This window comes from Phoenix dactylifera, unplaced genomic scaffold, assembly GCF_009389715.1.
Source record: "Phoenix dactylifera cultivar Barhee BC4 unplaced genomic scaffold, palm_55x_up_171113_PBpolish2nd_filt_p 000618F, whole genome shotgun sequence".
Lineage (NCBI taxonomy): Eukaryota > Viridiplantae > Streptophyta > Magnoliopsida > Arecales > Arecaceae > Phoenix > Phoenix dactylifera.
This window is the reverse complement of record NW_024068013.1, coordinates 8,047-80,135: the sequence shown is the minus strand read 5'-3', so window position 1 is coordinate 80,135 and position 72,089 is coordinate 8,047. Positions and strand designations below refer to the sequence as shown.

Here is a 72,089-nt window from a genome sequence, read left to right as displayed (position 1 = left end):
TCAAACGCTCCTAGTACATTTATGCAAGTGATGACTCAAGTACTACGGCCTTTTATGGGCAAATTTTTAGTTGTGTACTTTGACGATATCCTTATTTATAGCCAATCTAAGGAGCAACATTTACGCCATTTAAGGCAAGTTTGTACGACTTTATGCAATGAGAGACTCTATGCTAACCTTAAGAAGTGTTCATTTTTCACTCCTCACGTAAACTTCTTAGGGTATATAGTCTCCTTTGAGGGTTTATCTGCTGATCCTTCGAAAATCACTGCAATTGTTGAATGGCCTGAACCTAAGAATATTACTGACATCCATAGCTTTCACGGCCTGGCCACATTTTACTGTCGTTTTATAAAGGGGTTCCGTACACTTATGTCACCTATCACAGATTGCCTTAAACGAGGTGACTTTCAGTGGACACGCGCAGCTGCTAAAGCATTTAGTGACATCAAGAAAAGAATGACGGAAGCGCCAGTTATACGACTCCCTGATTTTTGCAAAGTTTTTGAGGTGGAATGTGATGCATCTGGATTAAGTATAGGTGGTGTGCTTAGTCAAGAACGTCATCCTATAGCCTATTTTAGTGAAAAGCTGAATGAAGCTAGACAAAGATATTCCACCTATGATAAAGAATTTTATGCAATAGTCCAGGCCCTACGGTATTGGCGACATTACCTCCTTCCAAATGAATTTGTTCTCTATTCTGACCATGAGGCACTTCGTTTTCTTACTTCCCAAAAAAAACTTAATCATCGCCATGCCAAGTGGGTTCAATTCCTCCAGGATTACACTTTTGTCCTCAAGCATATGTCCGGTGCTGCGAACAAAGCTGCTGATGCGCTAAGTCGACGAGTAACTCTGTTGTCCGCCATGTCTGTTTCCATCACCGGTTTTGGCAGACTTAAGCTCGATTACTTGTCTTGCCCAGATTTTGGCCACCTCTATAATGCCCTTGCTGATGGACAAGGACCTTTGATTGATGGTGTTTATCTTCAAGACGGGTACTTGTTCAAAGCTTCCAAGCTCTGTATTCCGTGAACTTCCGTACGCGATTTCTTGATATGGGAAGTGCATGCCGGCGGTCTCGCTGGACATTTTGGACGTGATAAGACTATAGAAGAAGTTGAACGTCAATTTTTTTGGCCAAGGTTGAAACGAGATGTTGCTAAAATTGTGAGACAGTATCGTACGTGTCAACTAGCTAAGCACAAAAAACAAAATACTGGTCTCTACACTCCGTTACCTGTCCCAGATCGCCCTTGGCTTGACCTTAGTATCGACTTCGTGCTCGGCCTTCCTCGCACTTTTCAAAAACATGATTCCATTTTTGTGGCTGTGGATCATTTTTCTAAAATGGCCCACTTTCTACCTTGTTCCAAAACATCTGATGCCTCTCGAGTAGCCAAGATTTTTTTTAATGAGATTGTTAAGTTATACGGTTTACCAAAAACCATTGTCTCCGATAGGGATGTCCGCTTCATGAGCTATTTTTGGAAAACCTTGTGGCATATGGTTGGCACCAAACTTAAATTTTCTACTGCTTATCATCCTCAAACCGATGGCCAAACCGAAGTCGTCAACCGAAGTCTAGGTAACCTTCTGCGAAGTCTAGTAGGGGATCACAATCGTAACTGGAATTCTATTCTGCCTGTCACCCAATTTGCATATAATTCGTCGGTCAATAGATCTATCGGGATGAGTCCATTTGAAGTGGTCCATGGTTATAAAGCTCGCAAACCTATAGATCTCCTACCTATGTCCCTCCATATTCGCATTTCTGAGTCTGCACATGCATTTGCACAATACATTCATAATCTGCATCAGGAAATTAGCAAACGCATTCATATGAGTAATGCTCAATATAAGCTACGGGCTGATTCTCATAGGCGGGATAAACAATTGCAAACTGGGGATTATGTTATGATACGTATTCGGCCTGAGCGGTTTTCATTTGGAACCGTCAAGAAACTGCAGGCTCGTAGTACTGGGCCCTTTCGGGTTTTGCAACGAGTGGGCACTAATGCTTACGTTCTTGATCTACCCTCTGATTTTGGTATTAGCTCCACTTTTAATATTGAGGATTTGGTTGCTTACAAGGGCCCCCTTTCTATTCCTACTGATCCTTTCACTCAGCCATCACTTGAGCTTGATGATACTCCTATTCTTGATTCCATACCATCTCCGACCCATCTAGCTTTACCACCAGCACAAAAAGAACATATTGATGCCATTTTAGATGAGCAAACTGTTTCTACCAGTGATGGGGGTGTTCAGCGTTTCCTGGTTCGCTGGTGAGGACGCCCAGAGTCTGATGCTACATGGATTACACGTGCGGAGTTACAGCACATTAACCCAGATCTCTTGGAGTACTACCAGAGTCATTCGTCGGGGTCGACTTCTTCTTACCCGGGGGGAGTTGGTGCGGACACGAGTACTGGACTGATTATTTTGCGGGATCATGGTTGTCGCAGGAGGACGGTCCAGCCACTTTTATTGTGGCTGGATTGATTGATGTTATTTTTTATTATTTATTTATTTTATGCGGGTAGGATTAATTTGCATATTGTCTTTTGAGGACCTCTTTCGAATTGTTTTCTTCGTTGGGACTTATTTGTTATTTTGTGGCCCTATATATATATAGGGCATGCATTTGTTTATTTTTCAATGAATTAATGCAAGAAAATTAGCCTTCTTCTTCTTCCTCCTCCTCTCCTCTTTTCTTCTTCTTCCCCTCTTCTTCTCCTCATTCACGCTGCCTTCCATCCCTTACATCCGTCCTGCATCAATACCTCTCTGCTAATCTTGAGACAAATTGGTTCAAGGCTATGATTTGACCAGCCAAGCAATGCATATCCTTCACCATCTTTAGTGGCAAAATTTCTAGCATAGCTTATATGTTCCCCGAACTGGCTTCTATCCCACACCTTGTCACCATGAACCGTAGAAATTTTTTCGAGGTGACCTCGAAGGTGCACTTGCTTAGATTAAACTTCATATGGTACAACCTCAAAGTCGCAAATATCTCTTCCAAATCAGCCATATCTTGTTTGGCTCTTTGGCTTTTCACCAGCATATTGTTGACGTAGACCTCTATGTTGCGGTCGATCTACTCCTTGAATATTTGATTGAACAGCCGTTGGCAAGTTGCTCCCATATTCTAAGACCAAAGGGCATGACCCTGCAGCAATATAGACCCTTATCAGTAGTAAAAGAGCTCTTATCCTCGTTTGCAAAGTTCATCTTGATTTGGTTGTAGCCCAAAATTGCATCTATAAAGCTCAAAAGGTGATGATCTAAAGTTGCATCCACAAGCTAGTCAATCCTTGGCAATAGAAAACTGCCTCTAAGGTAGGCATTGTTGAGGTCGGTGTAGTCAATGTAGACTCTCCACCGAGCATTGGTTTTTTCGACAAGGATGACATTCGTCAGCCATCTAGGTAGTTGGCTTCATGAATGAAGCTAGCTTTTAGGAGTTCGTCCACCACCTCATCAAATATCCGCTAGGTAGTTGTCCACTTCATGAATGAAGCTAGCTTGGCCACCATCTTCTTCTCCTCATCTTGCTCCTGCTCCATCTCTCTGATGTTTTGCCGGAGGTAGCAGAATGGCTCATGGATGAGCGTGATGCGGGCGGTGCTATAAAAAAATTATTATTATCACTAGAGAACCTATGACCTACAGTTTGGTGTTTACCTTGGTGGCTACTCGAAAATCTCCCTCGAACAGGTTCGCAGCATTCCTATCTTTCAGTTTCTATCAGTCAGTAGGGAGGACGATCCCCTTAACTAGCTTTTGTGCCAACTTTTAGTCCACCAATGCTGATGCAGACAATTTCATAGTCAACCAGGGTGGTGGGCCCCTTTCTTAAGGTTGGAAGGATTGGAAGAAGCCCAAGGAGCAGAGGGTGGAGGAGGCATCAGCGCCTTGAGAGGAGTGCATAGAGGAAACAATAGGATCTCCACCTCGGGATCTGATCAAGGGGCTCTAGCTGAAGCCCAACCTGCTTGGAAAGTAGGGAATGCCATGGCCACACCCCAACCTGAATAGGATGGTGAGACGCTGCAGGCTTTCCTGGTTGATGATGACGATTCGCTTCCATCACTGCCCTACACATGGCAGTGACTACCCTTCTAACAAATGACTTGTCCACCATGTCTCCATAAACAAAAATGAAGTTAGAATTAGTAGTAGCTTGGGAAAATGGAAAAAATGGAGACTCCTACCTTGAGGCCAAGCATGACTTAGCCTAGTATTGACCAAAGTTTGCTCGACCAATAGCTTCCAAATAGAATGAGCCTTAATGTCATGCAAGGTCTCCAAAATTTGCTACTCAACATCGGTAAGATTGGGGACTCAGTTAAAGCTTTTCCTTAGAGTGTCCCAGAAGATGTTGAACCCCTAGGGCTACTCGGATAGCACAAAATAGAAATAGTATTTTCAACTGTGCACTAAGAAAGGGTTGTCCTGAATCAGGCAGCACCTCTTCCAAGCAGAGAGGTACCACTAGTCCTGCTTGGTGAGGTGCTCCTTAAGAATATAACATGCAAGGTACAGCTCTATGGTAGGATATATGCCGTGCAAAGCAAAAAAAGACAAAAAACTAATAATTATCCATCACATACTGGGAACCAACTAGGCAAGCACTAATCAAAAATGGTTAAGAAGAAGAACTACAAGAGGAAGTCTCGAGCCGGCCTTTAGAGTCTCCTCATGAAAGCTGAACCTCTAAAATAAGTCTAAATCATCTTGGTCCCAGATGCATTCCTCAATGCTACGACCATTAAGACCTCCTTTGCTGCATCTTCAAAGCCATCGAAATGCTGACCAAAAGAAGAAGCCATGGGAAGGTCACCTTCAGATGATCCAGCCATGGTAGCTTGTTGGAATGGAAAGAGGAAGGAAGGAAGAAGCGCTTCATTCTCTACAGGGGTCTCTGCCCACATGGAAGCGGGGCAGAGATGGAAAAGATCAAACACGGGAATAAGAAGCAAGCTCACCTTCCTTTTTGAAAAATTTTATAGAGGGGGATAGATAAAGTAGACAAAACAGACTCCCATTTTCTAGTCAAGGATCTCAATGAGAGAAAGCTAACCTATGAAAGAAGGCTAGAAAAGAGGAGGAAAAATTCGAAGCTCTCGTAGGATAGAGAACCACTCGGATATAGAGTCATGGTTTCCCTAAATGAGAGCGAATGATTAAAGGTTTCACCCCTTATATGGAACCTTGAATAGTTCTGATTCAAGCATCCGACCAACTACCCCATTCATCAAGCTGCCATGTGTCTGCTCTGCATTCGGCATTCCTAGTTCTCATAGATCTATCCTCATTAGCTCCTTAAGAAGGCAAGACTACATTGGTGATATTTTCGCTTATACTAGTATCATTTCAGAAGAAAAACCAACACCATAGAAATTGCACTAGACTACCTTCTTAACCCGATCAGACTTTGGAAAACACATAGGCCAAATCGGATAGCTTAATTTTGGTTCAACTGGCGCACCCGATACATAGCTTGACTACTTCCTTCATCTGAGCACAGCATAATGACTTGTTCTTGGAAATAGAGGGCATGTGATATAGCTCGAATTTGCCACTCCCTGAAATTATGCCTATCAACTCAACCCACTTGTAAGAGGGCGACATGTGTCATGCGGAGTCAACAGGCGATTAGCATGGGTGGTATAGCTCGGTAGAATCTTGGTGCACTGAATAAGCAAGTTTACAACCGTTAGGTCAGCAAGTAAGAAAGGAGGGTAATAGCTCATTCTGAAGATCACGTGATTCGGATCACGCAAGATTTGCACCCTCAAGGAGGGTAATAGCTCATTCTAAAGATTACATGATTCGGATCACGCAAGATCTGCACCCTTCACTCTATATGAACCAAGCCCGGGGACCCTTAGGTAAGCGACTCTTCACCACGCACTCACCTCATCATTTTCGCTCAGATCTCTATTGTTTTATTCTGAAACTTTATCTGACTTAAGCATCGAAGGGTTCCCTACCCGATACATTTTAACAACCCCCTAATCTTTTTCTTTTGGCTGTAGCTCGAAGACCGCACGGCGTACACCATCTCTAGCTGAGTCGAGCAGACCTGCTTTCACCTTCCAGACCACCAATTCCGTTATGTCGGGTTTTAGGCAGCAACAACCTTGAAAGTAGGAAAAATATAGCGTATTAGAAGCAACTCAAGGCATTTCACTAGAAAATGCCCAATAAATGGGTAATTGAGATCCAACCCATGGATTGACCACCATTATATGTTTGATCCATATTGATTGAAACTGCTCTTCTATATGTAGAACTTAGGTTTGCTGTATACTATCTTTTCATTTTAAATAAGAGACTGGATTTCCAAAACTAAAAATGAAAAAAGGGACCTGAAATGACAGAACCATCATCAAGTAGTAGAAAAATGAGAATGTTATGTACTAGTAACCACATAAATCGTGATCAACTTGTAATGACTAATATTTTAACTCTCAGCCAGGCCAAGATGGCTTATGAGCCAAGATGCAAGTGTAGGTATCTAAATTTAAGGCACATGGGTTTCATTTGGTTCCCAAATTTAGATCAAATTATGTCTGTATATAACACTTTGTTGGATCCAAAACAGGGATATTGCGGAATAAACTAAACCAAAACTAAATCCAACTAAAAGCAATATTCACACAGACAATATATCAAACACCTTGAGAGCAAAAGAAGAACACACCAAAATTTACGTGGAAAATCCTCCAGTGTAGAGGAAAAAAACTAGGGGGCAAATCCAATCAATCCACTATAATAAATATAGAGTTCACAATCCTCAAGTTTATGCCCACAACAAATTGGAAAAACTCTAATATCACCTTCCTAAAAGTAATAATGATCTCATCCAAACTGTGGAGTGATTGATTAAAACCCCGTTTGATTTTGATGAGCTCAAAGCATTTGAGTATATCGTGTGATTACTAATGAATTCAATTGAGTGTTTCAGTGAAAATCCTGCTCAAGTGTTTCTAGACATGGTTTACAGTATTTTGGATAAGTTAAGAAGTCTGCTGAACCAATGTCTGAGACTCGAGTCGACTCCCGAGTTTCACGAGTCGACTCCAAGCGTATCAAGGTCACTGGCACGAGCTCGAGTCGACTCCTAATCAGTATGAGTCGACTCCGACTGAAAACAGACAGAAGGATAGAAGAGCAGTCTTTCAGATCTGAGATTCGAGTCGACTCCAGTGGAACGCGAGTCGACTCCCACCGGTGCACAAAGAAAAAGTCAGAGAGTGTTTTATGGACTCTGAGATTCGAGTCGACTCCCGCATTACGCGAGTCGACTCCAAGATTGTGCGACCATCAACAGAGAAAACCATGTTACTGCCACTGAGATTCGAGTCGACTCCCAGACAGCTCGAGTCGACACCAAGACAAGCTTCACGTCAAAAGGCAGAAGACCAACTTTCGGAAACTGAGAGCCGAGTCGACTCCAAGGAAGTTCGAGTCGACTCCAAGACTGGATGAGCCAAAAGACAGAGAATCGGGAGTTCGGGCTCTGAGATTCGAGTCGACTCCCAGGACAGTCGAGTCGACTCGAGAGGGCAAAATTCAAATTTGTATCCACGGTCTACAGAGGAAAAGCCGACTCCAAAATTGCCAGGTCAGCGCCAGAAGTTGGCGAGTCGACTCCGGGCCAAGACGAGTCGACTCCCAGTCGTGACGGCAACTTTAATTCAAACTTGGAACAGTTGCCGAGTCGACTCCTGAAAAGCTTGAGTCGACTCCCGCTACAGCCGAGTCGACTCCTGATCGCGCGAGTCGACTCCAACCCACCAACGGTCACATTGTCAGGCTGCGCAGAGTGTGCAGAACGGCCAGAAAAAGTGGAGTAACGGCTAGTTTCCGTGGGGGTTGGCTTAAATAGCCACAGAAGACTGTAGCAAAATAGAGAACATACATTCCACTCCAAGCATTCAAGTCTTCAAGCTTTGCAAGTGCTCTTCAACGAGAAAAAGGGGAGATCAGCATTTACTGCGCCACCAACTTCTCCCCAGCATTCAAAGCTTCCTCCTCCTACATTCAAGTCGATCACTCATCCAAGAGGAGACCAGAGTCAAGAAGCCATTCCTCTACTTAAGCTTAAAAGCGTTTGAGGGCTTCTAAACTCATCCTTGAATATATTGTTTCATACCTGCTTTTGAGAAGCTTATTTTCTGTTTTCTTTCTACTACGTGTATTTACTTGGTTCAATCGGGGGATTGAATCAAGGGGATAAAGGTTAGTTGGTGAGCCAGTTTTAAAACCAACGTGTGAAAGGGTTTGATTGTGAGCCCGGGAAAACAATCGGGGTTGGTTCTAGTCGGTGAGCCTGGGAAAACCGACCGAGTTCGTTGTTAGCTCGTAAAACAACAAGTTTGGTTGTGAGCTTGCAAAACAACCGGCTGTAATCCAAGGGGGTTATAGTGTATTCCCAAGAGAAACTTGGGGAGTGGACGTAGGAGCAAGGGATAGCTCCGAACCACTATAAAACTTGTGTTTGTGATTGATTGTCTCTTCCTCTTCTCATTTCATATTGCTCACAGCACATAGTAATTAATTAAATAACTTGGCATAGTTTTTAATTAATCATCCATAACGTTTTAAATTATCCAAATTGTTTTAAAACCCAATTCACCCCCCCCTCTTGGGTTGTCTATCTGGGCAACAGGTGGTATCAGAGCCAAAAACTCTTCCACTCAAGAGTTAAAAGATCAAAATGACAACCCCATTTGGATCTTCTCACATTGAGGGTCAGTCCACCCAAAGACCCCCTTTCTTCAATGGATCCGACTACTCATACTGGAAGGCTAGGATGAAAATATTCATCCAAGCCCAAGACTATGAGATGTGGACCATTGTTGTAAATGGCCCATACATCCCATCCATATATATAGATGGTGTCAAGGTACCCAAACTAGAAACGGATTGGGATGAACATGACATGAGGAAGGCACAATTAAACTCTAAAGCAATGAATGTCTTCTATTGTGCCTTAGACCGTAATGAATTCAATAGGATTTCAACTTGTAATTCAGCAAAAGAAATTTGGGACAGACTTGAAGTGACCCATGAGGGCACGAATCAAGTCAAGGAATCCAAAATAAACATCTTGGTTCATAAATATGAACTATTTAAAATGGATTCAAATGAAACTATCACATCCATGTTCACTAGGTTTACTGATATTGTCAATGGCCTAAAAAGCCTTGGCAAGAACTATACTAACAGTGAGCTTGTCAGGAAAATCCTTCGATGTCTACCGAGGTTGTGGGAAGCTAAAGTGACAGCGATCCAAGAAGCTAAAGACTTGAACAAGCTTCCACTTGAGGAGCTCCTTGGATCCCTGATGACTCACGAACTCACCATGAAACAACACGAGGAAGAGTCTTCCCATAAGAAAAAGGTAATAGCTTTAAAATCTACTTCTTCTAACAAGGACTTATCTTGCAGCAGCAGCAGTGAAGAAGAAGAAGATGAGGAAGATGGTGGTGAGGCTCTTCTTGTGCGCAAATTCAAGAAATTCATCAACCACAAGAAGTCCTATCATCAAAGGAGAGGGCCCTCAAATTTCTACCGGAAGGACAAAGGTAAGGAAAGAGAAAACGAGGGGATTGGATGTTACGAGTGCAAGAAGCCGGGTCACATAAGAGCTGAATGCCCCTTACTGAAGAAGGGGAGTAAGTACAAGAAGAAGAAAGCTCTTGTCACTACACTATCCGACTCCGACTCATCATCCTCCTCTTCTGACGAGGAACAAGAAGAAAAGGCCAATTTCTGCTTCATGGCCAACGAAGACGAGGTAACTTCCGATACGCATCCTGATTTTTCTTTTGATGAACTTTATGATGCGTTCAATGAATTAATGATTGAGTATAAGAATATAAATGTTAAAAACAGAGAACTAAAAGTAACTAATCAAACTTATATTCATAAGCATGATTCATTAATTAAGGATAAAGATAATCTTACCAAAGAAAATCTAGAACTTAAGACAAGCAATCAACTTTTAATTAAGAAGACTAACACCTTAACTAAAGATAATGAAAAACTAACTAAGGAACTTTCAAACCATAAACAAGTCTTAAACAAGGATCTAACAAAAGAACTAAATGATTTAAAAACAGAAAATCAAACATTAACTAAAGAACTTAACAAATACAAACCCTTAGTTGAAAAATTTACATATAGTTCAGAAAAGTTAAACATGATACTAAATAGTCAACGTGCAGTATTTAATAAAGCAGGCTTAGGGTACAAACCAAGGAATAAGCAAAAACTTCTTAGTAATTTCTTTGTTAAAGCTGGGGAAACAAAAACTAAGAAAATCACCTGTTTCTGTTGTGGAAATATAGGACATAAAGCAAATACATGTGACTATAGGAAAAGGAAAACTAAAAGAAAAATTAAAAGGGTATGGGTTCCAAAAGGAACCAACTTGACTAACCATGAAGGACCCAAGAAAACTTGGGTACCTAAGATGACATGATTTGCTTGTGTAGGAGTGTCTTGCAGCCAAGGTCAACAAAAATTGCTGGTATTTGGATAGTGGCTGCTCAAGGCACATGACGGGTGATAAAGACCAATTTTTCACCCTTGAAGCTAAGAAGGGAGGTGTTGTGACGTTTGGAGACAACAACCAAGGTCACATCATTGGCATTGGTAAAGTTCAAATCACCCCTTCTACTTTTATAGATAATGTTAGATATGTTGATGGTCTTAAACATAACTTGTTAAGCATTAGTCAATTATGTGATAAAGGATATGATGTTATGTTTAAACCATCACTATGTATTGTAACAAATCCTAATGATAATAGTTTGGTCTTTAAAGGGATTAGACGTGGAAATGTATATGTTGTAGACCTAGAAGATCTTGCAAAACATAACCAATGTCTAGTTGTAAATGAAACCAAAGAAAATGATGCTAGTTGGTTATGGCACCGTAAGTTAGGTCATGCAAGCATGGACACAATAACTAAACTAGTTAAAAGAGACTCCGTGATAGGTTTGCCAAAATTAAAATTTGAAAAGAACAAAATCTGTGAAGCATGTCAATTTGGCAAACAATCTAGGAATTCTTTTAAATCCATAAAATGTGTCTCTACCTCTAGGCCTCTAGAATTATTACATATGGACTTATTTGGTCCTACTAGAACAACAAGCCTAGGTGGAAATAAATATGGTCTAGTTATAGTAGATGATTACTCTAGGTACACATGGGTCATGTTTCTAGCGCATAAGGATCAAGCATTTTCTATGTTTAAGAAGTTCCACAAGGAAGTAACAAATGCTAGAGAATCCTCAGTTATAGCTATTAGAAGTGACCATGGTACCGAATTCGAAAATCAATTATTTGATGAATTTTGTAGCAAAAAGGGGATAACCCATAATTTCTCAGCACCTAGGACACCACAGCAAAATGGAGTTGTTGAAAGGAAAAATAGAACACTAGAGGAAATGGCTAGAACGATGTTATGTGAAAGTAACCTCCCTAAGTATTTTTGGGGAGAAGCCATTAATACTTCTTGCCATATATTAAATAGAGTTCTATTAAGACCCATCATAAAGAAAACACCATATGAACTGTGGAAAAACAGAAAACCAAAGGTTAACTATTTTCATGTTTTTGGATGTAGGTGTTTTGTACATAATAATGGGAAAGATAATCTAGGGAAATTTGACCCTAAATCTGATGAAGGAATATTCCTAGGTTATTCTACAACTAGTAAAGCCTATAGAATCTTTAATAAAAGAACTCTAGTTATAGAAGAATCCATACATGTTGTTTTTGATGACTCTAGTGACATCTCATCTAGTAAGAAGGTTAATTTTGATGATGATATTGAAATACTTGAAGAAAAGATAGATGAGATGGGATTACGAGATGATAATCAAAAGTTGATTGAAGGAGAATCATCAAACCAAGAGCCTATAGTGGATCATGGGCTAACTAAAGCTTGGAGGTATGCTCACGGGCATCCTAAGGAACTAATTCTAGATGATCCATCACAACCGGTTAGGACTAGAGCATCCCTTAGGAATATGAATAATCATCTAGCCTTTGTTTCACACTTTGAGCCCAAACATATAGAAGAAGCCGAAAATGATGTAAATTGGATAAATGCAATGCAAGAAGAACTAAACCAATTTACTAGAAACAAAGTGTGGGATCTAGTAGAGAGACCTTCTGAATATCCAATTATTGGTACAAAATGGATATATAAAAATAAGCTAGATGAAAATGGAATTGTTATACGGAATAAGGCTAGACTAGTAGCAAAGGGTTATAATCAAGAAGAAGGTATAGACTTTGATGAAACCTTTGCTCCCGTAGCTAGACTTGAGGCTATTAGACTATTATTAGCATATGCATGCTCTAAAGATTTCAAACTATTTCAAATGGATGTAAAGAGTGCATTTTTAAATGGGTATATTAATGAGGAGGTGTATGTAGAACAACCTCCTGGTTTCGAAAATCATCAATACCCTAATCATGTGTATAAACTAAACAAAGCACTTTATGGGTTAAAACAAGCACCTAGAGCATGGTATGAGAGACTTAGTAAATTCCTATTAGAACATGAATTCTCTAGGGGAAATGTAGACACAACATTATTTCTGAAAAGACAAAATAAGGATATGTTGTTAGTACAGATTTATGTTGATGATATCATTTTCGGTGCCACTAACAATCGCCTCTGCGAAGAATTTGCTGATTTGATGCAGAGTGAGTTTGAAATGAGCATGATGGGAGAACTGAACTACTTCCTCGGGCTTCAAATCAAACAATCTGAAGAAGGCATCTTCATCAATCAAGTAAAATATATCAAGGAGATGCTCAAGAAGTTTGATATGGAGGGAAACAAATCAATCAGCACCCCCATGAGCTCATCATGTAAGTTAGACCAAGATGAATCAGGTAAATCCGTCGATCAAAAACTTTATAGAGGTATGATAGGTTCTTTACTGTATCTTACTGCAAGTAGACCTGATATTATGTTTAGTGTGTGCATGTGTGCTAGATATCAGGCTAATCCTAAAGAATCACACCTAGCTGCAGTTAAAAGAATCTTTAAATACTTAATAGGAACTAAGAACATAGGACTGTGGTACTCTAAAGAATCTAGCCTAAACTTAATAGGGTACACAGATTCAGACTTCGCTGGATGTAAACTTGATAGAAAAAGTACCAGCGGGTCTTGTCAATTTCTAGGAGAAAACCTAATCTCATGGTTTAGCAAGAAACAAAACTCGGTTGCATTATCCACTGCAGAAGCTGAATATGTTGCAGCCGGGAGTTGTTGTGCTCAAATCTTATGGATTAAACAACAATTAGAAGATTATGGCATTAAACAAGATGAAATCCCCATTAATTGTGATAACACAAGTGCCATAAATCTAACTAAAAATCCAATTCAACACTCAAGAACTAAACACATTGAGATAAGACATCACTTCATAAGAGATCATGTATTGAATGGTGATGTGTCACTCCACTTTGTGTGTACTGATAATCAATTAGCAGATATTTTCACAAAACCCCTAAGTGAAGAGAGATTTAGTGTGCTTAGAAGGGGATTAGGAGTGATTGATCCATCCTAGTGGGAGTTACCACTAGATTAATTGATTTTGATGATGAGAATGAGGTTAAAAGAGAGTTTCTATTCAATGATCATCATATCAGTCCTTAATTAGGTGATTTTCCCTCATTTGGCGCGATTATAGCAAGAGTTTTAAGTGCGTGCCAAGGTTAGAGACGACTCGAGTAAGTTTCAGAGCCGGCTCCTAAGGGGGAGTCGACTCGCGCATTTGCGGGAGTCGACTCGCAAAGCTGGCAGCAAAAGGGGAGTCGACTCGCGCATATTCTGGAGTCGACTCGAGGTCGAGTCGACTCGCGACTCAGGGGAGTCGACTCGCAGTCGGGATCCGACTTTTTAACCCTAGGTTTGTCGTTTCGCAAACACTTTTCCTCAAGCCGCCACTGTTCACAAAGCCCTAGAGCCGACTCCTAGGTCATCCCCGATCGTCTCCAAGCCTTTTTCCCGTCGATTCTTCGCCGGACATTGAGTTTCCATCCGTTCCTAGGTCATTTCCGGTCCGTCCCGAGCTTCCTCTGTCCGTCCTTCATCGTCCTCAAGGTATTTTTATTCCCGTTTAGGTCAAGATGCCTCGTAAGGCCGTCGTTAGGAAGAGGTCCCGTCCCGCGGCCGTTCCCGAGCGGCGCTCCAAGGCGCGGCATGATCCCGCGAGGCAACCACCTCCGGATCGTTCCCCGCCTAGGGAGGTTCATGTTAGGCCATTGGCCGGGAAGGCCGTCTCCACCGGGAGGTATGTCGATTTTGACTTCCTCTCCCGGGAAGGGTTCACCATAGGCGATAGGCTTAGAGCCCAGGGTCTAGAGTACTTCCTCACCTTGGACCTTCCCACCTATCCTGGCCTAGTTCAAGAGTTCTATAGTACCGTCCATCGGGGAGATGGAGGTATTGAGGGCACGGTATTAGGTGTCCCATTACGTGTCACGGAGGATCTCGTTGCCCATATCCTCCACCTCCCACTGGTAGGGGTAGCTCCTGCACATCCTGAGGATAGATTTGAGGCCCTTACGATCGTCTTAGGGCAGCCACCTCAGTCCCCCCTAGATGAGGTATCTGCTAGCTCACTTCCTATTGAAGTGAGAATCCTCTTGAGCATTCTATCCAGGTCCATCTTCCCTAAGACAGGAAGATTTGATTTTGTGAATGAGAGGGACCTAGCTATTATGTTTTACATTCTTCAGGACACCCCGGTCAACTTCCCCAAGCTGATTTATAGGTATATGTGTGAGCCTTTAGATAGACCTAGGCTCTCCCTCCCATACGGGATGATATTCACTCTCCTGTTTAGGCAGTACGAAATTTCCATTCCTGAGAGGGAACCCTCTCGTGCCTTGCGATGGACTGATCGCTTGGGTACGGGGACCATGCACAGGATGGAATTTCGGAAGAAAGACGGGATCTGGGTTAGGAAGTCCACTCTCACTGCTCAGACCACCAGACCATCACCCAGTCCTGAGCCAGACTCTGATTACCCAGACTCTCCACATCATCCAGACCTTCCATCCACTCCTCCTGCTCCTACCACCTCTGCCGGACCTTCCTCCTCAGCTCCACCATCTATGGAGGTCCGTATTGATCCAGAGCAGCTCCGAGAGCTGCGGCAGGAGATCGTCCGAGATTTGAGGGACGAGCTGCTCCGGGAGCTCCGAGGTTCCGTGCCAGCACCCACTCCTGCACCCACTCCATCCTCCGCATTGGTGCCATCCTTGACAGCCGTGACAGACATGACGGCTAAAGTGCGGGAAGAGATATATAATATCAGGGATTTGATGCAGGCCCAGTTCCGCAACATGAGGGAGATCAAGAGCACCACTCGACAGTTTCGAGAGGAGATAGGCCGTGACATGCACACCACTACCGAGGGGGCCGAGCGCTTGTCGAATGTGATTGTCGGCAAGCTGGACGCACTTCAGACCTCAGTGACTGGGCTTCAGACGTCGGTGACTGAGCTCTCCACTATGCACAGCAGAGCCACCTCGTCTATCATCACACAGCTTAGCCATGTCACAGAGGCAGTCGCCCTCCTCATGGAGCGGAGCAGATTGGGAGGAGGAGCCACATCCTCCAGAGGAGGAGACGCATCCTCGAGAGGAGGAGCTACATCCTCGAGAGGAGGAGCTACATCCTCGAGAGGGGGAGCTACATCCTCGAGGAGGACATAGATGATTTTGAGTTGTGTTTTATCTTCTTTTGTATTGTTTTTGCCTTACTTATAGTATGCTCAAATGTATTCACCTTCATATCAATACAATGAGTAGACATCTTATCTTTATTTCTGTGCCAATTGACTGTGCCATTTGATGTTTGATTGTGCCATTTGTGCCATTGATTGTGTGTGTGATTACCTCCTTTTTGATATGATGACAAAAAGGGGGAGAAATATGTATAAAATATGTAATAAGGGGAGAAATATGGTTAAAATATGTAAAAGAACTCTTAAAAACACACACAAATTTGTTCTAAGTGGATTCGGTACCTCGAGGCTCATTATCTCTCTTTTGGGGCTCCTAATGGAGTAATCTCCAGAATCTATTCAAGGGATATTCGGAGATTAGCTTAATCGTACTCAAGAACAAATTGACAGATTTTCCCTCTAAAAACAAAAAATTCAGTTCAAAAATTTCAAAGCATTAAAAGGAAATTCAGAAAACTAAAACTAGTTGAATGCATATGTTGAGGGGGAGAATCTGAATTTTAATCAAGATAAATCATTGATAACATATAAGCCAAACAATTGATTGCATAATATGGAGGCTTATATAATTCCAAATGAAAGGGGGAGCTTTAACTCCGAAATTTAAATGTTTCACACCTTTCAAACTTGGATAAATTAAATTTTCAGACATTTGAATTCACTTGTGAATTTTATTTCATTATTTATTGAGCAATTCATTTTACGTATACTCAAAGTTTTGTCATCATCAAAAAGGGGGAGATTGTGGAGTGATTGATTAAAACCCCGTTTGATTTTGATGAGCTCAAAGCATTTGAGTATATCGTGTGATTACTAATGAATTCAATTGAGTGTTTCAGTGAAAATCCTGCTCAAGTGTTTCTAGACATGGTTTACAGTATTTTGGATAAGTTAAGAAGTCTGCTGAACCAATGTCTGAGACTCGAGTCGACTCCCGAGTTTCACGAGTCGACTCCAAGCGTATCAAGGTCACTGGCACGAGCTCGAGTCGACTCCTAATCAGTATGAGTCGACTCCGACTGAAAACAGACAGAAGGATAGAAGAGCAGTCTTTCAGATCTGAGATTCGAGTCGACTCCAGTGGAACGCGAGTCGACTCCCACCGGTGCACAAAGAAAAAGTCAGAGAGTGTTTTATGGACTCTGAGATTCGAGTCGACTCCCGCATTACGCGAGTCGACTCCAAGATTGTGCGACCATCAACAGAGAAAACCATGTTACTGCCACTGAGATTCGAGTCGACTCCCAGACAGCTCGAGTCGACACCAAGACAAGCTTCACGTCAAAAGGCAGAAGACCAACTTTCGGAAACTGAGAGCCGAGTCGACTCCAAGGAAGTTCGAGTCGACTCCAAGACTGGATGAGCCAAAAGACAGAGAATCGGGAGTTCGGGCTCTGAGATTCGAGTCGACTCCCAGGACAGTCGAGTCGACTCGAGAGGGCAAAATTCAAATTTGTATCCACGGTCTACAGAGGAAAAGCCGACTCCAAAATTGCCAGGTCAGCGCCAGAAGTTGGCGAGTCGACTCCGGGCCAAGACGAGTCGACTCCCAGTCGTGACGGCAACTTTAATTCAAACTTGGAACAGTTGCCGAGTCGACTCCTGAAAAGCTTGAGTCGACTCCCGCTACAGCCGAGTCGACTCCTGATCGCGCGAGTCGACTCCAACCCACCAACGGTCACATTGTCAGGCTGCGCAGAGTGTGCAGAACGGCCAGAAAAAGTGGAGTAACGGCTAGTTTCCGTGGGGGTTGGCTTAAATAGCCACAGAAGACTGTAGCAAAATAGAGAACATACATTCCACTCCAAGCATTCAAGTCTTCAAGCTTTGCAAGTGCTCTTCAACGAGAAAAAGGGGAGATCAGCATTTACTGCGCCACCAACTTCTCCCCAGCATTCAAAGCTTCCTCCTCCTACATTCAAGTCGATCACTCATCCAAGAGGAGACCAGAGTCAAGAAGCCATTCCTCTACTTAAGCTTAAAAGCGTTTGAGGGCTTCTAAACTCATCCTTGAATATATTGTTTCATACCTGCTTTTGAGAAGCTTATTTTCTGTTTTCTTTCTACTACGTGTATTTACTTGGTTCAATCGGGGGATTGAATCAAGGGGATAAAGGTTAGTTGGTGAGCCAGTTTTAAAACCAACGTGTGAAAGGGTTTGATTGTGAGCCCGGGAAAACAATCGGGGTTGGTTCTAGTCGGTGAGCCTGGGAAAACCGACCGAGTTCGTTGTTAGCTCGTAAAACAACAAGTTTGGTTGTGAGCTTGCAAAACAACCGGCTGTAATCCAAGGGGGTTATAGTGTATTCCCAAGAGAAACTTGGGGAGTGGACGTAGGAGCAAGGGATAGCTCCGAACCACTATAAAACTTGTGTTTGTGATTGATTGTCTCTTCCTCTTCTCATTTCATATTGCTCACAGCACATAGTAATTAATTAAATAACTTGGCATAGTTTTTAATTAATCATCCATAACGTTTTAAATTATCCAAATTGTTTTAAAACCCAATTCACCCCCCCCCTCTTGGGTTGTCTATCTGGGCAACACAAACTACCACAATGTGATGAACTCAAGATTGTAGCAGATCCCTAACAATGAATACTACAACTCCCTATAGCATCCAATATAACTCTTAGATAGAAATCCAATTTGTTAAATCACTGTGTGAAAAACCACACCCAAGAAAGGCAAAGAAAAAAAACATGTTTTGGGTTCCTTTCTTCTTCTCCGTTTGGCGTGCAAATCTCATTTAGTGCTGCTGCAAGTTGCCCTCTGTTCTTTTGTCACGCACCCCTTAGCTCCCTTTTTTTTCTTTTGTTTCTCAGCTGCCAGCCCCCAGATTCACGCGTCCCTTTTTTTTATTTCATCACGCGCTCTCCCATGCGGTCCTAAAAAAACAAAGATCAAGCCCCAATGGGCTATTAGGCCTCCTCAAGTGGGTTGGACCCACTTACAATCTCCCTCTCCAGCCCACAAAGGAAGGTGATTATACTCTAACTTGCTAGTTAGAATCCATGTCAGCCAATCCGGCACAAAGTTTTAGCTTCTTTTTGTCACAACTTTTATCATCATATCAGCTGGGTTCTTGTCAGTGTGAATCTTCTGTAGTGGTACTAACTGTTCTGTAACTACCTGATGTAGCCAATACTATCTTACATCTATGTGCCTCGTGCGTGAATGATATGTAGCATTCTTGCTCAAGTCTAATACACTTTGACTATCACAATGACCTACGTACTCATCTTGCTTCAAACCCAAATCTTGGAGAAACCGTCTCATCCAAAGTATCTCTTTTCCTGCTTCAGTAGCTGCAATATACTTAGCCTCAATGGTAGATAAGGCAACACACTTCTGTAGTTTTGACTGCTAAGATACAGCTCCCCATGCAAAAGTAAATAAATACCCTGAAGTTGATTTTCTTCCATCAAGGTCACCTACCATATTTGAATCTGTATAGCCCTCCAAAATTGGTTTTGAGCCCCCAAAAGTCAAGCACATCTTGGAGCTACCTCTCAAGTATCTGAAAATCCACTTCACTGCTTGCCAGTGATCTTTCCCAGGATTAACAAGAAACCTGCTAACAACTCCAACAGCATGAGCAATGTCTGGGTGTGTGCAAACCATAGCATACATCAAACTTCCGACTGCAAAGGAGTAAGGAACTACTGCCATGCTATCTTTCTCTTCCTTTGTAGAAGGACAAGTATTCTTACTCAGTCTGAAGTGACTACCAAGAGGTGTACTGACTGATTTAGCCTGCTTCATGTTAAACCTTTTAAGTACCCGCTCAATATACTTCTCCAGTGATAACCACAGCTTCTTGGCTTTCCTGTCACGAAAAATCTGCATATCCAAAATCTGTTGTGCTGCACCAATGTCTTTTATGTCAAAGTACTTGAACAACTCTGCCTTCAGACTGTGAATCAACTGAACATCTTGTCCTACTATCAACATGTCATCTACATATAATAGAAGAATAATGAATTTACCGCCAGAAAATTTTCTGACATACACAAAATGATCTACTTCTGTCTTGGTATAGCCATGACCCACCATGAATGAATCAAACTTCTTATACTATTGACTTGGAGTCTGCATTAACCCATATAGACTCTTCTTCAACCTGCAAACCATGTGCTCTTTTTCTTTTACCTCAAATCCTTCTAGCTGAACCATGTAGATCTCTTTCTCCAAATCACCATGGAGAAAAGCAGTCTCCACATCTAACTGCTCAAGTTCAAGATAGCTGCCAAATTCAGAACAACTCGAATGGAACTCATCTTGACAATTGGAGAGAATATCTTATCAAAGTCAATACCTTTCTTCTGCTTGAAGCCTTTTACCACCAATCGAGCTTTGTACCTCACTAGCTTTTCACCATCCATCTTTAGCTTGAACATCCATTTATTTCCTAGAGCCCTTTTACCTTTAGGAAGCTCTACCAACTCATAAGTGTCATTCTTCTGTAGAGAACTCATCTCTTTCTGCAAAACCTTTACCCAGCTCTGCTTGTTCTTATGAGTCTGCACTTCCTAAAAGCTCTCTAGCTCCCCCTCTTTAGTAAGCAAAATAAACTCTGATTCAGGATATCTAGTTGATGGACAATGCTCCCTGGTAGACCTCCTAACCTGAGGCTCTACCACAGTAGGCTGCTTCCCCTGCTCAACACTCTCTGGCAGAGTAGACTGTTCCCTCTGCTCAAACAAATTGTCCTCATCAACAACTCGCTCATCACCTTGGTCTTCAACTTGCATCTCTTCTCTATCAGTGGCACTTTCTGGAGGCAAGGATATAGATGTAAAGTCAGGAATACCTTCAACTATTTGACTGGGCTTTTCTACTTTTTCAAAGTCTGCCAAGATCTGGTCTTCAGGAAAAACCATATCTATACTTCTGATGATCTTCTTCTTCTCTAGATTCCATAGCCTGTAGCCAAATTCTGCACCTCCATAACCAACAAATATGTAAGGAATAGCTTTATCATCAAGCTTTGCTCGTTGTTCCTTAGGCACATGTGTAAATGTCTTGCACCCAAATACCTTCAAATGAGAGTAGGAAACATCCTTCCCTGTCCACACTTTTTCAGGAATATCAAAACCTAAAGAAATAGATGGAGACCATTTGATTAAGTAGCACGCAGTAAGTACAGCTTCACCCCAGATAACTTAGGCAGTTTAGCTATCCTCAACATGCATCTAACCTTTTCTATAATGGTGCGATTCATCCTCTCTGCAATACCATTATGCTGTGGGGTACCAAGAACTGTTTTCTTATGTCTAATACCATGCTCTGAACAGTAATTCTCAAACTCATTAGATGTATACTCACCTCCATTATCTGTACAAAGACACTTCAATTGCTTCTCTATTTCTCTCTCCACCAAGGCATGAAACTGCTTGAAGCACTGAAATACCTGGTCTTTTGTTCTTAAAATATAAATCCACACTTTTCGTGAAGCATCATCAATAAAGCTAATAAAATATTTACGGCTACCTAAGGACTCTACTTCAATGGGACCACACACATCAGAATATACCAAATCCAATATATTGGATTTTCTACTAGAGGCTTTCTGAAAAGAAATTTTATGATGCTTGCCAAGTAAACAGTAATCACAGGGATTCAATGAAATACTTGTATGGAAAGGAATGAGGGACTTTCTTCCCAAAATCTGCAATCCCTTCTCATTCATGTGAGCCAGCTGTCTGTGCCACAGATCTGGTAAAGCATCGTCTTCAGTCATATTCATTGTACCACTGCACAACTTTACTTGTGTTTTACAAAGTGTGCAACAAAGCTTTCCTCTAGCAAATACCATTGACCCCCTTGATAGTTTCCATCTCCTGTTGCCAAAATAATTATCATACCCAACTATATCAAGAGCATTAATAGAGATCAGATTCAGACGTATATTTGGAACATGTCGCACATCCTTGAGTGTAAAAGAGCCCAACATTGGTAACAAAATAGATATCACTAATTCCCACAATATCAGCATAACTGTCATTTTCCATCTTCACCCTGCCAAATTTATCTGCTCTGTTAATGAAGAGCTCTCTCCTTGGAGTGATATGACAGGAACATACTGAGTCAATTAGCCACTCCACATCGGGATCTGCAACATGACAATACTGGTCCTCTCCCACACAGAGAACTGCCACTGCTTCATCTGACACACAAGTAGTGGTGTCTTCATTGTTGGCCTTCTTCTGATTCTTTTCCTCTTTCATTTTTTTTTTCAAGCCTTGCAGTGTTTCTTCATATGACCCTCTTTATTACAGTAGTAACACTTGATTTTTCCTTTTGTACTAGACTGACTTCTGGAAGTACTGCACCCCTTAAAATCTCTACTCTTACCTCTTCTCCTGTTTTCTGCAATAAGAGCCTGTGCATTGTCCTTACCCATGTCTCTTCTTCTTGTTTCTTCATTAAACAAGCTATCTTTCACCAGAGTAAGTTGTAGCACCCCATCAGGAGCAGAGTTGCTAAGTGACACCACCAAAGTCTCCCAACTATTAGGCAATGAACTCAACAGTAATAATGCCTACAACTAATCATCTACCACTATCTTCATTGTGGTCAACTGATTCACCAAGTCTTGGAACTCATTCAAATGCTCAGCAACAGATCTTCTCTCTTTCAGCTTCAAATTCACAAGCCTCCTAATTGCAAAGACTTTGTTTTGGGATGTCTTCCTCTCATAGAGACCCTCTAACTTCATCCAAAGACTGTAGGCATCTGTCTCTTGAGATACATAATGGAACACACTGAGATCAATCCATTGTCTGATATACCCAATAGCTTTCCTATGCATCTTCTTCCAGTCACTATCACTAATGTCCTTTGGTTTAGCATTAGCACCTTCAATGGGCTTATGTAAATCTTTACAGTAAAGGATATCCTCCATCATAGGCTTCCAAATAGAATAATTAGAAGCACTAAGTTTCATCATGGTATCAGAAGAATTCTCCATCTACTTCCACAATTTCTCCACACCCACACAATCTCAGCTCTGATACCAATTGTTGGGTCCAAAATAGAAATATTGCAGAATAAACTAAGCCAAAACCAAAGCCAACTAGAAACAATATTCACACAAGCAATATATCAAACACCTTGAGAGCAAAAGAAGAACACACCAAAATTTACGTGGAAAACCCTCTAGTGTAGAGGAAAAAAATCACGAGGCAAATCCAATCAATCCACTATAATAAATATAGAATTTACATTCCTCAAGTTTATGCCCAAAACTTGAGTTTATAACAAATTGGGAAAACTCTAATATCACCTCCTTAAAAGTAACAATGATCTCATCCAAACCACCACAATGTGATGAACCTAAGAATGTAATGAGATCCCTAACAATGAATACTACAACTCCCTATAGCATCCAATATAATTCTTAGATAGAAACCTAATTTGTTAAATCACCGTATGAAAAACGACACCCAAGAAAGGCAAAGGAAAAAAAACCTGTTTTGAGTTCCTTTCTTCTTCTCCATTCGGCATGCAAATCTCATTCACTGCTGCTGCAAGTTGCCCTCTGTCCTTTTGTCATGCACCCCTTGGCTCCCTTTCTTTCTTTTGTTTCTCAGCTGCCAGCCCCCAGGTTCACATGTCCCTTTTTTTTATTTTATTTCATCACATGCTCTCCCATGTGGTCCTAAAAAAAACAATGATCAAGCCCTAATGGGTTATTGGGCCTCCTCAAGTGGGTTGGACCCACTTACACACTTAAAATCGGACTTTTTAAAGGCTACTTGTATTTTTCAAGTAAAAGCAGATGTGCACTGCTGATGAGCTGCATCAATCTCTGAGATATCAGGGAAGCCGAGTACAAGTTGATTGGTTCACAATTTTAATGGTGCTTCAAATGTAGTTAAATCAGACTCTGGCATGGGAGGACCTATTAGTTTTTCCTGAAAATTGTCGAACTTCTAGCTTAGAAGGTGCATCAAGCAACACTTTTTGCACTATTGAAACAAACTCGAGCAATAACAAGATATAAGACTTCCTTTGGTAACTTTTTAGGGTGCATTTGGTTTACAGCCAAAATCAAAATTGGAATGAAAATCACAATCAGAATGAATTGGAATAGAAATCGGAAAAGTCATAGCCCTTGAAGTATTTGGTTCATGACCAAAATCGGAATCGAAATGAGATTTGAATACTAAAAAAGTCGGAAATGAGTTTTGGAAGATTAAAACATTCTCATTCTCTTCTGCAATAGAAATAGAAATAAAATTTCTTCCAATCAAATGACTGAAATAGAAGTCACTCATTCTCGTTCCTATTTCAAATCCGAACCTATCCTAGCCAAACATGCTCATATCCCTTTCCTTTGTACGGTTTGGGGGAGGCCCATGTTCACTTTTCTTATGTTTTAACAAACAAAGAACTCTTGGGTTGCCCTGTAGGGAGGGATCATTGAGCAATGTACTCATTTGAAGGAACAGCTTATATTGCAAGAAACTTTTAGAACATTTGACCATCCTACTTCCCTCTTTTCCTGAACCATTGAAAAAGGATAGTCCAACAATAATGTTTATTTTTTTAAAATAAAAGACAGGCAAGCCTCCGTATATTATTATATAGTATAGATATAATACTTACGCACACTCACAAAATGATAACTTGGGACCCGAACTCCAATAAACCACTAACGAAGTAGGAATGGAGCCAGCACGGAATTAGGAATGTCAACAGGATATCCAAATATTTTATCGATCTCTAAATTAAATAGGGCAGTTTTAACCAAAATTAAACAGAGATGGTTTTAGTAATATGTTTAAAAATTAAAAATTATTCGATTTTAATTTTGGTGATTCTCCGATCCGAAGTCAAATCCGACACCGAATTTGAAATCTAACCCAAAATAGAATATGCTAGAGATTGAATAGCCTTAAGACCCTTTATATTTAATATAAATGCAAATTTTTAATTCTATGAGAATAGCCATTAGATAATTCTAGCTCTCTTTATATTTAGTGTAAATCTTTAATTTAATTATTTATATGTAAAAATTTTGAAATGAATAAAAAAATTAAATAATTTTTAGTTTTTTGGGTTCAATTTTGGTTATGTGATTCTTTTCGATCGTGTTTGTGGTTTTTTATTTCAAAAACCATTCATTTTCGGTGGGAGAGGCAATAATGAATTTCAATTTCGATTTTGATTTTTTATCTACCTACACCGAATTCATCCCCTTGGCATCCTTACACTAGGTGCTTGGTAATCTTGGCCTTCCCGGCCATGAGATTCATGTTGGCCCCTCGACAACTACAGAGATGAAGAGGGTGCATTGGTACTACTGCAAAGGAGGCTCGGAGTCTCGCGTAGATGTAGCCTTGCTAACACCCACAGTAACAACCTTATTGGGTAAAAGTATATCATACTTTCTTGTTACATTGATATTATTACTTGATCGGGTGAGACCATTTGTAACTTTGATAAGATTTCCCTTTACCTGACCTACTATTGAGGTCGATAATGATCTAGGAAGGCCTAAGGTAAAGAAAGGTTTAGGTTGCATTGTAGTGAGTGGATCAGGACTCCAGGGGTGTCAATGAACTGAGACAACTGAAGCAGCCTAAGCAATCTGACCCAAAAAAACTTCACTTGGCCTTAAGCCTCAATTAGGAGTTGATGCTAGTGTTTTGGATAAAGGAGAGTTTGGAGGCCCAATTTTGTTATCAAAAGTCCAAATAGGGCGTTAGTAGTACGAGGCGGAGTCAAAATTTTTGAAGCAATGGTATGAATGGCCAAATTACATGCTGCTTAGGAAGGATTAATGACGAATGTGACAAACCTTCTAGTGGCATCCCACATTATTTTTGAAGGGGACTCATTGATAGTAATTAGATAGTCATCAAATCTACCAATATTTGAAACTTCCGGCCCATTGGTATATGATTGCGAGAGATTGGCTTTTACTTAAGTTTCTTATTGGGTGACATGTTTTTCGCGAAGATAGTGCTTGCTGATTAAATGGTGACATATGCGGCTAATCATATCGAAACTACTTTATGAACTAAAGTGCTAAACATTCCTACTTATTTTTTATATATTCATTTTTTTAATTCATACAGATGTATTTTGACCAAAAAAAGTAATTTTTCAGCCATGGAAACCCACCAAAATTAAACTATGGCCTAATTGGAGGGCTAGGCATGAAACATTTCCCAAAGACCGAAGTCAGGTTAGGCTCACTTTACCTGTGAACTAGGCTCAGGCCTGAAGTTTAAAACCTAAATATGATTCATGCCTAGGCTCAACCAGGCCCAGTGACGTTGCCACCATTTTACAAAATCTTTATAGTAATTATGCAAACACAAAATAACTATCATCTGGCTATTTTTCGGTATTTTTTTACATATTTAAAAATACTAGGTTAGAAGCAAACCGAGTTGATATTAAAAGATGACGGCACAACGCAAATCCAAGTCATCGGTCCCCAACATCCAGTGATTTTATCAACTTAACCAGTTAGCACTCTCTATCTTAGCTACCAATATTCATCTCCGCTATCATTCATCTTTTTTTTTTTTGTACTTTTGCGCTAGCAGGAATAAAATCTATTGTTTAACATCTTCATTGTTCAACTAGGTGGTATTTTTCAAACATAAATCACCATCCCCGCTAGCTAGAATAAATCTTTTAGTTAGTGACAGTGATCCAAGCACAGAATCATGCAAACCAATAAAAAATGATTTAAGGAGATAAAAATATTGTTTTTTATACACTTTCTGTTAGTAATAAGTAATAGGAGTCCTGCCACCAAACCTTGATTTGCAGAATCGACATCCACTCGCTAAATTTCCATGATTATAGTGATCAGTCCCGGTTCCACGAGCAGTGTCTCAATCTACTCAAGGATAGGATGAGCGTAGGATAGTGGTTGAGGAATAACCTCTCCTAGTACACATAGAAGAGTCCTGCATGCCTTACAAAAAAATTCTTGAATATGAATGGATGAACCTAAACTAAATTGCTGCAGGCTCCTGCTTCACTCGAAATAGTGTTTGATGCTGAAGTCCACATGTGACCATGTTATGATTTTACTTTACCGAGAATTGCGAACCATTAAAATGAAATAGTACAAATTTTGATATAAGAAAACTTTACATGTTTTCATACACTCTCAATTGACCATTATAAGAAGTCTTGGGCGGCGGATGCTTCATCCTAACGCCAGCCACAAGGCACTTGCAACATTAATCAAAATTCATCTTAAATCTATGACCCCAAGGCAATAAAGAAATCAAAAGGAAAGAAACACCAGCACATCGATGCCATACCATATATAGAGGGACGGGCAGAGACAAACATATCTAGAAGATTTCTGGAGATAAAAACCTTGGGCTCAATGGCCACGAGGATTCACCCCTACTGACTCCAAAGTCTCCACATTGCGTGGTCTGCAACAAATTAAGAGAACACACGTAATCATTAGAAAAGCATCCCTCCTGCATGGCTAATATGGGATCGCCCTTTGCCACTTCAGCGCAGGGACGGAGGTTCCACTCCCACTGGGGTCAATCCTTGAAGGGTGGGAGTGGCCTCCAATTGTCATTGGATGAATTGATAATTCGATGCAGCATCAGTCACTTGATCACACAATAAGATGTGTGAAGATACAAGCAAGATGTAGCATATGGAGTTTGTACTAGCAGGCATCTCTCGATTGTATCTATTTACACATTCTCATACATGACCGGATGGCTGATGATGCATCCAATCATCAAATGATTTGATGATTTAACAATGCCAAACCTTAAGAATGTGATGTTTATAGTGTTCAAATATCATAGTTGCATGAAGAAAGAGAGAGAGAGAGAGAGAGAGAGAGAGAGAGAGAGAGAGAGTACTGATTAAAGGGGTTGGGTCGAGTGGGGTCAGGAGTTCCTGAACGAATCGAGTCGAAGTCCTGAATATGGGCCACCTTTCTAAAGAAAGACTTGCTGATGAACCGGTTTGCCTCGCTAGTGACCTGGTCTGGATCCTCCACCTCTGCGACCACCTCCCTCTTCTTCTTGCTCACTCGCACGCTCGGTGAGTACATCAACTGTTGCTTTGCAGTGTGTGTACCGATCGACAATGCCAGCACCATCATCCCCAGTACAATATAGATTGGAGCATACTCTCCCTTCAGTGCCCTATTGCCATAACCAAAAGATAAATAAATAGAAAAATGTTTATAATCAGAGATAGGCTTGTATGATTCAATTGAAAATTCGTACTTTTTGTGCCTATCCCACACGAACAAGGGAAGAAAAACTTTCTTTTATAAATGTAGATTGTTCATTCATGTAGGGAGGATCCAGGATTTTGTTTTGGGGAGGTGGGGTGGCGGAGATAATGTATTATGAAAAGATAAATATATTTATATCAAAAAACAGTTTTTATTTATTTTTCAATTTAACATACTTATTGCTAACTGAATACTAGAAAATATTTTATTCATTTTATCAAAAAAAGATTATATTTATTATGTATTCACAGAATTTTTTCTTTAGAACTTTTTACATTTTTTAAGCACGTAACAATAACTTGTGAATATGCAGAAGAATAATGGAACATCGATACAACTATCAGTGGTAAATCTAACAAAAATATTAAATAATGCAAAAGTAATTGGATTAGCTATTTCTACAAAAGAAAGGTGAACAAAAGAAGATCCATTTACTATGATAGAAGAAATATTCTGAATATTCCAGGATTATGAGACATCATTTTTCTTTTTTCCATCGCACGCTCTCTCTCTCTCTCTCCCCCTGAACACTTTAAACCAGGCTCTTCTAATGAAATGGTGGTGAAGTTCTACGAGGAACAGCAGAAATAACCTTGGTGCACACTGATCAGAGCCATCTACTATGGCAAGAAGCTCCCGTCCAAACCATCTCGTTATTTGAGAAACATTGCTTTCCCGTTCTGGAAAGGTGTTCTTAACACATTTAATCTCTTCAAGCAATGCTTCGCCTTATCTTTAGGAGCTGGACAGAAAGTGTCATTTTGGCAAGATGTTTGGATTGGTAGAAAAGCATTCAACTCATGATCCTGCATGCCGCACCAACACTTTCCGCTTTTATTCTTCTTCACTGCAATCCAGTCATCTAGTGTAGCAAATTTTCTGGCACAAAATGAATGGCTGTCAAGTTTCAGAACCCCATTGAATCATCAAGCCACAATGGAATTCCAAGAGCTATCATCTATCCTTAGAACAGTCAATCTAATGGACAATTTGGATAAATGGTCATGGAAATGGGGACTGATCAGGAACACTTACTCCGTGAATCGATGCTACCATTTCCTCATGCATGGGGGAATAGTATATATCCCACTTCTGCCATATTATTTGGAAGCTGCCTATAGCGGAGAAAGCTAAATTATTTGCACGGCTTTGTTACAATAATAAAATCCTGACAGCCGAGAATCTGACGAAGAAGGGAATGTACGAGGTCCAGCTTGCTGCCCCATCTGCTCAAATAGTATGCAAACAACGGACCATTTGATCTACAATGTAGCTACTGAAGTGAGTGTTGACACCATCATCTTACCACGAACTCTGGGGTAAATGGAGAGAAGGAAATAGCATGAAGAAGTCATCACCAGCAGCGGAAAGCTTAGTATCTAGATGCTGCTGGTGCATTTGGAAAGAAAGGAACCAGCGGGTTTTTCAGTTCGAAGCTCAATCGGCAATGGAAACAGTGAAGCAGGTAGATGAACGTCAACGAGGAAAGAAACAAATGGTTTCATGTGCGGAGTCTGGTGCTAGAAACTTTCTTTAGCGTTAACACTTCATTCTGGGGGTTGAATCACCTCAAGTAGTACGACTAGTTTAAGGGGAGGAGGAATAAATGTGATGGGACGGAACCATGCAAATGGTTGGGAAGGAGAACACTATTGATTTTCTTACATGCCCATGCAGAATTGAACTACATCTGAGACTGACAACAATCGTGACTACATACTCTTGGTAACATTAGACTTGGAGGTTCTCTGAAGTCTTATTCTGATTCCTACGTTCTGTCGGTCTTTTGAGTTGTCTCGTGGGGCTCAGATTGAGGCACACGGACATCCTTGTGCATATGTCTGTTTGAAACTAATGAATTTGAAGCGTGAGGGGAGTATTTACTCCCTTCACTTCTCTCAGAAAAAAAAAAAGCTATAGAAATTTAGTTTTACCGTAAACATCAATGGAGTTGCCACGAGGTTTCCTAGGCACTATCTCTATGTTCAACAAACTGAAACCAACATTCATCTTCTGTTTCTAGAATTACGTACATACAGACATACATATACATGCATATATATATACATTCACATATATATATACATAGAGAGAGAGAGAGAGAGAGAGAGATTCTAGATCTAGAATTTAATTTACATGTATGATACATATTACATATATAATTAATGGCTGTGATCTTGTCTAACCATTTACCTTATCTTTTATCATACTTTCCCTGTCACATAATTTCTATTTTAATTATTTTGTCTTTTCACTCCTGACTAATCTTATCCAATGTTTTCTTTTTTTTTTCTAAGAGAAGTGAAAGGAGTAAGATACTCCCCTCACGCTTCAAATTCATCAGTTTCAAACAGATATATGCACAACTAACTGAAACCAAGATTCATCTTCTGTTTCTAGAATTACATATATTCACGCATACATATACATGCACACACACACACACACACACACACACACACACACATATATATACACACACATACACACACACACACACACACACACATAGAGAGAGACAGAGAGAGAGAGAGAAATTCTAGATCTAGAATTTAATTTACATGTATGATACATATTACACACATAAGAAATGGTTGTGATCTTGTCTAACCATTTATCTTATCTTTTATCAAACTTTCCTTGTCACATAATTTCTATTTTAATTATTTTGTTTTTTCACTTCTGACTAATCTTATCCAATGTTTTCTTTTGCTAATGGAAGTTCTACAAAATATCATTTGTAGAGCAAAATATATGGCTCTCATAAGCCAATATATTGGACTCGCACTAACGAAAATCCACAAGCATATGATGAATCATGGTTTTGGCTAGTTGAACGGATGGATAGTCCCTAAGAAACCATGTAGCAACTCCATTTATATTTTTGGTAAATATATAATTTTTTATTTCCATTACAATCTATTAATGGGATGCAACTAGAAGAGAGAGAGAGGAATGGAGAAAGGAAAATAAGATATCTCATAGTCCTAGAACATTAAGGGTAATTAATTCCAATTACTTGTGTATTATCAAATATTGTTATTAGATTTATCATTAATAGTTGTATCCTTCCTCCATTCTTTTTTCCATTGTTTTCATAGAGAAATTCTTTATCAAACACGGAGTGTTTTCATATTCATTTATTATTTTATCATGTTTGTACATGCACAAATTATTGTTATATGCTTAATAATTTTAAAAAAAATCTATAGAAAATATTCTACAAATGATAATAATTAATTAATATCAAATTTTTGATAAGATGAATAAAATATTTTCTAATATACTGTTAGTCAACAAGTTTGTTAGATTGAAAGTATCTATAACAGATTTTTATTATCATAAGTATATTTATTTTTAATTTTTCATAATACATCATGTGGGCCCTCGAGGACAAAAATCTTGGATCCGCACCTGATGCTAAGGCTCCGTTTGAAAACTTAGAATTGAGGAGAAAGGAATGGAATTGAAGGAAAAGTCAAAACTTTTGATGTTTCAGGGTTTTTAGGAGAGAGAAAGGAAAAGAATAGGAGGGAATAGGAGGAAAAAATTTTGGGCTCCAATTCTCTCCTTTCTTTCCTCCCATAAGTGGGAGGATTTGGAGAGAAAGAAATTAGAACTTAATAAAATTTTTGTAATACCTATTTTATCCTTAAATTAAAGAAGTATCAAATTAAAAGGACAAATATATCCTCGACTCTTTAGGTCAAAAATTGTAGCAGTGGACCCAATCCGACCCGACCTGATTTTCTAGTGGGTTGGATTTGGGTCTAAAATTAGGACTTGAACAAAGATCTAGGTTGGGTTGGGGTCACTCATGACCCGGTCTGACCCGATCCATTTGCACCTCTACTCATAAGCATGCCTCTTTTATAATAAGGGTATTTTAGTAAAAGTGTTAAAAAGATATGCTTTCTTTTTTTTTCTCTCCAAACTTCCAAATAAGAGGAAGGAAAGTACTTTCTCTTCCCTCCTAAAACTTCCAAACAAGAGGAGAGAAAAGTCTATTCTATTCCTTTCTTTTCTTTTCCCTCCTCATTAAAGTTTTCCTTTCTTTTCTTTTCTCCCCAAAACTCCCAAACGGAGGGTAAGGTTCATGTTTCTTTTCTTTTTAATTCTTCCAAATCATAAGAACATTCATTAGTAGATTAATATCTTTATGAAAATAATAATTAAAATTGTATAGACTATCATCAGATTTACAACAACATTACAGCTTCTCCCTCATTATAGATTGTAAGAACTCGGCTTATTTTACTTGTTTTAATCAAAAATGCATGATTACTCAACATCGAATAGCCATTGCCCATGGGGTTCCTAAAGAATATTGGATACTTCAACAACTTCACAAGGAAACCAAAAAAAAAGAGTATATATTTCCATACCAAGTTTTCTATGCATGAAAAATTATCTGTATCTCCTTAGGATGTAAAATTCTAAAACTAGGAGTCTGCAACTTTCTGTTAAGTGATACTTTGATTTTGAGAGGGATTAAAAAGGAAGCCATATATCTTCAAGAATATAACCTTGACTTGGCACCATGGTTATGGTCCACAAAATCAGCAGCAGCTGGTGCTGAAGGTTTCATCTTTGGCGTCGTCGCTGTGGTGAGCCACCGATTCGCTCTGGCCTGACTCGCCACCGATCTCCAATACCTCTAAATAATCAAAAGAAAATTAAAAAGGTAAGAACAATGACAGTAATAAGGACTTAGAAAGAAGAGAGGAAGAGGCCTCACCCCTGCTATTGAAGCCATGATCGGCGGTTCACAGTTACTGATTGAGAAAGGTTCAACAGAATGCGCTGCAAAACGGAAAAAATGAAGCCGTTTCTTTGTTCGCATCGTACTTCTCAGACGTTTATATAGACATGCAAGAGATAAGAGTGGTTAACACGTGGCAGAAGAGGACAGGAATAACGACACGTGGCAAGGTGGAAGCGATCCCTAAGCACATAGCAGTTGTGCGGTGGGGAGCGACCCGTGGAACCGTTTGTGGACAAAAGGAAGCAGTTGAATGACTCGGTTCCGACGGAAGTGGGATCAATTGGCTAGGTGTAATGTAATGTAACATCTTCTTGAGTAATGTGATGATTTTTATTTTATTATTATTTTATAATGAATGACGGGGCCCTTAATCCTCATATTTTCTCATGATTTTGAGCACACCAATAATTTCCTTTTCTAGACGACATGAGGAAATTAGTATAAATTGCCGAAATTGGTGCAATGTAAAAGGGTGGTTAAATATGTTGAGCTGCTAAGCCAGTATTATGTGGGTCCCAAGATGCATGTCTCAAAATGTTTTCTGTTGCCTAGAGAAGCAACCGAGAGAGGGGAGGGAAGGGAGGTGAAATGAGTTTTTTAAAAGTTTTATTGAATATGTCAGTGGAAAACTAACTTTTGCAAGTGCATGTGAGGTGCTTAAGACAAGTATGTGTAGTAAACAATCAAGAAAATGAAATCAACAAGAAAAACAACCAGAGAATCATAAATATAAATAAGTTATAATAGTTGTTCCGTGTCAAACCCAACACCTACATCTACTATCCAGGACTGACTTCTTGAAAATTTCAAACCACTAATCGTTCAATAACGATTACTACCACTGTCAGTTACTCACCGACAAATAACCCCTAGCTTATCCCAAAGATAGTACAACTAACCTGTTTCAAGGCATGGTCAAGTATTTTCTCAAGTTTTAAATCCACTTGAAACTTATCACACAAAACACAAAAAGAAAAGAAAGGAAAATGTTTACGAAACAAAAGCTTCTTGTATTGTGCTGAATATATCCTCTTTGGCGCTCTTTAGGAAATGAAGGGACCCTTCGAATGTGCCTTTGAACTTTCTTTCCGCTAGAATTTTGGGGTAAATACTCTTTGGAAGGTTGGTGCACTTGTATTAAATATTCTTCAATGTAAATCTCTTGTTCTTTCAATTTTTCTCACTTCTCTTGATTTTAGAAGCCTTCCATGTCAAAGAGAGATGCTGGAGAATGGTTTATGACCATTGAGGATTGTTCGAGAATGGTCAGGAAGCATTTAATGCAGTTTGCTCATGCTAAAAAACTAATTGTCACAGAGTTATCAAAACAGAGGGGTCAACCCTAGTTCTTTAGAGGTCAGCCCCTGGTCCTCATGGGTCAGCTCCTAGTCTTTATGAGGGGTCGACTCCTAGTCTTCAAGGATCGGCTTTTGAAAAGTCCAAAAAATCAACATTCTATTTCCTACTTGTGGCTTTCCAAAGGTCACTCCTGCACTTCAAGGATTTCATCCTTTGATTTCTGACCTGTGGATTCTAGGGTTAGCTCTTGCAAACCTAGCTTCAACTTCTAGCCTATGCTAATTAGCACTCAAGTGTCAGAGTGGACTCCTAGAGTGCAGGGGTCGACTCTTATGCACCTAAGGTCGACTCCTGATACTCAAAAAAATTTAAATCCTCTGTTTTAACCTGTGAACATTTAGGGGCCGACTCATATAATGCTAGAGTCAGCTCCTATGCTGTAGAAGCATCAAACAGCTTCAAACTTTTCTCCAACTTTGAGATTTGATCTTTTGAGCTTTTTCATGCTTCTTCAAGGGTTCAAACTTCTAAAGCTTTTCTAAAATATAAATAATACTACTCAAAATTTTACAAGCATTAGTAACATATTCAATTATTTTGTAATCGTCAAAATCAATCCCTTGGGTCCTATGAGAATTACTACACTGACTACGATCTCTCTAAGAAAGAAAAAGGACATGGGACCAATATGTCAAAATCCTGATTTCTAGCTCATCACAATCTCTATTAGACAAGATTTTCAAGTTCAAACAGGTAATTGTATATTTAATATATAGAAAATAATTAAGATAAGCAAAAAGAAATACTCTCATTGAAAGACAAATATAGATAATAAAAAAATTAGTCAAGTATGTTATACCATAAACTTAGCATATTTTCCATACCAATCAATGGACTAACCTTTTTTTTTTTTTTTTGAAAAGACAAAAGATAAAGAGCGTAATCATTGTTAAAGAGATAATGATCACCTAAACCACATTTATTGAATGACAAAGACTATTTTATTCAAATAAGAACCGAATGCTAGAAGTAATGTTTGAAAACTTATACAGCTAGATCGATTGATTGAACTGTCAACTAACCATGTTAATGGCATAGGCAGATCTCTTTAATCCAAATTTATAAAAAAAATTGAATTTTCAGCCTAAACCATCGGTGCAATTGGTGATTATTGTGAACCATTTTCACTTATAACCAAATAGTTTTACCCTTATACAAATTTTCCATAAGTTGGAGCATGTTGTAACCCTTCAAACAACCATTCCTCTTCCCCCACATCACATCTTGGCTTCAAATCTTGAACTCCCCATGATCTCATTAGAGATGGCAATAGGAAGGGTATTGATTAGGAAGGCCATAACGTGTACCCACCCTGCATTTGGGAACTCACTGCTTTAGGACGGAGCGAGGCAAGTAGAGTTAGATGAGGCAGGTTAAGGTAGGTTGGGGTGGCTAATGATAAGGAGTCAAGCAAGAAGAAGATGATAGCCCTCAAATCAATGGCCATGAACAAAGATGAAAGTGAAGAGTTAGCAGATGCCGACGAAGATGAAGAATTGACCCTAATTATTTGTTATTCGCTGACGATTGTCTACTACTAGCGCGTGCGACGAGACGGTCGACCCTGACGTTCCGTAGGATCTATGGGAGTACTACGTAGCGTCCAGACAGTAGGTCAATTTGGCAAAGTCAGCTATTTGTTTCAGTTCGAAGAACTATCTAGGTGTGAAGGCTTCTATCACGAGAATCCTGGAGATTAGGGAGCAGGAGGGAATCTTGAGATATCTCGAGGTTCCGATCATAGGCTAGCGCCTAAGAGGGGGGAGTGCTCTTTCTTGGACATCAGATGCAAGCTGGAGGGACGGCAGACGAGCACTCTGTCTATGATGGAAAGAGTCATACTAGTACAGTCAATTCTCAGCTTGATCCCTATTTATCTATTATCCAATACTGTAGTGCCTCTCGCAGCATTGCGGTGCATGGAGCGACTGTTTAAAAGCTTCACTTGGGGGCAGCATGGGGGTAGTAGTGGTGTTCACCTGCTGGCATGGGATATGATTTGCCAACCGACCAACAGTGGTAGGCTAGGGGTCTACTCCCTAATCAAGCGACAGAAGATCCTCGGGACCAGATTGGCAGTCGGATTTCTTCTAAAGCCCGAGAGTCTTTGAGGCTCTCTAATGAGGGCCAAGTATAGGGATCCGGCCGACCCGGTAGTCTTCCACATTGGTTAGCATAACTCTTCATTTGGAGAGAGATCTGCGCCCGCGCCCTAATAGCTCTTCCGACGATCAAACGGAAGATTGGGAACAGATGGGCCATTGGCATCTTGGAGGACAGATGGTTGTCCGAGGTGCCATTGTGTAGTTGGCCCACCTTGATCGATCCCGAATGGCTAGATGAGCATAAAGTCTGAAATCTTTTTACACCAGAAGAGCAAAAGTAGAACAAGGACCTCGTCCAGTGGGCATTTGGAGAGTAGCTAGCCGAGCGGGTCCTTGTTGGAATTTGTATCCTAAGTGTCAATCGTTAGCATGTTGATGATTGAATTTTGTAAATGAATTGATAAATTAATAAAGTGTTATTTGGCATTATTCATCATTTCATTGTACATCTTCAAATGGACTCTTATATGATGGAGTCCTTAGGACTTATTTTATGATAAAGAAGAATTTATTTTCAAGTCCTTAAACTTGTTCACGACCAAATGATATATTGTTACTAGGATGACAGCATCATCGAGATTAGGTCGTTATGTGACATATACATTAGTTGTCCTCTTAACCAAGGAGTGTGGAGACACTGATATGTCACACAGGTGAAGTGTACATTTCACTAAACGTGACTAATTCCGCAACGCTCTACTGTCGAGAGATGTTCCGAGTGGATATGGGTATAAGTATCCCTCAGACCTAAGATCACCACAGTGATTAGCAAACAACTCACTGTACTTTGGTACCGGACTAGCAGAATTTCTAATTCTGGGATGGAAGGTTACTGGGTGCAGTCAAGTACTTACGAAATCGGTGCATGAGTCAAGATGGAATTGACTCCTCCTGAAAACATAAGATAATGCTTGGTGTTCAATTTAGCAAAATCTTGGCCAGGATAATCCTTGTGAGGAGTCACAGAATTTCAAAAGTTGATCACATAGTGGGTGTACTGATTACAGAGTTGACAAAACTCTAAGGTCATTCTGGTATTAGGAGTCAAAGGTATGAATTATACAGTAACCATAATTCAGAATTTTAGAATATTTGCTTTGCGTATATTCGGCCTATCCGGACGTCGGCTATCATTACTAGATGGTCACATCGATTAGTGCAGGAAGTCATTCTTGTACTACCGACTTAGATTCGAACCTATGAGGTCACATGCATAGAAGTATCCTGATTGATCAAGATGGCTGATGGATGATTGAGAATCATTCAGGAATAATTTGGTCAATTCAATTGGCAAATTATCCTATAAAATAATTAAAGTAATTATTGGAGAATTAATTAGTAATTAGATTACGAATAAACCAAATTTGATTGAGTAATTGGACTAAGGATGAACCAAATTGAATTGGATTCAATTTTGGGCTCAATCATAGTTTTGACATGATTGGATTAGGTCTGAACCAAGAGGACTTAAGTTGACCAAATTGAATTAGATTCAATTTGTGCTTAATTAGGATTTGACCTAATTGGATTAGGTTCAACCCAAGAAGATTGGACTTTCCTAATTGTTAGGATTTGATCGAATTAAATGGGTTTGATCTGAATTGTTCAGATCTCGAAATCCACATGTCGCATGTTCATGCATGGCGCCATGAATTAAATTTTAATATGATTAAAAATTAATTTAAATTATTTAATGGTGCCATGGGACATGTGGCAACCATCTAGAAGGGGAAACAAGAGATGAGATCTCATGATAAGTGTCAAACCTAATTCCTTCATGGCGCATGAATGAAGCATGCTTCAAATGGGTGGCGACATGAGTTAAGTTTGAATTTTGAATTCAAACATTAAGTCACATGGAAACTATGAATCAGATGGCTCATTCATCCACCAAGTAAATGGGGATATGGCAAGTGGAATTTTGAAATGATCAATGGGAATTTCGAATTAAAATTGAATGGAAAAATCAGCACCATCCATTTCGATCTTATCTCACTCGCATGAACTATCTATTGTTTGAATTTTGAATTCAAACAAGATAGGATCTATCTTGTTACAACCCACCCCTTCATGCGCCAACAAGATACCTTATTTCCATTTGAATTCGAATTCAAATGATCATATGGAGTGCCATTAAAAGGATTAGTTCCTAGTGTCGCCAAAAACATGAAATTCAGCCTTGTCCGTCTCGCCATTTCATCTTCCTCTAAGTCCACCTCGCCATAGCTGATAGGGGTCCCTCAAAAGAGCTTTTAGATCAGATCTAAATCCTCTTTAATCCTGACAAACCATTCCTCCAAATTCTTTGAAGAAGACAAATCAAAAGTTGATAGTGTCAGGAAGATCGAATTTCAGCAACAAAGGAGCCTGCGCAAGCTAGCACTTCCGCGGGATTGGATCTCTCCAGGAGCTTTGCTTGGATTACTCGTAGAGGCCAGACGACTGTGTGGTTGTGAAGCTCGAGCAATAGATCTATTACCTTCTGATTTTGTAAAGGTATGAATCTATTTTAGATAGGATCCAATCCCCGAGGGTTAAACCTCTTTTGGGGCTTCTCATAGAGTAATCTTCAAAGCCTATTCAATGGGCATTCGGAGATTAGTTGGATCATAGATTAGTTAAATTTAGAACTTAATTAATAATTTCATTTCAGATCTGAAATTAATCATGCAATAGTTTTTAGCATAATTGTTTAAACAATCCCGGCTTATAGATCATGAGTTCTTGTAGTGGTGTTTTGAGATTTGTTTTCTTATGCATGCTAGAATTAAAATGTTTAATTCGATTTTTCCGTTGTGATTTTCAAAATTAAAAGAACTACGTATGGCTTGATCCCTCTTATGAAGGGGTACGTAGGCAATCCGAATAGGTGCAGCCATTGATTTTGAAAAAAAATAAATTTCAGCATGCTATCACTACTAGACATCATAGATCACTTTCAGTCCTGTCACTGCTAACTCCTGCAGGGGAGGTTGTGGACAGAAGGATCTGGAGCGAGATTGGAGGTTAGAGGTGAAATCCCGTGACTTACTCGGGTTGGTCCGGAGGACTTCGGCTCGGCGGATTAATGGGGGTTGGATTTAATGCTGCGCATCTATCCCTAAGTGGCCATGTTTATCTAGAAGGTGGCATGGGGATGCCTACCAACCAAAGACATGCTGGCTCGGCGAGGGGTGAGTATCCCCTCAGCTTATGTAGTCTGCCTGGAGGTGGAGGAGTCTATTTTTTATGTCCTTATTGGATGTCCGCGGGCCGCTCAGATCTGGGGGTGAGCCTTGGCCTCCTTCGAGCCGCGGCAGGGGTGGACGTTGACGGAAAATTTTTTGGACTTCCTGAAGGTTTCCTCACGGAGGCTCGGCCTTGAGGAGCGGAGGATCAAGGCTGCCTATTTGGCCTACCACTGTTGACTAGATAGAAATGCCTGAATCTTCGAGGATAGCAGAGTGCATCAAAGGGCAGTGGTGGACAAAGCTCTACTTCATGCAGTGGAGCTTTTTGGCACCACTACGTCATTGTCGCTTGAGACAGCTAGAAAAATTTTGTGTTTCCATTCTACTCCTGCAATGTTCAGGACCATGTTTGTCTCCTAGGAGCCTCCACCCCTGGCTTTCTTAAGGTAAACTTGGATGGAAGTGTCGGCGAGGGAGAGAGTAGTGGAGGTGTGGGATTTGTATCAAAGACCATAACACCAGACTGGTGGCAGCTGGGGATCGGCAGATCTTTGATACGTCTGCCGTCATTGTTGAGCTCATAGCCGTATGGAAGGGCATCACCTATGCGAGGTGTGTTTTGGGTGCGGATTGCATTCTCCTCGAGGGGGACTCAGCCATGGTGATCGAGTGGGTTCAGAGTCGGAGATGTGCTACCGGCGAGATACCGCTGCTCCACAACATCTGCAGACTTTTGGATAAGTGTGACTCCTATTGAGCCACATAGGGAGGCAAATAGTGCTGCTAACTGGATTGCTTCCTATGCTGCGTATTACTCTAGAGGTTTCATCTAGGAGAGCCACGTGTATGCTCCTTATCCTTTGTGCTATTCTCTTTTTTCTGAGTTAGTTGGTTGCACTTGTACCCGTTGTGTGTGAGTTGCGTTATATCAAAAAAAAAGAAGGAAGTAAGCAAGGAGAAGGAGGAGCAGTTAGTATGCCAGATCACTTTAAGGCCGACAACCCACTTCTTAAGAAAACTACCAAGAATTTCAAGAAGGAGATGTTGGTGACTTAAAGCGATAGAGATATGTCAAGCTCACATGGTGAAACACAAGCAGTTGCAAATTTATGCCTCATTGCTTATGAGAATGAGGTAATCTTTGAACTCTTAACTGATTTTACTTTTGAAGAGCTTCAAGATGCATTTTATAATCTTCTTAATGAATTAAAGAAGCTAGGCTAGAAAAATAAGGAACTAAAAAGGATTAATGGAGACTTAGATAAAGAAAAAGAAGATTTTTTCAAAGAAAAGAAGCAATTAACTGATGAAAATCCAAACTTAAAGGAAGATATTAATGAGCTAAAACATATTGTTAATTAGTTTACATAAAGTTCAAAAAATTGCAATTGCTTTTGGATAGTCAAAGAGTGGCGTATAACAAGACAAGCCTTGGTTATAAGTTGCTGAAAAAATAAATATTTTTAAAAATATATTTATTAAAGCTTCAAATGATAAATTTGCAAATATAACATATTTCAGTTGTAATAAAGTAGGTCATAAATATTATGGTTGTAATACTAGAAGAATAGGAAACACTATAACTAGAAAAATATGGGTTCCAAAAGAAACTATGGCAACTAACCTGAAAGGACCTAAAAAATCTTGGATATATAAATTAAAGATTTAAATTTTTACGGTGTACGTGTGTCTCATAGCCCATGGTATGAAACGGAGATGGTATTTGACAGTAGCTACTCAAAGCATATGATAGAGGATGGATTGTAATTCATCACCCTTGAAGCAAAGAATAGAGCGATGGTCACCTTTGGCAACAATGGCAAAGAAAGATCACCAATATTGGTAATATTGGTATCACTCCTTTCACCCTTATTGAATTATTTGTAGATAGTTTAAATCATAATTTATTTAGCATAAGTCAACTTTGTGGTAAAGATTTTAAAGTTATTTTTGAAATGTCTATATGTATTATCTCTTATCTCAATAACAATGATAAGAAATTAACTAGGTATAGGTACAGAAATATTTACATGACTAATCTAGATGATCTTTCCATGCTTAATGTCACGCCCCGGACCCGGATCCGTGACATAGCCATGCTATTGCCGACTATCGCCCATAGTAGCACGCAGCCTCATACAGGGGTAACAGGTAGCCAATAGGATTCAAATTTTTCATATATTAAAATATTTGCAGTACAACCTTGAAGTTTGATACCAAAAATACAGAAACTTCTATGTTGTTCAAATGTACAAAAGTATATAAGCTTCTCCAAAAATAACGAAGCTCTGCAACAAAATAAAAATATATCTGATGGCGATCACTGGTGAGGATCTGAAAGAAAATGAAAAATAAACAGACGTGAGCTACATGGCTCAGTAAGCGATAGTCAACTTTAAAGACCACGCAATAGCACGTATCTGGTAGGATAGTGATTACGGATATCGATCCACAGGGATTGGGGTATAGTTGTTTTCTTAAAAATAAAAATATTTAAAAGGAAGAGTTTGTGAAGAAAATTAAACTAAGGAATTTAATAAAAAATGCAATTGATAATGATATCAGTTGGGAGAAACCTAGGGCAAGGAATTCACCACTAACATCGGAACAAGGGTTATTTATAATTTATTTCGTTCTTGGATTAACATGCAAATTGGCTATAAGTCTAATAAGCATTCGAATAGAAATTCACAAAAGTAATTTAGGCATAATCCATCTTCAGTTGGCATGAAATGTCTACCCTAATCTAAGGTGGTAGCACATCGCATCTTCCTTAAGCATGGACTATCTGATATTTACTTAGTGATCATGAAGAACAATTGTATAAACATCATATTTAAAATCACAGAATTCAAATATGGAATTAAAGAAATATTCATTAAGATCAAAGAAGTTTATACAATTCCAAGAACATAAAATAAAATGTAAAACTCATGTCCCTTTGTTAGGGTTGCATCCAGCCCTAGTGAAGAGATTAGCCTTGTGGACGGCAGTAGCACTATAGTGAACTTCCATCACGGCCTTCGACGTCTTCTCTCTCTCTCTGACTTCTTTTGGAAACTCGGCTACAGGAAGAAGTTCGCTGATCCTTCCATCCGAAGAATGCCCCCTCTGGTTTCGATGAAGAGCCTTTTATAGACTGCGTACCTCCCCCTCTCTCCCCTGTTCCAAGTTGAGATAAAGATGGATCAACGGCTGCAGGATAAAGTCGATATCTTTTGATCCTTTGACGATGGGATAAGGATGGAGGCTGAACAGGGGAGTTGATCCGGAACGCTGGGACTTGGCTGAGATTTGTTCGGGATGCTATCCTGGCTGGCAGCAGGATGGGTCGAATGAGGATGAGAAGAAATCTTATCCGTGGGAGATAAGTATGGCTGGAGATGAAGATGCTCGATGTTGGGAGTAGCTGGATTCGGCTGGTAACAGGGAGATGAGATCTTGATGCTTGGTTGGAATAAGGATGTTGGGATGTGGAGAAGATAAGGATGCTGGGAGGAAGATATGATGGGAAGATGAACTGGGATGCAAATCCGGATGGGGTTGATCCATGGAAGCTTTGGAAGAAGAATTGGAAGCATGGGAGATGAAGATGAGCAAAGATCATGGGATTCGGCTGGTGGTTATTCCGAAACAGAGGAAGAATACGTGTGGTTGCCGTGAAGCTCGCAAGGATGAAGCTCATCCGGTTGAGATGCGGCTGGGAAAATCTAGGAGGTGGGTCGAACGGCTGGGAGTATGAACAAAGGAGTTTGTTCGTGGACGTGGCTTGGATTGATGAAGACTCGGACTCTGTTCCGAAGCAACAGGGAATACGTGGGTGATGAAGGTTATCCGGAAGAGGATGAGAGCTGGTGCCATTTGGGAGTGATCCGGAAGAGGCCAACGCGAACGGGAGGATGGAAGATCACGGACAGGATGTGGGCTGCGGAGGCCATGCACGCGTGAGATTGGTTGTTCCGCGAGATAAAGATGATCTCGGAACAGGGGAGGTTGGAAGAGAGACGCGTGGAATTTGTTGATGGATACTAAACGGTAATGAAGGGATGCGGCTGGGAGTGAAGATGTTGAGACTTTGTTTGTGAACGTGGGAGTGAAGGAGAAATAAATTGTTTGGGAGGAATACGCTAAGAAAAGGAATTGGGGTTGACTCGGAATATTAAATTTTTAAATGGAGATGATGTGGAAAAAATGACTGGTGAACGACTGGGAAGTGAATCCCGGGAGTTTGATACAGGGGATGTGATCCTATTCAGCTGGGAACATGTGTGGGAAGAACATTAGGTGACTGAGATGTGACGCAGGAAGAGGGTCTTGATTTGCAGGGTGCATACGATTTGGGTTCAGAAATTAATGAATTTGACTTGACCTGCATACATTAAATTCAATCAGTAAATAAATAAGTAAAACAAACTCGAATTAATTTATTAAAATGCAATGATGAGGGTAACACATTTTTTAGTTAAATTTACAAAATATGTGAATTAAAATAATGATAAGTGCTATGAATAAGATATGAATTTATGCATTATTTAGCACTTATACCCTTGTTCCGATGTTAGTGGTGAATTCCTTGCCCTAGGTTCTCTTAAACTGATATCCCTTTAATTGCATTTTCTTTTATTAAATTGCTTAGTTTAATAGTCTTCACAAATTCATCCTTTTAAATATTTTTTTTAAGAAAACAACTATACCCCAATCCCTGTGGATCGATACCCGTAATCACTATCCTACTAGATACGTGCTATTGCGTGGTCTTTAAAGTTGACTATCAATTTTTGGTAGGATTCGAATTTTTGAAGAAAGTTTTCATACTTTTAAATAATTTTATCTCTTCTCGGGTGGAAGTCCCTTAGGAAACAGAGGAGGGAGAGAATACTTTGGGTCTTTTTGGGTATGACTTCCCAAAAGAAAAAAATAATAAATTGCTAGAGAAGGAAGGAGAGACCCAAGGAAGGGAGGAAGAAAAGAAGAAATGGGAGCCCGCTGCTGTGCCACTGCTGCTGTCGCCCACGACTCTATGGAAGGCTGATCTCCTCTCTAGGGCTGCATGCAGCCCTAGCACAGGGACATGGGTTTTATATTTTATTTTATATTCTTGGGGTTGTATGAACTTATTGTTTTTAATGGATATCTTCTTTTGAATCATATTTAATTTCTGTGATTTTAAGTATAATGTTTATACAACTGTTCTTCATGATCACTAAGTAAATATAAGATAGTCCATGCTTAGGAAAGATGCGATGTGCTGCCACCTTAGATTAGGGTAGACATTTCATGCCAACTGAAGATGGATTATGCCTAAATTACTTGTGTGAATTTCTATTCGAATGCTTATTAGGCTTGTAGCCAATTTGCATGTTAATCCAAGAACGAAATAAATTATAAATAACCCATGTTAGTGGTGAATTCCTTGCCCTAGGTTCCCCCAAACTGATATCCTTTTAATTGCATTTTCTTAAATTCCTTAGTTTAATTTTCTTCACAAACTCTTCCTTTTAAATATTTTTATTTTTAAGAAAACAACTGTACCCCAATCCTGTGGATCGATACCCGTAATCACTATCCTACCAGATACGTGCTATTGCGTGGTCTTTAAAGTTGACTATCAATTTTTGGCGCCGTTGCCGGAGATTGTTAGTATAGTTGTTTTTCTTTTCATATATATATAAAAAAACTCTTTAAAAACTTTCCAAAAAAAATATATATCTAAAATAAAATAAAAATATTTTCTATTTTTATTACTTTTTTTATCTCCTTTCTCTCTCTTACTAATTTTTGATTTTTTTTTATCAGGAATCGAAGAAGACATCTGGGACGATCAAAAAGAAAATTGCTGGAAAAGGAATGCTGTAGAGGTTTGCATAAAATAAAATAAAAAAATTGCTGGGGAAATTTCCTTTGGTAACATCTGAACCTTTCTTATTTAAATTGATTCACAATCAGCTTGGAATTTTATGGTGATTGTTTGATTTTAATTTCAGTGAAAGTGTGAATGCATGCTTGATACACATACACCAATTAATCCGCACATAGTAAGGGCAATCATCCCAACAAGATAAGAACTGGATTTCATCACCAGATTCTTGCCCAAATTAGGTGAATCAATTCTCACATAGCTATCACGTTAACTAAAATCAATTAGACGTTGGCCCCTAGGGACATTCGAGCTCAATAGGACGAAGATCACCGAAAGTTGCACCAATTTCGCTCTGTGGCTCAGTTGATGTATAGGCAAGCTTTGTCCTAAGGGAGACAGTTCATCTGTTCGAGGCAAGTGATTTTTAAGTGGGACCTTTGCAACGCATCGTGACCCCCCCACTTACCTGGAAGCTTACCTGGTCAACTCAGTTCATTAGACCGGATTGGAGGCTTAGGTGCCCTCTTCAAACCAGTTAAGAGCTGTCTAGTGATTTTAGGGTAAACACAAGGATTTGATGTGTTTTTCCTTTAATGCATGCTTGACTGTACTTGACTGATCCAACAAGTTTTAGTGTATGCTAGGATGTCGTTTCAGATCTCCTGAATTAGTATCTTTTGACCCTGAAATAGAGCGTTCTATTAGGATCCTTCGAGCCGAAATCCGTACCTATAGAACCATAGGATCTGCTCCACCTCCTGAGATGGCTGAAGAACAACCCAAACTCCTGAGGGAATACTTTACTCCCACCATTTACACTTCTCCATCTTGCATTCGATTACCTGAAGTAGCAGCTGTACAATATGAAATAAAGTCTAGTGTGATCCAAATGCTCCCATCTTTTTATGGGCTTACCAACGAAGATCCATATAAACACCTAGATGAATTTCTTGAAATCTGCACCACTGTCAAGATTCAGAACTTCACTGATGATGCTCTGAAACTAAGATTATTCCCTTTCTCCCTTAAGGACAGAGCCAAGCAATGGCTGAATTCTTTAGAGGCTAATTCAATTCGTTCCTGGAATCAAATGCAACAAGAATTTCTTAAAAAATACTTTTCCATAGGAAGAACGAACCAGTTTAGACGTGCCATCACAAGCTTCTCCCAATCTGAGGGAGAAGAATTTCATGAAACCTGGGAGAGATTTCGGGACCTAATCCGTAAATACCTGCATCATCAGATACCCAAGTGGCAATTAGTGCAATGCTTTTATGACGGATTGTCTGATCGAAACCGTCAGATGGTTGATGCTTCTTGTGGGGAACTTTCATGCTTAAAAATGAGCATGAAGCATGGGAATTATTTGAAAATCTCAATGAAAACTCCCTCCACCATGCTTCCTGTTCTCGTCAAACACCCCCGAGTTCTCAAAGAAAAGGGACCATTTGTGAAATAAGTCATTCTATGGACCTGTCTAGCAAGGTAGATGCATTGTCCCATAAGATTGACCAACTGATGATGGGAGGACATGTCGTTAACTCTTCCCAAACACAAGTGTGTGCTATCTGTTCTAGCCCATCCCACCCTATTCATGAGTGCCCCTCAGCACCCCAATTCTCCGAACTCGTGCAAGAACACATTAATGCTGCTCAAACACAGCCCAGACCGGGTAATGACCCATTTTCTAATACAAATAACCCGGAATGGCGGAATCATCCAAACTTTTCTTGGAAGCAGCCGGCTTCCATCTTCATATAAAAATCTTTTCCTTCAATCCCACTCTTTCTATTCCCAAAATATCCAAGCTTTCTAGATGATCTTTCCATGCTTAATGCCACGCCCCGGACCCGGATCCGTGACATAGCCGTGCTATTGCCGACTATCGCCCATAGTAGCACGCAGCCTTATACAGGGGTAACAGGTAGCCAATAGGATTCAAATTTTCATATATTAAAATATTTGCAGTACAACCTTGAAGTTTGATACCAAAAATACAGAAACTTCTATGTTGTTCAAATGTACAAAAGTATATAAGCTTCTCCAAAAATAACGAAGCTCTGCAACAAAATAAAAATATATCTGATGGCGATCACTGGTGAGGATCTGAAAGAAAATGAAAAATAAACAGACGTGAGCTACATGGCTCAGTAAGTAATCCTGCATAATCCTACCGGATCAGCTAGTAGGCTAAACATGTTATTCAGGGTTTGAGAAGCTGACATGCATGTTTATCTAACAATTATCATGGCATAACATGTGTGCAAATTGAGCAAAGCAGTATTGCAAGTCACAAAAATTTTCACAAAATATGCATATCTAACCGTGCCCCCGGCATGCCGTGGTCCATTCTCTCGGATGCTACTGCGAAGTCCATTCGGCCACTGGCGGGGCCAGCTAGTCATTCTCGGCCACTAGCAAGGCCAGCGAAGTTATTCTCGGCCACTAGCAAGGCCAGCTCAGTTGCATTCGATCAGTAGCATCTTTGAGCCCATTACAGTACCTCTTGGCTAGCTAAGACTGTATAAACTTACAAGCATGATTAAAATACCAGCATAATCATGTTGCATACATGGCCATAGCTTCTGGGATCGGGCAAGTTACTTATGCATTGTAACATATCATGCATGAAACATATATACTTAAAAAAAATGTTGAGGAAATATTAATAACATGACATGATCCACAACAGGATTAGAATAGGTTACTTACAATAAGTTGTTATCAATCCTTTGAGTCCGGACGACGAGTCTTTAATTCCTAGGACCATATTATAAGACTCACATTATCCTCTATTTATCATAAATTTTAGCCCAATTAAAGTAAATTTGAGTCTACCAGGCCTAATTGGGCCTCTAAGGGAGTCCACTTTTTTCTAACCAATTTGGCCTTCTGCCAATTTAATTGGGCCTGGTCTGGGCCTGATTTAGGGCTAATTGGGCCTGCTGGGTCCACCTGTTATGAACATGGTTCGGACCCAGTTTAATTGGGTTCAAATTTGGCCCAATTTGCTTAATTTGGGTTCATTCAAGCTTGGTCGGGTTCAGACCCAACATCAATTAGGCTTAATTGATCCGTTTAATTCAATTGGGCTTGGATCAACCCTACATTGGGCTCACCCAAACCGATTGAATCATTTGGGCCTAACGGGGTTTCAGATTTGGACTTGGATCCGACCCACTAGCCCGTTAAGGCCCCTCCTCTCTTTTTTTTCTATCTCTTTTTTTTCTTTCTCTTTTTTTTTTCTTCTTCCGGGAGCTTCCAGAGGCTTCGGCCTCTCTCTCCCGTTCACCCCTCTCCCTCTTCGTCTCCTCGCTTTCCTACGAAACCCTTCCCCAGCCTCCCCCCACTCCGGTCCCCATCCTCCCTTCTCGCCACCTTCCGACTTCTCCCCTTCCTCTTGCCGGCGACCGGGGAGGTGGGGCTCCCCCGATCTACCGGCCGAGACGGAATTTCTCTCTTCAGGGCGGTGGCGGGAGGCCGGCCCCCTTTTCCTTCTCCGAAGTGATGCCGGAGAAGAGGAGAGGAGCCGGGAGGTGGGATCGAGGCCGGGTCTCCTCCGGGAGGTCCTCACCGGCTCCGACCACGGCTAGGTAAGGCCGTGGTCCGAGGTAAGCACCGATCCTCTCTTTTTCTTTTTTTTTTATTCCGTTACCCTCTTCTCCTTTTTCCCCCTTTTCCTTCTTCTTCTTCTTTTTTTTTTTGTTCCTTGGCGGAGCTGCACCACCCCCCCCTCGCCGGCGGAGAGGCAGGGCTGAGGCTGGCGGCCTTGGGGCCGTGTCTGTTGCCGGCACAGCCAGACCCGGTGGCCCCCTAGGCTGCCCCTCAGCCCTAGGGCGGCGGCGGCCGCGACTGTCACCCGCAGGCCAAGTCCGGTTGGGCTCGGCCCGGGTGGCAGCTGGGCCTAGGCTTGGGCCTTACTCAGGCCGGCCCGCGGCCTGTGGGTCCGGCCCGCAGCCCGTGGGTCCGGCCCGCAGCCCGTGGGTCCGGCCTAGGGTCATCCTTCCAGTGCTCCCTTTTTCCTTTTAGCGCCGGTCTTCCTCCCTGTCCGGTGTACTCCCCTCTGTTCCATGGACGGAACAGAGAGGTGAACATCTGCCAGAGGGTTTCTTCCCTCCATTTTCTATCTAAATTATACTTGCAGAGTCTTTACTGGTTGTGGTCGGTCGAAGTAGTGCGGTGTCACCTCGGTACACAGTCCCTCCTTCCTCTCCTAGGGCTGCGGGGCACCTTCTACCTCCAACTCCAGTGCCTAGCTCTCTGGTATAGAATTTCAGGGGGTTTAGAGAGTTAGGGAGGGTATATCAAAAAAACCAGGGGGTTAGCGGTTTTAGGGGTTTAAAAACTTGGCTTATGATTTGACCCTGAAGGAGAGGTGGCATCCTCTCCTTCCTCAGTGTCCCGAGAGCACCAGCTGCCCCTCCCCTTCAGGCCAGCTCACAGCTCGCCTGCCGAGGGGAAGAGGAGGTGGCGGGTTCCCGTTTTGCATGTTTGTGGAGGTTTCTCCGTTGGCCACCTGGTGGTCCTGTCCTTTCAGCTCTCAGGCGGGAGATCATTGTCATCTTGGGCCAGTGTGGCCTGCTAACCCCTCCCTGGCCCAATACTATTCAACTAGGCCCTACAGTATTGGGGCCCGGTCTGTATTGGGCCCGGACATTACACTTAACGTGCAATGCTTTGTTGCAATGAATGCCAAGTCAATTAGACTAGTTGGTTATGGTATCGTAGGTTAGCACATGCTAGATAAATTTAATTTCAAACTTATTAGAAAAGATCTAGTTCTAAGTTTGCCGAGAATAAATTTTGATAAAGCTAGAATATGTGATGCATGCCAACTAGGCAAGCAAACCAGAGGTTTATTTAATTTAAAGAATATAGTTTCAACTTCTAGGCCATTAGAACTATCAAACCAGCAAACTGGGCCTGGTCCAATTGACCGGCCTAGTCGCTTTAGCCCAAAAGAAAAAGAAAAAAAAATCTGCACATGCGCAGCAAAGAAGACTCCTATCGGGAGTCTTCTTCCTCCTTGAGATGGTAGGACGGAATCCAACTCCAAGTTGGATTCCAGTCATGGCCAAGCTTTGATTTAAGCTCCCCCTGTCCTCCCATTTCCCCACCAGAGTTCCAACCTCGATCAGAGTTCTTTGCCGGAGATTTCGATGTTTTCCTCTTCAAGCACTAATCACCGTTCGCGTCGCCGCCGCTACCATTCACCGTCGGAAAGCTTGGTAAAAACCCAAAAATCCTTGGATAATCCTCCTCTCCCTCTTCCGCGATCTTTGGAGGCTTGTTTTCAATTGGTGATCGTCGGAATTTGACCGAAAAGGGCAACACCCTATTTTCATCTCTTTCGATAGGCCGATCCAAGTCTTCCTTAGTTTTGGCTATTTCGGCCACTGGTCTTGTCGTCGGGCTCTTCCTCCAATCTCCTGCAGTGGCAAGAGACCATGGTCGGAGCTTCGACCATTGAGATGCATGATTTTCGAGGATAAAGAGGGACAAAACACTTGTTTTGAGTGGGTTTGGTGTTGCCAGCTGCATCACGTCGGCCGCCAGCCGCTTGTTGGCTGGCCATGGGTCCCTAACCCGGGCATCACCCACAGTCACCCTCTTCCTCTCCCTTCTTCCTTCCTTGGCTAGAGAGAGACCTTATTCTCTTCCTCTCTCATTTCTCTCTCTTCCCCACTTTCTCTCTCTTATTCTCTCTCTATAATGTTTTCTCTTTTGATTCATAGCCAAATGTTATTAATCTTGGCTGACTGTGCCATTGGCAACAAACTTAGACCCTTGATTAACTCGGACTGAGATTCTCTCTCTATTGGACTTTCTCTCTCCACCCTCTCTAGAATAGTTAGATCTAGTAGAGACTCTTCACAGTATTTTGGATTGACTCAGGTGAATGCCCTAATTCATAGTCGTCGGATGGCGTGTTAGCCCTTACAATACTTTTGATTTGATCGTCTCGATTTTTCTTGAACGATCTATGCCAGTTGGCATGATTCGATGAATTTATTTGATCGAATAATCGAGGTGTCGGGCATCTGCTGGTCACTTGTGAGGTATTAGTTAGGGTTCTATTCTTGGAGAATTATTATAATTTTGTTGACATATAATTTTATACCAAAATCTGAGAGGATTTTAAGATTTATTGGATCTATTAGTTAGATTGCACTCAAGATAAGTAATGATCACTTTTACTAAGGTTTTCACAATTTTAAATTTTATTCATGATATTTGAGTGGTATTATTCATGATGCATGAATTTGATGCATAGTAAATATTATGCAATATATTATTTTGGAAGATTATGACGTATGTGATCTTTTATGGATTTGATTGATTAATTTTGACACCTCATGATTTTAAATAAATAGAATCTAGACTATATGAATTTTGACTTGACTATGTCAGGACTCTGCCAGTGGGGGATAATACCTTGATGCATGATTTATCTAAGGTGTATCCAGATAATTAGTGCTATATTGCAGCAGACAAGTCTAAGAAAATGATTGTCAGTGTTATGACCTGACGGAATGATGTGATCATAGTAGGTGATAGATGAATTAAGTATTTACAAATATGATTTCATGAATGAATTTTAATAAGATTTATTTGATACTGCTTATTTTCTATAATTTTTATTTATCTAATTGTTTGATTTTTTAGTAGTGATCATTGCTTACTGGTTATTTAGTTATTATACCATTTTTTATTTTTTTTAGGTTTAGGAACTAGCCAACAGGATTTTCATAAGGAGAACGATTTAGAAGAACTATGGCACAAGTTATCCTAGATTAGGTGTTATTACTAATTGTTTTACCTTAGCTAATGTTAAAATTGTAGATATTGTGTTGAGTTAGTTAAGATAAAGTTCGCATATTATTGTCAATCTGTTCGGCTGCAATTATGATATCTGTTGAGATTTCTTGATGCATGTAGAAGAGTTTCCTATGAGTTGCGGCAGTTGCACGACCAGTGATTTAAGTTATAGATCAAACATATAATGGTGGTGCAAAAATAATGTTCTCCAAGTGAGGAGTTCGACAAGTATGTATAACTCGGAAGTCGAGGTCGATTCCTCAGGGAGATCTATGGATTTTAGCGTAATCTCGATTATTAATTCAGTTATTTGTTGATTAAATGATGTTTTGAAATAAGACAATCAATGAGGAATCAAAGTATGGATGATTAGATGGAGTAGGGATCTGGAATCCCCTTGAGTATTTTGATTCAAGAATAATTCTTCGATTCTTAATTAAAGATAAAATGTAGGATGATAAAGCATGGGATATATTTTGGACATATGACCCTATTTCTAAGGCATTTATCGTGCCTTTCGATCACGACAATCAAACTAAAGCGGTCCGTGTCGTCACATAACCTTAAGACTATCTACAAATATTATGCAAGAATCCATAATTATTGGAAATATTAATCTTAGATGAAAGCGTTTAGAATTTACTCTCAAGATCGCATACTCAGGGTTCCTCTCACCTTCACCTAAGGATTAGCCACATCAACATCAAAGACTCTCCCTGTTATCCTCTCTCTATTTTTTTTTTCTTCTTTTCTTTTCGGACAGGGCTCCCTATTTCCTTATTCTTCTTTTCCTTCAACCGCAGCAGCCGATCCTCTTTCTTCCTTTTTTTTGTGTGGGAATGAGGACACTCCAGCCGACCTCCCTGTTTGTTATCAATGAAAACCTACAAACAGATTTCTACTAAACCAAATTTCAACTAAGATGCTGGATTTCGCTGGGAGGGGAGATCGTCCGGGATGCCATCTCGGCTGGCAGCGGATGCCGGTCGCGGATCCGGTGTGAGAGGAATGGGTGCTGCAGAGGCGGAGGGCGTCAATCCGTGGCTGGATTTCGGGTGGAGGTTGGCACGCGGACGCGGTTGCGGTTCACGGAGCATGATGCTGGGAGGTGATCGCGGAATGATCACGGAAGATTGCTCGCGGGGAGAGCTTGGACGGACGCCGTGGAGGAGGCGGATGGCTGGGCGGTGATCACGGGCGTTGCGTTGCTTGATCCGGAAGCTGGGATTTCGGGGAAAGAAGATGATGTGGGGTGCTGCTCGCTGGTTCCGCAGGGAATCAAGAGGAAGAGGATGCGGTGCTTTGGGTGTTTTGGAAGCTTCACGGGCGCTGGGTACGGGGTCGCACGCGGAAGGAGGAAGCTGGAAGCGCCTTAAACGGGCGGAAGATGGGCGTTGATCGCAGGATTGGATGAGGGTTGCGGGAGATCAAATCAAGATCCGTTGCGGGGTTTTGGATCCTCCGGATGATGAAATTAGACCTTAGTGGATTTATCTTGCGCTGCTCGGATGGCTGCATGTGTCCCTCGGTTGACCGGGTTCAATTTTGTTCCAGTGTAATCAAGCTTGAAGTCACAAATGCACATTTAAACTCTGATTTACTAATCTGTGCCAAATAAAATATAAAATTAATGCAGCCTTTTATCATTATTTGTTAGCAATAATATTAATTTAAGCAACGTGTATAACGCACTTTTGTGCTCTCATCAATGAGTGTAGAGGGGTAGACTAGGATATTAGGATGTACATCTATGTCGATTGCATTGTAAGCTACTTTAAGATTTTCTGTTAAGCCTTGTAATTATGTATAAAAGGTTACTAGGGAATTATGATAAATTTATTTATGAGGTTTGATGCATGATGGAAGGTTGGGCAATCTATGAATCAAGTTATAATTACTTAGATTTGGATCTAAATTAAGTGTAGGATGATTGACCATGGAATATTAGCATGCATTATGATTATTTGTTATTTAAGTGAATTTGGAAACTCAAAAATTGATATGGAGATTTGATTATGATTAATTTTGAAGATAATTTTTAGAGGCATTAAGATCCATTTATACGAAGTTGTTTAGATTTGCGCTATAAAAATTTTTATGGTACTTGATTGGAATATTTTCGAGGTTTGAATCTGTATGCGATTATGATAAAATGCTGTAAAAGAAAATATCTTGGTGATCTGTAAAAGGTTATTTTTATATTGAAGATTATTTTATGTTGAGATATAAGTATTCATCCTGGTGGATTATTATATTTTATTACATCTTTGAATCCAAATAGATCTTATTTATGTCTATCGGAGATTATGTGGTGTGTATAACTTCAATTCAAGGTTTGGGCTTATAGATTGATTAGAGATCTTTGCCAATGTTGTTGAGGTTGCTGATGAAATCTAGTTTTGCATAGAATTTAAATTTTTGAGGCTTGCATATTATTATAGAATATTTTGATAATGCTAAAGATCTTGATTAAACTCTAGGAGAGATAATTGAGTTAATTTTTCTCATATCTATTGATTAAGGTCTTCTAACTTGGTGGAGCATTGAGAAATTTTCTAGTTATTTTTACTGTAGGTTTGACTTGAAATCATCTAGTTGAGTTGTAAGAGACTTAGATTCAATTCATTTTGATTTATAGTACTAGCCTATATAGAGTTAAATGTATCGATTGACTCGAGGGGTAAATCTAGATGGATGTGCTTGAGGTAATTAGGAACGAGATCCAAGGTTCTTTTTTGGGATTTACCTAAAAATTAAAATTTTGGATCTGTTTAGTTTATACAAGGTAGTATTTTGATCAAAAAAATAATTAGTAAATCCAAATTTTGGTGGTTTAAATCAGAGTATGCAGCAAAGTATAGTGGCCTGATTATTTTTTTAAGTTGGTCAAGGTTTATCTTTTTGATTTGACAGTTTTTATAATGAAAGACTTGATTGCTTCCTTGTATAGTAAGATTTTCTTGATAAACAAAATGAAATGTTATGATTTTTGGATGTCGTTGACTATTTTAAGTTCTCCAATTTTATGTCATGCTAAAAAATTCTTAGCATCTTGAGACTAGAATTATGGATCAACATTTTGATCTTGGATCTAGAATATTTTGGTATAGACCTCTTTCTCCTAATCTGAGCCTAACTTCTTCAATTATATCACCCTCTATCTTATTAAAAAAAATTGAGGTTATCAATTGACTTTGATGAATATTTACTAGGAGTGGTGGATTAGAGTTGTTTATGATGTATCTTGTGATAGATCGATTAATCAAGAGTCGTTGTTATGTTGACAAGTACTTGACATTCTTATTCAAATTAGACATTGATTTTCGTTTATGAGAGAGAAGTTTGATTAACATCACTACAAAAAGATCAAGCTTGAGGTAATGAATCTTATTTTGATAAGATCCAGTGAAAGTTGTGTTGATAAGTAGAATTATTAGAACTTGAGGATGAGATTAGACTATGTATCTCTACATTTTGAAAGTGCAAGAAATGAAAATTTTAGGATGAAATTTTTTTAGAGGGGAGAATGCAAACCCAGCAAACTAGGCCCAGTCCAATTGACCAGCCCAGTCGCTTTGGACCAAAAGAAGAAATAAATAAAAAATCGGCATGTGTGTAAAATCGGCACGTGCTACACACATGCTGGAGAAAAAAGACTTCCGATGGAAGTCTTCTTCCTTCCTAAGATGGTCGGACGGAATCTAACTCTGGATTGGATTCCAGTCCCGACCGAGCTTGATTTAAGCTACTCCCGATCTCCCCATCCCTCCAGCAGAGTTCAACCTCGATCGGAGCTCCTCGCTGGGATCTCGATGTCTTTCCTCTCTGAGCATCAATCACTGTTCGCGCCGTCACTGCTGCCATTCTCTGCCAGAAAGTTTGGTAAGAACCCAAAATCCTTGGATAACCCTCCTCTCCCTCTTCCGCGACCTTTGGAGGCTTGTTTCCAGCAGGTGATCGTCGGAATTTGGCTGAGAAGGCAACACCCTATTTTCATCTGTTTCGATAGACCACCTAGGTCTTCCTTGGTTTCAGCTATTTCATCTGCCAGTGCTCGTCGCAGGGCTCTTCCTCCAATCCCTGCAGTGGCAGGGACCATGACCAAAGCTCCGACCATTGGGATGCATGATTCGAGGCTAAAGGGAAGGAACACCTATTTTGATTGGGTTTGGTGTTGTCGGCCACCAGTCACCACTGCTAGCTGCTTGTTTGGCCGGCCATAGGTCCCTAACCTCGGGGCGTACCCACAGCCACCCTCTTCCTCTCCCTTCTTCCTCCCTTGGCGAGAGAGAGACCTTGTTCTCTCTTCCTCTGTCATTTCTTTTCTCTTCCCCACTTTCTCTCTCTTATTCTCTCTCTATAATATTTCTCTCTCTTGATTCATGGGCTAGATATGTTAATTGATCTAGGTTGACCATGCCATTGACAACCAAATCCAGACCCCTAACTAAACTCGGACTGAGATTCTCTCTTACTAGGCTTTCTCTCTACTGAACTTTCTCTCTCTACTCTCTCTCCAGAATAGTTGAATCCAGTAGAGACTCTTCACAGTGATTTTAGATTGACCCTAGCGAATAGTCATGATTTATAATCATCGATAGCGTGTCAGCCCCAACCTAGCCCCCTCAAATACTGTTAGATTTGATCGTCTCGATCTTTATTGAACGATCTATGCCCTAGTTCGAGCATGATTCGATGATTTCACTTTAATCGAACCGACCGGGGTATCGGGCACTCCTGCCTGATCAACCTTGTGAAGGTATGGGGAATTTAGAGTTCTATTCTTGAAATGATCATGATAAATTTTGATTGAAATATAATCTTTAAATACCAAGATCTAATAAGAATTTTCAAGATTTATTGGATCTGTTAGTTGGATTGCATTCAGGTAAGTAAATATATCACTTTTACTAAGTTTATCAACAATTATTAAATTATTATATGCATGATATTTTAGTGGTATTATTCATGATACATCAATTTGATGCATAGCATATTATTACGCAATATGTTATTTTGAAAGATTTATGACGATATATGATCTTATTATGGATTTGATTCGATTAATTTTGACACCTCATGATTTAGAACTAGAATATAGAATCTAAAACTATATGAATTTTACCTGGCTATTTTGAGGACTCTGCCAATGGGCATAATACGTTGGCACATGATTTGTCCTGAAGGTCGTATACGGTGATTAGTACATATCGCCAGCAGACCAGCAGTTCTGAAAAACTTTGCTGCAAGATGATGTGCAGCTCACCCATTTATCATGATTATTTTCAAGAATAGAACCCTAATTCCAATACCCTCACAGGGCTGACGAGGCGCGAGTACCTGACATCCTGGTCGGTTCGATCAAAGTGAAACTCATTGAATCATGCTCGAACTAGGGCATAAATAGTTCGATAAGATCGAGGCAATCAAATCTAATAGTGTTTGGCAGAGGCCAAGGTGGGGCTGACGCACTGCCCGATGACTATGTATCAGGGCTATTCACCAGGGTCAATCCAAAATAACAATAGAGAGAGAATCTTAGTTCGAGTTCAATCAAGGACTAGGTTTGGTTGTTAATGGCATGGTTAACCTAGATCAATTAACGTGTCTGGCTATGAAACAAGAGAGAGAAATATTATAGAGAGAGAATAAGAGAGAGGAAGAGAAAGAACGTGCAAAAGAGAGAGAAATGAGAGAGGAAAGAGAACAATGTCTCTCTCTAGCCAAGGAAAGAAGAGAGAGGAAGAGGGTGCTTGTCGGTGACACCCAAGGTCAAGGACCAATGGCCGGCCACAAGCGACTGATGGCCCACGGCGACTGGTGGCCGGCAACACCAAATCCATTCAAAACAGGGGTTCCGGCCCACTTTAACCTCAAAAATCATGCATCCCAATGGCCGGAGCTCCAGCCATGGTCTCCTGCCACTGCGGGGGATTGGAGGAAGAGCTCGGCGATGAGCACCGGCGGCCAAAATAACCAAAACCAAGCATGACCTAATTTATAGTAAATTATTGAATAGGGCACGATTGAGGAAACGGGTTAATATTTCAACTCAAAACCAGCACAACCATATCTGTTTTGGGTCAGGACCTAGCCGGTTAACACTGACAGCCTAGGTAATATTTTCTTGCCGAGCTAATGTAGGTTAACAGATTATTGGAAACATGTGTAGTTTCTCCCACAAAATTCTTTGGTGATTAGGTTATCATGGCTAGACTTGGAGAATGTTGTAGTTTTATATTTGTAAGATGACTCTCACCTAAGAATCTATAGCAGGAGATAGTTTATAGTCATCTAAAACAAATCCTTCAGAAACCCACTTGTGTGACAGCCACAAAATTTTTCTCAAGTCTACCAAAAAGTTGACAGGGACCAATTTGTTCCCGAGGAAAGCCCAATGTAGGGCTCGACGGACATCTAAAGGGTATACGCAAAGGCAAAGGCAAAGCCAAATTCAATCGAGTCAACATTGAGAAATCCTTTCATTTGGTTAGTCCACGATGTGATGTAACGATGTTACATTCTTGCGCCGCTCATCCACTAAAACTGGCACCCTGAAATGTAGTTTTCCACCTTCATATGACTCGGGACACATTAGGGCTGTTAAATGATCTGAACAGCTCAAGCTTGGCTCAGGCTCAGCTCGAAAACAGCGTAGTTCCAGGCGTGGTTTGAAGCAAAATGAACAAACCATGAACCTGCAAATCTAAACTCCAAATTAATTTCAAACTGAGTAGAATTAGACCTGCCTATATAAGAAATTTCAATATTTATTTAATTTTAGAATCCCTTAGATATTATTTCGGATTTGAGTCAAGCTTGAACTAAACTAAATTTATTTTATTTCTAGCTCGATTTAGAATTTTCAAGCTAATCAAATAATCTCGTTTCAACTTAGAAATCGATTTCAAAATAATAATAAATAAATCAAGCTTAATCTCAACTTTCAAACTAAAAATTAATTTCAAACCCAAGCTTGATTAGTCCTTGGATCCATCAAACTTGGCTCAGTTATATCCCTTGGATACATTAATTTGGTAAATGGATCGACAAATTGAGAATAAGCTGTCTTTATCTTTGATAAGATGTGATAAATAGATTTTTTTATTGAATAAACAATTTATGTGCCATATCATGATTAGCCTGTAGCATAAACACGATACATTTGATTGAATGAAATGAAAACATTGCCCTCGACTTTATAATTACTTTTTGTTAATTAAGAAATCTTTCGCTATTTTATAAAAGGAGATGGAATAAAATGTAGGAATTCACCCAGTCCTAGAAAACCAAGGGAATCACTGATCCCTCCTATCCCCAGTTTGACCGGACTGTATCCAATCATCATCTACTTCCTAAACTGGCCTTCATGTTAACTGATGCCAATTCCTTGATTTGTCCTGTAGCTTGACCTTTCCAAACTTTCTCAACAAGCAACACTCAAACACGATAACATGACACAGAAAAGGACCTGTCTGTATTGCAGCTTCCAGCTGCATCATACAATGATCCATGAGATCCTCTGATGCTAATCGCTGAAGCAGAGGAATCTTTACATGGAGCAAATCAATACCGACCTCAATCCAAACATGTCGATTGAAGCCTTCCCAGATCAAGACCAATGGACTGACGTCAAAGCAGAGGAAGACAAGCAAGAGCGGCAAAACTCCAATGATGCTTGGATTGTACAAAAATAAAATAAAAAAGATAGTCTTTGTTTCTCTGTACATATTTACATTCTATGAAGAGTTTCATTTGGCTTAAAACAACAAAGGAGGAAGCTTCTGTACATCCTACTGGGAACATTAACTCCCTGCAATGACCACTGATACGTAAAGATTTAGGGACGAACGCTTTGAACAGCTAACAGGTGAAGAAAGATATGCATGGGGGGCTTTAATGCCCCCCATGCTTGGTGAGGGGAAAATTTACAATAGCAGTCTCTCACAGTTTCAGGACCTTTGAGGTCAGGCGAACGCAGAGCAGGTAAAACCTTCTATTCTCACTTTGGGGCTCCCTCCAAATGAAGATCCACACGATGGGGAGCCTCTTTCCACCTTCGCTGAAGGCCTTATTCCATGATGGTGTGCCAAGTAGTTAATGGCACCGTCTGGTTAATAAACTGTGCATCACGGACAATAGGGTTATTTGTGCGTGCAGGAGGTGAGCCAGAGAAGAATTCCACTTGGTTGCTTGCATCTGAATCACCTACATAGTCATCCTAATAGAGAAGTAGAAAAGTTCTTCAGATTTTTATGTAACCTAATACAAGTAGAGAGGATATACTAGCTGGAGAAAGGTACAATACCTTGCTCAGTATAATATCCAAGATCTCTTGACTATCGTCCCCTTTGTGCACCGGCAACATGCTGCAGTAAAATGAGAAATGGATTTAAAACTAAAGTTCATGCAGTCACATCCTAATAATAGAACAGATAAACTCTGTGATAAGTTCAAATCGTATTACAGTTTAAACTACATGATGCAGCTGTAAGCTTTCATCTATCAGCTAAAGAAAGATGAACACTAGTTCATCCACTTTTAATTTTAATGTAAGAGCTTGGTTGCTCTGAAGAACAAGCTATTAACCAACTTATATTTAACAGATACTTAGCTGTCACAGATACCTCACTTTCGAACTGATTGCAAGATCCTCCAATATTTGTTTTTATATTTCACTTTTATGGTTTTCATTCACTTAGGCCATGTAGCCCCACATGAGAGATTGGTAATAACAATATCTCACAAGAAAATAACCAAATAATAAGGGTGCATTTGTCAGTTCACACAAACAAAAATTACTAAACAATTCCAAATAAGTTAATGGTTTAGTGTTTAGAGACCCAGTCGACCTGATCAACCTGTCACATATCAAACATTGCAGGTCAAGTTGATCTAAACCATATTCTAAAGAAGACCACCCGACTCATTTGACTTGAGCTGTCCAACAGCCCAAACTACCCAATTTAGATGGTAATGACCTGCTCATCGGGTTAGTGAACAACAACTAAGGCTGCATTTGGCATCATTGTCACTTCTCCCTTTTTTCCAAAAATTGAAAAATAGGAAATATGTTTCCTTTTTTGTCCTAAATTTTTGACAGCAGAAACATGTTTGGTAGTCGCTGTTAATTTTTTTTATTTTTCACAAAAAAAATAGGAAAACACATTCGGTAAGCCAAAATAGGAAATCTCTCTACAGTACTTTCCCATGTTAGATGTTAAGCATACAGCCACCGACGATCAAGTTGAGGATATGTGAGATACACCATTAATTGCAGTATCGATTCTGCATCATCCATCTCACAAATATCCGTCGAACAAATGCTAGCAGGGTAGCATAGCCGTTGACATTCACGTGCTCTCAGTCTCTCGTACCACCATGGAATGTTTTTGTTATTGTTGACGACACCATTGTTTTTATCATTGACAGAGAAGCCGCTGTTGATTGGGAGAACAGTGGGGTGGAAGAGGCAGGAGGGAGCAAAGAGGGAGGAACTTCTTGGTGAAGCAAGTGGGATGGAAGCAACAAGGTAGTAGTCGTTGACAGTAGAAATAAATCAGACTTGATATGTAAATCAGACTTGATATGATTTCATATCTTAAAAAGTTATTCTTAAAAATAATGAAAGTAAAAGATTCACTTCTATTTTTTCTATAAATTATAGAAGTTACTTTTAAAATAAAAAAATAAAAATAAGGGCATCTTTCTTGCATCTGAATTCGTGTTTTCACTTTAAAATAAACATAGGAAAAAAGTGATACCAAACAGATCCTCAAAAACAAACAGAAAAATATGAGGCAAAAGATCTAAATCACATGATCTCCCATCCTCACCCATCAACCAAATCCAATCAAATCTGTTTGATGAAGATGCCAAAGTAATTGGAGGTGGAGAAGAGGGTTGATGATTGGAGAATTTGGAGCGAGGAAGAGGATAAGGGGTAAAAGAGGGCCTACCAATTCTAGGATAGAAGGAATCCTCCTTCAATTAGGCAAACCAGGAGAGCAGCATATTTGCGAAGGGGGAATGTCATCCTCTTCATCTTGTTCTTCCCTTTAGTTTGAAGCAATCAGATTTAAGGTAGACCTACCTTTATATTGAAAAACTTTAGAAAAAAAGAACATGTCTAAAGCAAGTAGAAGAGAGAGAAGGTTCTGCAATCATCTCCCACTCAGTTTGGTAGGTTACAGGACAATGGCTTCGCATGGATTAAAACACCAAAAATCCCACCCAAGATTTGGGAAAGAAGAATGTTAGGCTTCCAGCCTATTCTCAGTTCAACAACAGCAAACCGTTGACACATCCCTGCCACTCAACCTAGTCATCGGTTGGCCAGGCATGTCTACCACGAAGGTAACAGTGCGGCGGACTAGGTTGCCTCGTTTGTAGCAAAGCACTTAGGTGGTGTTCTTTAGACCAACTCTTTAGATGTTCCGATCGTGTTGAGCGATATTTTGTTTTCTGACTTTATGAAATGTATTCATACTAGGCATGTATGAACCACCCAATTTACCCAAAAAAAACCGAGTCATCGACAATTTAATGCCCATTATGTAATATAAAAATGCATGTTGGCCCTTTTTTTCAACTTTTCTCGTGGTTTAACAAATTACAATATATTTTATTAAGTGCAGCTTCTCAACACCACTCCCCACTAAGAGCACCAGTCCTTGTGGTAGTTGGGGATTAGTACTTTACATGAGATCACATGGGTGACCATGTATCGACTCACTCTCTGAGTATAGGGACTAGAGCAGGGATGGGAGTGGTGTGATAAAGCAATTTTTGTTTTTTCATACAATAAACAATAGGCTTCAAATGAGCAACTCGATCATGAGAAAACTCTTATTTTGCATGAATTTTAGCTCAATAAGCCTGCTTTAAATTGTAAACCAACAAACACAAGTTATGATAGGCTCACTTGTGTTCGACTTGATTTAGCTCAATTTAAAACTACTATAATAATAACAATATCTACTTATAATAGCAACATTTTCATTAAAGTAATACTAATTTTGAAATATTTAATTAAATAGCCTCCTCTCAAATTAATTTATTAAATAAGCCTTGTTAAGTAGGTTCTAGTTTTCTTGCATTTCCGTGCAAACATTGTTTCACCACGGAACTTATTCACACCACGAGTATAGTAATGCCTTCCAAATAAGCATTATTTCGTGATGTAACTTATTCACTTCTCAAGCACAATGACACCTTCTTCCTAACTTGTTTAGTGTTTCTATGTTGCAGCACCTTCACCTTCCTCCAACAACACCACCATCCTACCCCACCTGAAGTTGCACAAACAAATGTCAAACTTAGGAGCATGCGACCATATGCTTAACCTCTTGGATATGTTTAGTCAACCTTCGTCCACACTAGTCACACCCACATTTCAGCATGCTCTAATGCATCCATAATTTGTGTCCCCTAAGCTCAAGCACCAAAATCTCACCCATGATAGCAGTTGGCTTATGGACTCCTGAATAGTTCGAAGGCAAGGTAAGCTTAACTTCCAACAGTTCCAATGTCAAACTTAGGAAGCATGTGACCATATGCTTAACTCTTGGATGTGTTTAGTCAACTTTGTCCGCACCAATAGCACTCCACATTTCAGCATGCTCTAGTGCATCCAAAATTAGCATCCCCTAAGCCCCAGGACCAAAGTCTCACCCATGGTCACTGTTTGCTTATGGACTTCTGAATAGTTTGAAGGCAAGGTGAGCTCAACTTCCAACAATTCCAACTCCCAATCCATAATAGATCTTTTAATTCTACAATAAGTAACATGCACAACTAATAGAATCCACAAGAGGGAGGATATCTCTTCAGTCTCTTATTCATCATTCGCATTTGCTTTCTGGCACATAATCAAGTTTGGATAAATGTGAAAATTCCACTAAGATAGAGTTTCTTAGGAAGAACATGTTGATAAAAGTTAAGAAGTACATTTGATGAATTATATGAAAGAATGCTTGTTTAAAATAAGGTGTCCATCGAAGATAAACACGTTGTCAAAGGATTGGCAACTCATTTAGAGAAAAGAGAGGTGGATAATGGAAATATTACCAAGCAAGCTACTTAATGTCGTTAATAATTAATTTGTTGGAGACAGCATAGATGAACTATATACCTTTGTTGGTTATTGCAGTCTATGGACACAGATGCGTTGCATCTTGGAAGTTTCTTTTTTATTCATCGTCAACTACAGACAGCCCAAAAGGAAATTGAAGTGGACAAAGCTAAAACAAGTGTAAGGCATAAAATGACACAATGAGGTGAGAGGAGATGTAAGATCAGAAAGGATGCCTCAAGTGTTGTAGCGGGCAATGAATATGAGATCATCCTATGGATTAAGTTACAATAATGACCATTGGTTGGATGCAAGGTCTGAAAAACTGGTACAGGGACCCGTACTTGTGGACGAGCGAGACAGTACGATACAAATCCGTACCGTGCCATTCCAGTCCTTTTCGGACTTTTTTATTTTTAAATTTTGAATTGAAGCCAACATATGATTTGCCGACTTCAATTTAAAATTCACAAAAAAAAGAGGACTAGTTCGTTCCCTTCCTCGGAGAGGGAGATGGAAGAGAGGGAGGGGGCGAGAGAGAGCCACCTCGGCAAACCCTAACCTTAAGCTAAGGGCACACAAGAGAGAGAGAGGGAGAGGATTAAAGAGGAGGAAGGGGAGGGCTGCCTCAGCAAACCCTAACCCAAAGAGCATGCGAGAGAGAGAGAGAGAGAGGGAGGGAGGGAGGGAGGGAGGGAGGGAGGGAGGAGGGGGAGGGAGGGGACCTACTATCGGCAGAAGGGCAGACCATCGAGGGGGGTGCGTGCTTGCAAGTGAAGGGTACTCTCGCACTCTCACAATTTTTCCAAGTGCCGGGGGAGCGGGGGAGGGGGGCGCACTCTCTCACGTTCTCTCGATGCTCCTGAGTTGGGGAGGGGAGCAAACCAAATATACAGCTCGAACCATGCCTGTCCCGATCGGTCCTATTTGTTATGCACCGAACCAGCCAATTCAACCCAGTTTAGCATTCCTTGGTTGGATGTGGATGGGTACGTGGTTACGCATCATTAGAAAATTCGGTGAACAATGGATGTGAGACCATAGCTTCAAGTGTCGCTTCCTTTTGCCTCTAAGTTCCTCCGCTAATCTCGAGTTAGTAATGTTACAAACAATTTTGGATTTCATAAATCAAACCCATTTCACCAAAATAAGGAAATTGGCAAATCTCTCCAAAGAGGGAATCTGATAGCAAATGAAATGAAATCGATCGAAACTCAAGTGAAGATAGTAAGGCATTTTGCATTTTATGATGCTGCCATGCTAGCATGCAACTTTGAAAACAAGGAAGAGTACTACATCAAATAAGTTTGAGATGTTATATAATTAAATATTTTAAAACTATTATTTGTATGTAAGCCCCAAATAAATCCTTATATATCAAGAAAGCCTTGAGAGATGATGATCTAGTGTTTGGCGTGGTGAAGATAGCAATCTCCCATTTGTAAATTGATAAATACAATCCATCATTGGTTGGGGCACTACTCTTGTTTCATCATTTAGAAGTTGGATAATGAACCAAAAGGATAGGAGTAGATTATAGAGTGTTATAGAAGATAAATCTCTCTCAACTATTATATTGAGATATGATGGGATTGACCTCTATGGCAAACTGGGAGGAAGAGAAACCTTGCTAGCCCTAACACTTTAAAAGCATTTGGCCACCACATAGTGTTCAACGGTTCATGGGGTGCAAGAGATGGCAAGCACCGTGGTGGGCAACTTGAGCTCAATGACAGGCTACTAAATAGATAGCAGCACTTTACCTCACTAAGCATCTCATGGATAATGTTTGCATAAATTTCATGCCTCTAGTTTAAGATTCAACTAGTACTACTAAATATGACCAAACCTTACTTATATTGCACCAATAATTTGTCAAACTAATTAATTGTTTTCTCATAAAGTCACAACTCACAACATTATGCATTACTTAAAAAGCCAATGTGCTCAAAGATTCACTGTAGGAGGGAGAGGAAGTCATGGTGCTTCATCATAATATTATTAATCCATAAAAAGTTTTTAAAACACAACTTATAAATGATCCAGCCTCCTACAAGCTTATGACGCTCACCATACTAGTTGTCGCATCAGGCTCAGGCCTGCCATATCACTCATTGTTAGCCATCAAAGGCCATTTGATGCCAACACACCAAAGGCCATTTGATGCCAACCCACCAAAGGCCATTTGATGGCAATTCCAATCTATAGCTGCCATTGCAGCCGCCATGCCCATTTTCTGGAACAACAGTTATCCCCAACCCACTTTCCCCCAATGATGACCCTACGTCCTCATTCCTCACTCCTGATCCAAGGCCAATCAGACCTGACTTTTGACCAGAGAGCGGTCAAGTTTAGGTGGTTCCTTTAGTTTATTCACCTTCTCTACAACCTCAAGTTTGTACTCGAAACCTACTTTGTTATCAACCTTGTTCAATCTTCTAAACACACTATCAGACCTTCTTCTTCATCTTCATCGCCCCTTTCACTTCACTGTTGGCTGAACCACTCCCCAGGACCTTCCCTTCGCCACTGCTTCCTACAGCCAAGATCATCAGTTGTTTTCCTATACTACTTACTCCTTTTCTTCATTTAATTGGGCTTATATGAAACGAACTTGAGCTAGCTCAAGAGTTAATGAGCTGCGCTAGAGTACGGTCGAGCTAGCTCATGACGAGCTCAAGGTGCCATCATTGAATATTAAACAAAGCTAGAGGTCGGTCTCAACTCATTTAATCCCCCATTGAATATTAATTTAAGCAAATAATGCCACCCACCATTTCCACTATAATGGCTAATAACTCTTATAGAAATCACTATGTAGTTTCCAAACCAATCTAATTCTTGGCAAATTGGGCAAAAGCCTATTAGCACTCATCATTACAAATTTTATAGGGATTGGGAGATACACTAGAACCCTACATTTGGTCATAACATATGCTTCTATTTGTATTTAACTAGCTAGCTCATGACAAGCTCGAGCTGCCATCATTGAATATTGACCAAAGCTAGAGGTCTGTCTCAACTCATTTAATCCCCCATTGATATTAATTTAAGCAAATAATGCCACCCACCATTTCCACTATAATGGCTAATAACTCTTATAGAAATCACTATTTAGTTTCCAAACCAATCTAATTCTTGGCAAATTGGGCAAAAGCCTATTAGTACTCATCATTACAAATTTTATAGGGATTGGGAGATATTGTTATTACTAGAACCCTACATTTGTCATAACATATGCTTCTATTTGTATTTAACTTTGCTTTTAATTTATTAATACAGCTTAACTTATATTTCATTTATATTTTGTTTATTTCATACGGTGTTTTGTTTTTCATTCTATTTGATATTATTTTAATTTTTTACTTTTTTGGTACTTTAATTTATCTTATTTCATTCTATTGTACTTCGACCTTAAAACTTTTTTCTTCAATTTATTTTTAAAAAGTTTTTGTTTCTTAAATTCTGTTTTATATATGAATCCTTTTTCTTTAACATGCATTAGTTATGCCAGTTTGCTAGCAATTTTTAGACAACAATAGCTTAACGATTTGAATAAGAGAAATATACTGCTTTAATTGATGGTAGTTGGAAACCCTATAAAGATGAACAAATGCTAGCCAAAAAGCACAATGCTCTTGAAATCTTCAGCCAAAGTCAAAAAAAAAAAAAACATGAAAGTGGTAAACTATTATCTAACAAATGAAAAATTATATATTGCATAGACAGCAGGTAAATTACAAAATAGTTCATATGCACACTGTAAAAGGTCGGCACAAGTAGAGAGAAATTGTTATTGCTCGCATGAACCGTGTGCTGCTGCCTTTATAAGATAAAAACCGTATATGTAGCCAAAAAACTAAGCAAAAATGAAGACGGTATTTCTCACGTAACTCACCCATTTGACTTGGAACTGAATCTGTCAAGCTTGTCAATGACACAAGCAACACCAATAGCACGACGAGGTTCAGGACATATGACTGCAGTTCCAGGAGATGGAAAATCACCAGCCTGACAAAATCTTGATTTTTGTATCAGGAGTGGATTCGGCAAATAATTTCCAATGGCACTGAATCTACGAGGGCAATTCTCCATCTTAGTTGTTTCCTGGACAATAGAAAAAATTTAATTTCTGAAAAGTTGGAACTTGGCAGCCATGATCGCACAGCATATAAAGAGCATCAATGAAAGGAAACAGATCGTACAAGTTTTCATACAAACAGTATCTAAGAGAATGGTTCGAGTTTCTTCAGCAGAAAAGAGTAATCAGGATGCATCAATTTACACAATGAAGAGGGATAAATTAGAATTTAGAAACAGCCAATACATATCTTGTTACTAGATAATTCTACTATCTTTTGCCTATATGGGAAAGCACTACAAAATGAGTCGCTCTTGAAGGAAGTTACAACCTGGTGATGGCACAGAAGCTTCTTCAAGAATTACATTTGTTTAGACAGCAAGTTAATAAAATCTGTAATAAATCGTAGTTGGTTAATTAAGCTATAGTTGGCATGGAGAGAACAAATGTGGCAACTCAAAGGGATATGCTCATCGGTTGTTAGGGAGCATATGATGAAATTTTTTTTACTTCCTAGGGAGAGCAGAAAACTTCATCTGCAGCTATGTTGGGTACAAATCGCTTGAATCAACACCCTTAAGATGAAAAGCCATGCTTAGTGCAGAATGTATAAACATGAAATATTCAATTCTTGTAACAAGGAAGAACCACATGTATCAGATTTAGTATGATAGCTTAACATGACAAACAAAATATTGCATCTTGTGCGAAAAGCAAGAACATAAATGATTGTCCCAGTTTTAAGCTTAGATGACAAATATATTCGTATGGTTGACAAGATGGAAATAATTAAATTACTTTAAATCTAACTAATTACAACTGCCAATAAATGAAAACACCAAAATGTTAATCTAACTTCTGAGGGCCAGACTTCTCAGCATGGCTACTACAGGTGCCAATGACAGCCACTTAACAAGAAAGAGGGAAACATAAATGATCTGTACCATGTAGATTAGTTATAACTATAACCTCAGACATGCAATATTCTATTCAAGGAATGCTCGTCTGCAAGGAAAATTGCATGAAAACTGGTTTTCTTTTAGAAAAAGGAAATTTTTTCACATTTATTTTAACAGAAACTGACAAATTCATGAAACGTTTACTAGATGTCCGAAAAACGTCTTTCCATGGAAAAGTTTTACTTTTCATTTCCTTGCAAACAAACATACCATTAACTCGTTTTCCAACAAACATCGACAGAAACAAGAATCCACCGTGATGAAATCGTCTATTGGAACTGGCAAAAAGCGTCCATCTTATCATCATAAGCACCAAAAACAATAGAAACAACCAAAAGTTTCCAAAATCTGAAGGAATTCGGGGGTGTCAGTGCCAACAGAGTGCCAAACAGCGCAAGCACATAGAAATTAGGCAGAAGCATGTCAGCAAAATGAATATTTTGTCTAGAGGGCTAGAAAAACCGCAAAACAGGGAACATCTTCAGCAAACTTAAAACTGGTGAAGGAATAAGCAAAACTAAGTCATATCAGTCCTGTTGACAAGGCTGAATCCGGCCACCGCCACCAAAAATGTTTCAAGAAGAAGAATGTTAGATTAAAAAAAAAAAAGGCAAAATTTTGCGCTGAAAACCTTAGCGCGAAATACCACCAATCTAAAGCGGGATAGACAGAGGAACCCTCAGTCAAAACAGCGCAACCTGGATAAACAAAGGAATGCAAAGAAATCTCACGCTCTTACCTAACACGTCCTCGCTGAGCCCTGCCTCGCCGGAACCCCCTCCAGATCTCAAGATCACGCTCCAAGATCCCCAGACCCCAGAACTCACGCTCCGATCACCGTTCGCCGCGACGCCGGAGCCCTAGCTCCCGCAAAAGCCTCCGAAAGGGAGATCTAGATGAACCCTAGATCTCCTGATAAAAGGCAGGACGCCGCTCGGCCGCGGCGGAGGAGGAGGCAAAGGAGAGGAACAGCGGGCACCGGAGGCGTGAGAGAAGAGAGAGGCGATCTCGTCGCTCGCCTCTCTCCCCTTCTACTCTTTTATCGCTCGCCCTGTCCCCCCGCGCTCTCCACCGCTAGATGACAGGCGGCGGAGTTGGAGCTCACTTCACCGCCTTTGGGGCCATTATAGCGCTGACCGACTAGCTTCATCCGGTCTCCTAGATAAAATCTATTTTCCCTTTTTTCTAATCCCGGGGAGGATTAGTCAAGACTCATCTTAAATAACTCACACTCTGGATTTGGATGGTTCTTTCGCTCGAAAGAAAGATTCATGTTCTTTGGCACGAATTTACCGTCATAGCTGCTTTGTGATCTTTGCAGGCCACGGATGATGGATGCGTGGGATGCGATCCAACTGCCAAAGGTCGTGAAAAAGGAACAATCATCCTTTAGCGTGAAAGATACAATCCAAACCCACGCTCTATGATTGGCTCAAAATCTTTTCAAAATCTTAGTTTAAAAGAAAAATGACAACAACATTTTCATTGGGTAAAAAATGCCATAGCGATGATGGTCCCTATTTGGCTCCCGCAAGGGATAGAGTTTGGTAAGTTTCTTCTCAAATTTGTCATCTAGGATCAATACAGGTGATGACATTGGCAACTGGGAAGTTGTAATTAAATATCTATTTCAGCCTCTTCTAACATTCCCATTTATTTTCTCTACAAGAGATAAAATTTTGATAGCTTCTTCGTAAAAAACGTCATTCCGTTCCAACACGGTTACGACTTCGGTGCATTGCAAAGTGGAAATTTAATATCTGCTTTATATTTCCATGTTTTGTCCGCAGCATAGCCAAGAAACTAATAGATTCTAAACACAACCATCATGGTAACTAAATGAGTGTTTGACTTAGAACGTCCCATCTGGGCCATCCTATTTTGTCCAAGACTGAAAATATCGTGCATTATAAAATTCCTGTAGTAGGTCATGTTGGTGTTGCATAAATAGGGGCCAAGGTCCAGATCCACTGAAGGGAGGGTTGGATATTTCTGAAATTCTCTTACTGAAAAGCATGAATATATATGTCCATAATAAATAAAAGAAAAAATATTATATAAATAACTATGATGCGAGGAGAATATCAGGTAATATATAATTTTGGAACCAAAACATTCTAAAAAGTAACATTGTGAAGAAAATTATGAAACATTCTCACTCATAGAGAAAACACCATATTATTGATGGTCCCTACTTATTCATCCACAAAGGATAAATCTTGATGATTTCTTCATAAAATAAGTCATCTAATTTTAATATGATCTAAACTTTGGTATATTGTGAAGTGAAATTTAGTATTTACTTCAGGTTTATTGGTAACACTTAATGGACTTTTAAAATTGTAAGCATTTTATGTCATGACCCTATATGAATCTCAAAGATTCATATATCTTATAGAATGGCTTGAAGTGGTAGTGATTTTCACTATAGAAAGAACTTAAAATGCATCCATGAAGGTAATCTGATGAGTTTTGAGCTCAGGATACTTATACAATCCTCATATTACATGCAAAACATAAAAAACTAGTATAGACCACACTACGTCGTCAATGAGCCGTTGACTTAGAACATCCAATTTGGACCTTATTTTGTATGAGGTTGAAAAATAAACAAAGCAACAAAGCATTGTCAGCTGTACTAATCTCATTTTTTTCCATAATGCACATTGGTATAAATATGACAGAGAAAAGATCTATTAGGGGACAATTATTGAACTATGTAAATCTTAAAATTTATTTCTAAAACTTTCATATTCCCATAATACACCTATTCATAAATATTCCTGTTTTACAACAAACACTTAGAATATCAAATTTAACGTGAAAATTGAATCTATCC

General features: G+C 39.9%; 2 protein-coding genes across 2 annotated transcripts; both read right to left on the bottom strand.

The window, feature by feature from the left end:
• Nucleotides 1–26,893: 26,893 nt before the first annotated feature.
• LOC103723744 lies at nt 26,894–32,891 on the bottom strand. The gene is made up of 4 exons (XM_008814765.3): nt 32,798–32,891; nt 32,586–32,716; nt 27,677–27,964; nt 26,894–27,226 (listed from the first exon to the last, which is right to left on the bottom strand). The coding sequence occupies exons 1-4, from the start codon at nt 32,813–32,815 to the stop codon at nt 27,172–27,174; spliced, it is 492 nt and encodes a 163-aa protein (XP_008812987.3). The 5' UTR covers nt 32,816–32,891; the 3' UTR covers nt 26,894–27,171.
• Nucleotides 32,892–59,801: 26,910 nt separating this feature from the next.
• LOC103723742 lies at nt 59,802–70,041 on the bottom strand. Its single transcript, XM_008814763.4, has 4 exons — nt 69,990–70,041; nt 68,109–68,317; nt 60,446–60,506; nt 59,802–60,358 (listed from the first exon to the last, which is right to left on the bottom strand). The coding sequence occupies exons 2-4, from the start codon at nt 68,303–68,305 to the stop codon at nt 60,209–60,211; spliced, it is 408 nt and encodes a 135-aa protein (XP_008812985.2). The 5' UTR covers nt 68,306–68,317; nt 69,990–70,041; the 3' UTR covers nt 59,802–60,208.
• Between the last annotated feature and the right edge of the window lie 2,048 nt (nt 70,042–72,089).

What these genes read in the sequence shown, in the direction of transcription:
- LOC103723742 (XM_008814763.4), bottom strand. Translation starts at nt 68,305, where the DNA reads ATGGAGAATTGCCCTCGTAGATTCAGTGCCATTGGAAATTATTTGCCG. An exon ending in TTCAGTTCCAAGTCAAATGG is followed by an intron (nt 60,507 to 68,108) that starts GTGAGTTACGTG and finishes ATTTTACTGCAG; the next exon opens with CATGTTGCCGGTGCACAAAG. An exon ending in TGGATATTATACTGAGCAAG is followed by an intron (nt 60,359 to 60,445) that starts GTATTGTACCTT and finishes CTTCTCTATTAG; the next exon opens with GATGACTATGTAGGTGATTC.
- LOC103723744 (XM_008814765.3), bottom strand. An exon ending in AACCATGGTGCCAAGTCAAG is followed by an intron (nt 27,965 to 32,585) that starts GTTATATTCTTG and finishes TTATGGCAATAG; the next exon opens with GGCACTGAAGGGAGAGTATG. An exon ending in CGACCCAACCCCTTTAATCA is followed by an intron (nt 27,227 to 27,676) that starts GTACTCTCTCTC and finishes AATTTGTTGCAG; the next exon opens with ACCACGCAATGTGGAGACTT.